General features: G+C 44.5%; 1 protein-coding gene across 2 annotated transcripts; it reads left to right on the top strand.

The window, feature by feature from the left end:
• The first annotated feature begins 866 nt into the window (after nt 1-866).
• Nucleotides 867-37,913, top strand: LOC138515502 (maestro heat-like repeat-containing protein family member 2A). Of its 2 annotated transcripts, XM_069630310.1 has the most exons (10): nt 867-959; nt 7,315-7,355; nt 7,474-7,615; nt 11,836-11,888; nt 14,611-14,718; nt 15,121-15,240; nt 16,517-16,615; nt 23,321-23,404; nt 25,709-25,775; nt 37,315-37,913. In XM_069630310.1, the coding sequence occupies exons 3-9, from the start codon at nt 7,513-7,515 to the stop codon at nt 25,772-25,774; spliced, it is 633 nt and encodes a 210-aa protein (XP_069486411.1). In that variant the 5' UTR covers nt 867-959; nt 7,315-7,355; nt 7,474-7,512; the 3' UTR covers nt 25,775; nt 37,315-37,913. The 2 variants fall into 2 exon arrangements, with proteins under 2 accessions (XP_069486411.1, XP_069486412.1); XM_069630311.1 differs by lacking the exon at nt 25,709-25,775 and having other exon boundaries at nt 37,315-37,481.
• Nucleotides 37,914-60,948: the final 23,035 nt, after the last annotated feature.

Genomic DNA, 60,948 nt, shown 5'->3' with positions numbered 1-60,948 from the left:
CGCGCAGTAACCCTGGATAATGATGCACCCTCCTTCTTGCAGGTGTTTTGGACATGGCTTCTGACCTGCATGCTTGAAAAGGCCTACACGTCATCAGTGCCCGCCATGTGCCAGATGCTGCTCTCGGTGGATAAAGAAGCCAACATCAACCTTAAGGAATGTGGTGAGTGGCCTGCCATCGATCCTGCCTTGTAGCTCCAGCAGTAGCGAACAAGTGTAGCCCTTCCCTTCCCTGCATATGCGTGTTCTTGCATAAACTAAAGATGCCAAATGCGTCCCCGATTACGCACGGCCTTGCTACATTAATTAAAGAAAGGGCACCTGATTTACCGGAAGTGCTCCACGAATAATGCCAGTAGTCCTTACCAAGTAAAATGCCACCAGTTACAAAAGGATAAAGCACATTTGGGCTGTAAAAGCGGTAGAATCACCCTAAATCACAGCCACTGCTGCAGCTACATGACTGCAATCCCTCCACATCAATGGCAGACAGAGTGATAATCTCAAGACTACTCCTATAATTAGGATGACCAGATAAAAAAAAAACGGGACAGGTCATAGAAATAGAAGTAGGACTAAAGTAAATACAAATAAACTTTAGTCCTACTTCTATGTCGCTGGTCTGTTGCGGGGAGGGGTGTGCTCACAGACACACTCCTCTCATTGGAGGAGAGCACCTGGGAAGGGAAGGGGCAGGAAATGGGGGCGTGAAAAGCATTTCACGGCCGCATTCGCGCAGGAACAGTTGCACCGGGACCCGAGTTTGGGATTTCGAAATCGGGTGCTGGCAAAAACCGGGACTGTAGTCACCCACCCTTGGAAACCCGGGACGGTGTTTATAAAATAAAAAAGCCCCCAGGACCCCTGGACGGAGGGTGATTTTCATGGACTACCCCTGGAAAACCGGGACGTCTGGTCACCCTACCTATAATGAGGCCTCTGATTGCATGCGGTCAGCGGTACGCACCCTTCCTTCCAGTGCCACGTTATGCGTTAGTGCCCTCATGATACTGCTGAAGTGTGTATTTCAGCTCTCCATGCTGTTTCTATCGTTGCTTGCATCTCTATGGGAGTCAGACTTCTTAGTGAACCCAATGCATTTGCATGTCCATCGTTCCACTCTTTGAGTAGCTCCTCTTGCTGTGACATTGCTCTTCCGTTGTGGCTGCATCTCGACTTTTTGCTTCTCTTTGTGGAGTTGCATGTGCTCTGCGCAGTTATTCCTGCACATGGTCACACTTTTTACCTTTGTTTGTAAGTTTGGTTCAATGTGGTGTCTGTGTCCTCACTATATGCAGTCCTTCTTTGCATGTTAATGCTCTCTGCTCACATACTTCTGTGTGTAGAGGGATTCCGTTTTTTTTTGGGGGGGGGGGAATTGAGAAACGTCCATGTATAAACATGCCAAGTGGTTTTTTTGTGTGAGTCTAAGCATCCTGAAGCTCAACGTGTTAGAAGTAAAATGTCCAGTGGGACATCAATTAATGTTTAAATGTTTTAAACGTATTATATATTTGGTTTAAATTGAGCCTTTAAACACATACAACACAATAAACAAGATACAAAATAAACTACATAACAAACGACATATCAAAAAAATAAAAATATATAATTTAAAAAATACCAAAGGAAGACATATCCATTTGCATTATTTAAATTTGGCAAGACAATTCCTCTACTATTTAAAATATTACACATTGTACATTTAGGCACTATGTCAATGTAAAAAAGAGAAAAAGGAACGAAAAAGACTTTTCAAAGCATAACTTTGACATTTTCGTAAAATTGAATTATAAAGTGTAGCTGGAACCACTTAAAAAAAACCAAATGCTTCTTATTTATAATCCATTGTTGTGTACACAGGAATATGACTCCAAATTAAGGCCTATAATAAAGCCTGATAATGCCAAGCCTTCATGTACATTTTGAATGTTCAAACAGCGTCTGCATAGATTTACATCCATAGATCCCAACCTGTAATTCAAAAATGGCTCCATGTCTTTGTTCCTATGTGAAGTTAGTACAGCACAGTCAAGTACCAGATGCTTTGCAGTTTCCAAACTAACATTGCAAAATCGACACATATTTTCAGCATCAGTGATTAGACTTCTCCTAAACAGAATTTCCTTACTAGGGAGCAAGTTCCAGTGTAGCCTGAGCAAAATACCCCTATGATGTCGATCTGGGAATTGGGAGAACAATGTAGATACATTTCCCCGACATTTATGCTCGAGAGATAGGTGGCTTATAGATGAGTAAGAATGGAATACATCAGTTGCTATGACCCAATCAAGATCAAACACAGCTCTTCTAACTTTCATCGGATCATTGATTAAAGTCTCCAAATCCAAACCTATTCTTAATAATATTGCTTTGCATCTTCTCCCAAACTGAGCAAGGTAATGAGGCTTAACCTGAAAACATTTTTTAGGATTAATAGTAGCACCAAGGGTCTCATACAAAGAACGTAGGGTCGGTGAAGCTAGTTTTGAGTAAAGCGTCAACATCCGCCACTCAACCCTGGCCGTTAGAGATATAATCCCAAGGTAAAACCAAATGGCTGCTAAGGGTATAGCATTAGGTATGCCCAAGATCTTTCTCCACATCTTACCCTCAATCCTATCCAGTATTGAGTCCTTGTAAAGTTCAAGGCCATACATTACTTTCAGGACAATTTTCCCTTCGTAAAACAAAAGGGCCGGTTTGAGGGAAATCTGCCAAATTTTCGATCAATCTTAACGATTTGGCACTGAAGCTGGGCTACCTTTTGCTGGAGAATTTCAGTTATGTTTCTCGTACCAGCATGGGCACCAAAGAGGAACACTAAGTATACCATACTGTGCCTATTTTTAATATTTACACCTTCAACAAGCCACAAGGTGTTACTACTTTTCAGCCTTTTCTTCGAGAATGCCAAGATCTCAGTCTTTTTAGGATTAATAACAAGCCCATTCTCCCTTGCATAACCAACAAACGACTTCAGCAGTCTCTGTAGGCTGACCCTTGCTTGATCAAGCTGGGCTCATCAGCCTGGTATTCCACATTGCCTTTTATGTATCCTTTGACATCCTAGCCATTTAACATTTGCCTTTGTGGCCATGCACTCTCATTCATTCAGAACTCTGATCTGATCTGTTTGTCCGGAGGACAGGCCTGTATCTGAGTACTTGTGAAAACAGGGTTCAGAGGCTGGTTATTTATTACTTGTCATGAATTAATCAACCCTCATCAAATGTGACGTTCCCTTTGTTTGACCAATTCTGAATATACTGGCTAGGGGGTAAAGCTCATGGGGTCATTCTATGGTCGGAAGTGTCCACCTGATAACAACAAAGAGGATTCAGAATAGATGGCTGAGATGAGTAGGTCACAAAAGGTACATATCATTATAGACATACAGTTCCTTGTGGGGGTTCAGTGATCGAATGTCCAAACATCACTAACTCCCTGTTAATCTCTTGTGACACACAGATGGACTGGAGAGAATGGAGGCCTCTTTGCACTCAGGTTCCATGTTGCAAAATAAATTGGGGCCTTTAAACACAATTTTCCATGCATCCCTTTTATACGTGGTGTGCTATGTTACATTTAAGTCACCTGGGTTTGGAGCATATTATATTTTGCAATTAACTATGCATTCTTATCATAACAGAAGGGAAAGGAAAGAATTCATCAAGAAATAAAACATATCTTCGGCTCGACATTCATTTGCTTATAAGAAAGGCAGGTTGCAGCTTAGGACCTGTGGGTTCGTTTTTAAACAGGGAGTGTGGCTTACTAAAAGTGATTAACTTCTATGTTGTGTTTACACGATATTGCGCATATATTTACATCTGAACTTATACAAAGAGAGGTAGCGTAATGCTGGTGTGTACAGTTTTACATCTGATTATGTGTTGGAATGTTACAGACAATTACTATGAACATTTCTGTATCACAGATTAACATGTATTATGCTTTTCTCATGGCGGGTTGACATAAGGACTTTAATTATACACGTGTATGCATTCATATTGTTCATTCCTGAACTCGTTACCGCACCATTAGGTTTATGCAATCCCGCATGAAAGGCACGTTGACTCTATTCATAATGAAGACACACGACTCAATGATGTTTTTCTTTAACTGTTGGTTCTGCTCCAGGGGGCATGGGGATGTTTTTATGGCCAGGGTCTGTAGGGTGTGGGGCAGGTTTATAGAGACAAATAGCTTCTGCTCTGGCCCCTGCTATGGGCTGCATCTGGGTTAGTTAAGTAGGACGGAAGGCAGAAGATACAGTGTGGATTTTGTTGCATTCTCGCAGCCAGCCTTCTCATGGGAACCGAGCAGTTGTGGAGACAGCGCAGGGGAGGGGGCGGGGGGAGGAACTTGCTTGCTGTGTGCGCCTAACGGGGAGAGCTGCAGATTCCAGTGAAAACTTCACAGCTGTGTTAGTATTGCAAAATGGAGTCAGGGATTTACAAAATGGAGTCTTATTCACTTCTTGCCTTACACTAAGGGGTGTTACAAGCGGGTCACAGTTCCTAGGGGTATTCCCACACGAGGGCTCCGGGGCCGGGGCCCTGAACCCAAAGCAACCGTGGCTGGGCCTACTCAGGAAGTGTAGGAATAGTGGGGGGGTTCAAAATGCCCCCTCCTTCCACTCACAACCGCAGAAGCCCCAAATGTATATCCCAGTTAGATACTTTTGACCATATGCAGTTCCTGTCCTACACAGTCAAATGCCACCGATAAATCGACTGAGGCCGCAAAAGTACAACCCTTAGACTTTAACCATGCAGTTTCTACATGTTACTACAAGGCCATTTATGTTGGTTTAGTGCCCCTTTCGAAAGGGACATCAATTAATGTGAACTGGACAATACAGGTGGGTTCTCGGGGCGCATAAAGCTAAAGGACTGATGTAAGAGACTTGAAAAGACACACCAGCTTCCTGCACCGTGGTACATTCTGTTTCTAGCCAAATAAACACATTGAAAGACTTCTACTTCCTAACTCCTAACTGTGGCCCTTTTAATCATTCATGTCTGCCCATAGTCCAAACCAGGGTTCTACTGCAGTGCCTGTTATGTGCTAGCTCTGAGCCACTGCCTTCTTTCTCCCTGCAAGGACACTTGTTCTTTGTGATGCCACAGCTCCCTGCATTTATTAGTACTTGTCACAATTGTGCAAGTATGAGTGCTAACCCTGGGAACCTTTGAAGGGAGCGAACTTGGGCAATCACTCATCGCTCAGTTATGGGTCTCAGGAACTGCAACCATCTTTCCAATACCAAGACAGCATTACGTTGGCTACATATAAGAAGTTGTGTATTATTTGTATGAGCCCCTCCTCACGTGGTCCACCATTTTATTTTTGACCCTTCCTCGCGATGGCCCTTTCTCTCCCTCCTCTGGCACCCACACTCCCCTAAGCACCCACGACATCCTGCACATACCCTGCCTCCACCCATTAGCCCCACCCACTTACCTGCTGGTGTAATGCTTCCTGCTCCAGCTCCCAATCCCTGTCTGTCCGCAGCCCGCCAGAGAAGTTGAAAAGGTATTTAATGTATTTTCTATTTACAATGGCATCGGCCATCTTGTTTTTTTAATGGGAGATCGAGCTTGTGCAATACGCACGAAGTCCATCTCCCGAAAATAAAAAATCAAGCTACTCGCACTCCTGAACTGAGCTCTGGGGTGTAAACAGCTACTATCCCAATGATGGGGGATGTGCAGGGCTGGTAAGAGTCCTAAGCCATCACTGAGGCCCTCATGTGCTGAGGGGCTGTTAACGGTGCTCCACGACCCCCCGTCTCTAAACACAGTCACCCCCGCAGCCAGAGGCATTGCTAGGGGGGTAAGGGGACTATAGCCGCTGGTCTTTTGGTCCTGGCCCCGGATAGAATCTCAGGAGCTACAACCAAAAGGCTAGCTAGCCCCCAGTTCCGACAGCTCTGACATCAGCGTAGCTCGGGTCTTTTCCAGACCTAGCAACACCCCTGCCAGCCAGTGCACACCCGCTCCTCCCCTGGACGCACTTAACTCTCGTCACTTCTTCCTTACTGACTTATGTATGCTTTTGCCAAGCTAGCTCTCATGGAACTGGGAAAGGGACTTATTCTGTTCACTATTTTCTGGAGTGCGCAAATTGCAGTTTTTTTTAATGGTAAATTGCAGCCAACTTGCAAGTCACACTAAGTCACACGTGTCCTCACAAAAAGGCCAGTAGCACCCCAGATGTTGCCTGGCCGTTTTCTGGGGCATAAATGGCCACTAAAGGACATCAGACCTTGCGGAGGCCCTTGCTCCATATAGCTTTCCAGGCTCAGGCTGACCATGGTGATTGGCCATGCTCGCCCCCGAACACAGCCACCAATGCTATATTTACAATCTTACAACTTAATAACAAACGTGAACATTATAAAAGGGGTCTGCAGTTTGGGAACGCCTGGTCCATCTTTAGACAAGCTACCCTGCAGAGTGATAGAAGAGCACATTTCAGTGCTGTCGGAAGATGTAGCCACCAGCACGAAGGCATCTTTTCAGAGGAGAACGTTTTCGACTTCATTAAAAACAGCTCAGGTCACTACTACTCCACTCTTAAGAAAAAAAGGTTTGTGCACATTTTGGAAGCACGCACCCTGCCTATTATGTTGGCTGAAAAATGAGGTCCTCATTCAAATCAGAGTTTTAACCCTGATTTGTAAATTCATCCATGGAATGGTGCCCAGTGCCTGGCCATGTGTGTAGAGCCTTATGCCCCAGCCTGAAGGCTTTGATCAAGTGGGAAAGACATATTGCAGGTGGCTACATTCATGAAAAAAGGCTTCTGAGGTAAAATGATTGGTACTTTGGGTTGCCGCCTTTGGAATGGTCTTCCAGTCTCGAATCCAAAACTGTTCTGCTGGCCAATTTTTAAGGTTCGGTTAAAAAAGCTCTTGTCTTTTTAATTTTCGAACAGTAGGATAGATGAAAAACTGTTGGCTACCTCCTGGGCCCAGGACTGTTTTTGTGTTTTAAATCCTGTTTTAAATGTTTTATGTGGTTGGTTTTTGTATTTGTGTAGCGCCTTGAAACTGGATTGTCCGGTAATAGGTCTGTGCTCAATAAATATTTTTCTCTTTATCTATCTTTCTTTTATGAAACACTTGAAATCGAATGTGTTTTCAGTCAAGTGGGCGGCAGGTGTTAACTCAGGAAATAAAAACAGCAATACGATGTCATTGCCTTCGGAAAGTCACTATAGAAGGTCAAACACCGAGCCCTTTATATGGCGGTCTGTTCGCCTGCTGAGAATATAACAGTGTTTCTTTTGTTTCTTTGCAAACAGCCAAGAACATCTCCAGGCAAAGCCTGCTCGTCAGATTACTGGTCAGTATGATGTGTTGATCGCCCTCCCTCGCCCACCTATGGAACTGCTTGTTTCCCAGTTTATACATGATTGATCGAAGGGACAGTCATTGTTTAATCCTCATTTGTGGTTTTCCAGGTTATTTCTTCTTTTCCTCGCTGGGAAGTGGCGGGGGGAATGTCGGTCTTGGCGCTGCTAGAGAGACTGATTCCAGTTATCTACCCCTCCATGGCAAGACTGTTCCAAACGAAGATACCCCCGCTGATAGACTATCTAAAAGGTGAGAGGCGTGGGGGACAGGCGGTCGTGGGGTGAGCTGTTAGTGACTCTACTTCCTGGGTAATTCAGGAACTGCAACAGGCTGAAAAAAGCTTCACACATGCAACTGCATCTTCTGCTAAAGGATTTACCGAGCATTTCAGATATTAGTAAGGATTGGCAAATCCAATATATGTGACGTTTGTTCAGACATGGGCTAGGCATTTGCCAAGCACAGCCACAATAGTATTACCTAGCCAAAAGATAGCAACAGCTGGAACATGGCGTGGTTGCCTGGGTATATGATACCAGTCTCTGACAAATGTCTATCTAATAGCTCTACTGAATCCAAAGCTGTTTACTTGGTCAATGTTTCAGTCTCTGCAGGCTGTTTCGGATTAACTCTGGCAGGCAGACGTTTGATGTTACTGCTTGACAGAGCTAGCTAAAGAGAATACCAGCAGGATGAGCTGTAGGTGGGGAGGGGCAGGTAGTGGGTGGGAATGGTCATAAGGATTAGCATGGCCATGAGCAGTCAATCGCTGGGTGAAAACAAACACCCTGAAGCTTTTTTTCCCTTCTCACATCCCATATACCACTGAGCTGTACATCCATGCACTAGTTAATAGCTCTACTGAATCCAACACTGTTAACTTGGTCAATGTTTCACACTCTGCAGGCTGTTTAGGATTAACTCTGGCAGGCAGAAGTTGGATGTTACTGCTTGATAGAGCTAGCTCAAAGAGAATACCAGCAGGGTGAGCTGTGGGTGCGGAGGGGCAGGTAGTGTGTGGGAATGGCCATAAGGATTAGCATGGCCATAAGCGGTCAATCGCTGGGTGAAAACAAACACCCTGAAGCTTTTTGTCCCTTCTCACATCACAGATCTCTCTCAGCTGTACATCCATGCACTAGTTGCAGCTTACCTAAAATTCAAAACCAAAAAGGGAGGACAATTGTAAATGGCTCGTAAAGTATGTATAGGTGGAGAGGGTGGGAGTTCAAAATGTTGTGGGATATGATGTCACCCTCCTGCATTAATCAGCAGCAGGAGGAGGAGGGGCAATTCAGTCAGAAATAGCTTAATAATACCCAGCAAACCCTAGACAAACTGGAGAGTCTCTGAGCCAAAACATCTTAAGCATAAGTATAGGAACAATGTAATACGGTGCAAAGATAGCTGATGCTGCATGAGACCATTACGGGAAGGGAAGGCAGCTATTTTGGGCCCGGTGCCTATGGTCACTGGAACCAATCGGGGAAATACAGCACAAACCATCCAAGTTACCAATTTGCAGTGACTAGGTCAGGAAGCCTTTTCCAGTCATGCTCATTTCCCGAGTTTATGGTCAGTTCAAAACTCTTTACAGGACAAGAGAGCATTGGAACTTGGCACAGTACATGTGATTATTTTGATTAAGCAATTGTGACAGTATAATAAGTCATTTGGGATAAGTCACATATGCCACAATGCCACCCTACTCATCACTGGAAGTTCACCTCCAGTTCTGAGCCACATGAAAAATAAATTGTGGGTCTGCAAATTAGCCGTGTCCCGGGCACAGATCCTCTGTCGACTACGGCAATTAAAACAAATCCTGATTGTGGGCCACATTACTTTAACAAGATGTCCTCAATGTGTACAAAACCCAACAGATCCTGGAATCCTGGCATGGGAGATCAAGTAGATTCCACCATTAAACAATACTAGTTCTTCTTGAAGTCATGGACTTGGGGGCGGTGGTGCTGTATGGGACCTTGTTACATGAATCCGCTTCCTGGGCATTGGCTCAAAGATATATTTCCTGGTGCCAGGCAGACTATGTGAAAACCTTTACCACATCCACAACTACCTTCTGCTACACCCTTAGCCAACAGGAAGTCCAAGTTAAAAATAAATCCATAGTACACAGGATTGATCAACTTTTTAAACAAGTTTGACAGTATCAATACCAAGAAACTATGGCTAATATTGCGTGTGTGTTGGCTACTAAATAGACCACTAATGTTCATCATTGTCCTTCATTCTGGATCCTGAGTCCGGGTCTGCACTGGAAAAGGAATGTAATACATGTGGGATAATAAATAGACCTCTAAAGCTGATCATTGCCCTTCATACTAGAACTTGGGTGTGGGTCTGCACTGCAAAGGAAAAAGGTCATGCATGTGGGTTGATTAATAGACCATTAAGCTTATCATTGCCCATTATACTGGAACTTGGGTGTTAGTCTACACTGGAGAGGAAGGCCATGCATGTGGGCTAATAAATGTACCACTAAAGCTTATCATTCCCATCATACTAGAACTTGGGTGTGGGTCTGCACTGGACAGGAATGTAATGCATGTGGGCTAATGAATAGACCACTAAAGCTTATCATTGCCCATCATACTGGAAATAGGGTGTTAGTCTGCACTGGACAGCAAGGCTATGCAAGTGGGCTAATGAATAGACCACTAAAGCTTATCATTGCCCATCATACTGGAACTTGGATGTGGGTCTGCAGTGGAGAGGAAGGCCATGCATGTGGGCTAGTGAATAGACCACTAAAGCTTATCATTGCCCATTATACTGGAACTTGGGTGTTAGTCTATACCGGAGAGGAAGGCCATGCATGTGGGATAATAAATAGACCACTAAAGCTTATCATTGCCCATCATACTGGAACTTGGGTGTTAGTCTATACTGGAGAGGAAGGCCATGCATGTGGGATAATAAATAGACCACTAAAGCTTATCATTGCCCATCATACTAGAACTTGGGTGTGGGTCTGCAGTTGAGAGGAAGGCTATTCAAGTGGGCTAATAAATAGACCACTAAAGCTTATCATTGCCCATCATACTAAAACTTGGGTGTGGGTCCGCAGTTGAGAGGAAGGCCATGCAAGTGGGCTAATAAATAGACCTCTAAAGCTGATCATTGCCCTTCATACTAGAACTTGGGTGTGGGTCTGCATTGCAAAGGAAAAAGTTCATGCATGTGGGGTGATTAATAGACCATTAAGCTTATAATTGCCCATTATACTGGAACTTGGGTGTGGGTCTGCAGTGAAGAGGAAGGCCATGCATGTGGGCTAATAAATAGACCACTAAAGCTTATCATTGCCCATTATCCTGGAACTTGGGTGTTAGTCTGCACTGGACAGGAATGTAATGCATGTGGGCTAATGAATAGACCACTAAAGCTTATCATTGCCCATCATACTGGAACTTGGGTGTGGGTCTGCAGTGGAGAGGAAGGCCATGCATGTGGGCTAGTGAATAGACCACTAAAGCTTATCATTGGCCATTATACTGGAACGTGGGTGTTAGTCTATACTGGAGAGGAAGGCCATGCATGTGGGATAATAAATAGACCACTAAAGCTTATCATTGCCCATTATACTGGAACTTAGGTGTGGGTCTGCAGTGGAGGGGAAGGCCATGCATGTGGGCTAGTGAATAGACCACTAAAGCTTATCATTGCCCATTATACTGGAACCTGGGTGTTAGTCTATACTGGAGAGGAAGGCCATGCATGTGGGATAATAAATAGACCACTAAAGCTTATCATTGCCCATCATACTAGAACGTGGGTGTGGGTCTGCAGTTGAGAGGAAGGCTATTCAAGTGGGCTAATAAATAGACCACTAAAGCTTATCATTGCCCATCATACTAAAACTTGGGTGTGGGTCTGCAGTTGAGAGGAAGGCCATGCAAATGGGCTAATAAATAGACCACTAAAGCTCATCATTGCCCTTCGTATCGGAACTTGGTTGTGGGTTGAAGCTGGACATGAAGTTGAATGTAACTCTTAAATGCATACCGCTAAGAGGCAAAACACAGCTTCCTTTTGGCACCCCTCCAATAAGATCTGCCTGTACTACGCAAAGAGAAGGATTTTGAAATAAACACAATGAAATTATATTTTCTTTTAATTACATTAGAGAAAAGCATGGTACACTGATGGTTGTAGGTTTGAACAGGCCCAATCCTTTACGTACTTAGGCCTAACACTGTCATCGTGCCATTTGAGGGTAACATCTTGCATATGATTAGCTGCAGAGATTAGTAATATGGAGCACGCTGTCCAGATTTAACTTGTGCATATCATCATAATAGATCAATTATTCTTGAGGTAAGTCCAGCATTAAGGTATTGTAAAGCTACTGCATGTTTCGTAGAGTTCAGGAGATTAGGGGGAATGTGGGGGATTCGGAGGGATTGAGTTGTCACTGTCATGTGCTTTCCTTTCTGTTCTTTCAGCTTCTTCTGAGAACACCTTCAACCTGGCTCTGTGGAAATGCAAGCTTGTTTCAGTAAGAGCTCGTATTAATCAATATGTGTGAATGAGTGAAAATAACGCCATCACTGTGCGCCTATTCTGTCCCTGGACTATCACACTTATCAGTGTGTTCCTTGGCTGTCTCTAGATCAGTGGTCTTCAAACCGGGCAGCCCAAAGGATGTCCAGGGGGGCCCCAGACTCTTTAAAAATGATTAAGATGAAGGTTTCTAATATAAAAAAAGGATTAAGGTAACTGTTTTTGATAGACAATATAAGCAGTGAAAATCTGCTATTTGAAAGAGCTAGGGCACCCCTGGACATCCTTTGGGCCACGTGCAATCGCTTAGCCCAGTAAAAATTTGTAATCGGGCAACTTTACACTGATGACACTGTCAGGCAGGGAAAGACACGCTCAAGCTTGGTGAACAGAACAAACTCCATACTAGACATAGAATCACTCTCGGAGAATTAAAGTTTCAAACGTCTAAAATAGGGAGATACGGTCACCGCGGAAGGCACTGGAAGGTAATCAGGAACAGGGGACTTCCTTAATTAGCATAAATACTCTCACATACCTTTATACTAACTCTCACCTCTGCAACAACAAACAATAGAATGAAGCTATACCCCTCGATTAATTTGGCCTAGCTGCACTCATACTTATACACCTCCATGAACACCTCAACAGTATTTAGAACGCAGCTATCCCCCACGAGAAATCGGCTTAGCTGCACACATAATCTCATACACAAGCTCCACCTCTGCCAGAATGCAGCTACCCCAAGTCAAATCGGCCTTGCTTCACACATTCTACTGATCTCACACAACCACTGCACCACGCCTAGGATTAGAATTCAGCTACACGCCACGTAAACTGCCCAGGCTGCAAACATACTGTGTGCACCCAAGCTCTAATTACTACCCTACTCCCTCCACTGACCGGGACTACGATCCTCAAGAGCATTCATCTCACAGCGCTTTGAGATGATACCAATGGTAAAAAAAAGGTGCTATAGAAATGTCCAATAATATAACCTAGGAGGGCCAACCCCTTGGTTGTGCGGTCCACAAACAATGTTTCAATATTTTTACTCACTGGGCGGGAGCTCGGTATAAAATATGTTAAATACCACTGCTCTAGATTGTGACAGTGTCAGTGTTCCCCTTTCTCATTATAAGTGGACCTAAAGTCTCCAGAAACGTGCTCTCGAGCTGACCCCCGAGGGGCTCCCTGAACTAACACACCTTTTAAAATAGATTTCACACCCTTTGACTCCTGGTCACCCATTTAATGAAATGGTCTCCACGTCTTTTAAAGAGTCCTTAGCCACTTGGGAGTCTGAGTAACGCCAGCCACTTCTTTGCCCCAGCCCTAAATGTTGTGTGCAACGCGTACGGCCCCACCCCTCAGTTTCTCATCGCACTTGATGCACTCACTGGAGTAGGTAATAGTAATTAAAAGAGGAATCCGAAAAGTACAATTCTGCTTAGATTGCAGTGGAATGAGTGGGTAGAGGTGAGAGCCAAAAAACAGGAACTATAGCCATCGAGACGAAAGAATATGAGAGTTGTGATAAGCACTTTAGTTGCCGCGATGGCAATAAATGGGCAGATTTTGTGGAGGGTAAAAAGTTGGAAGCAACATGAAACGGAATAGCAGTGGGCAGAAAAAAGGGAATGATTGACCGTGATACTAGGCTGCAGCACAAACAGGTCGAAAGAAGTGAAGAAAATAAGGGTATGTATGCAGAGGAAAAGGGAAGCTCGGCAACAGACTCTCACAGCGCTCATTGGGCCTCCTTCCAAGTTTGGTGGGGAATCGGCAGTAAATCCACAAATTACCACACAACTCGTTTACTGTCACTGCTACCCGGTCCTGTGGTGGCATTGCCACTGGATTACGAGTTGTGGTAGGGCGGTGTACATCCCCTTACCTCATAGGGCTCCATGGGGATTTTTGGGGGATTTTCATTGAGCGGTAATACCGCTGGGTAAATCCCCTGATTTTTGGCCTTCATGCTGGAGGAAAATCTCCCCCTTTAAGGTCAAACTCTGAATTCAACAGTGCAGTAAAGGCGGTGATAATTCTATTGGTGGTCGGTCAAAAAACCGAAAACAAAATATCGAATCACAAAAATCCCGAATCCAAAATCTCGAAAAAAAAAATCTCGAATTATTTATTTATTTATTTATATGTATTTGTGGGTTCAGGTAAGTATAAAAAAAGGGTAAAATAAAAAAAAAATAAAAAAGGGGGGTTGGGGGGGGAACCCCCCATTTCGAAATAAAAACGTATTAAAAAAAAAAATCGAGATTTTTGTTTTCGATATTTTGGATTCGAGATTTTTGTTTTCGATATTTTGTAATTCGGTTTTTTCACTATAAACCAATTCTATTACCACTCCAAAAAGTAGCAGTAACTTTTTATCGCACTGCTGAGCTCATAATGAGGCCCATTCATGACGGGCAGTGTTTGCGATGATACGTCGGTTACTTGCTTCTATTAATTGCACAGTGTTTAGAGGTAGTTGTGCTTGAATTGAGCACATATTCGTGAATTGTTGCGTATATTTCTGTTGTCTGATACCATAGGCTTCATACCTTTATTTCGTTCCTTTGCTTGTCTTCTCTTCTACTCCCACGACCACCTGTCAAGTCAAGGTCCCTCAGGGCAGATTCTGTCCGTGGTTACTGTAAATGGACCCATGGCCTTTTCTGGGCCGGAAGCTCACTCTCTTGCTCTCTTCCCCACAGTTCCTGGATGTGGTTCTGGAGGAAGCCCCATACTGGGAGTGGAACTCCGACCTGATGGAGGAACTGTCTGCACAGCTTCCCAGCTTCTTCCACCACGAGCATGAGGAGGTGAGTACTCTCTCGGAGCAGTGAGGTGGCACAACGCATGGAAGCGCTGATTTAACCCAAGGAGGTATCCAGAGGGCCCCGTGTGTAAGTATTCTACTCGACTTACTACCAGCGAGGCCTTCCGGGATGGAGATGGGTCTGACCGTTGTGGTGCGTTTGTGTGGTGGAATGGTAAAAGTGGTGCAGAATTATGCGTGGTTAAGAGCCCGCTATTTGTAGAAAGATGACAGCAGCATCTTCATCTGGGGCCGGGGGAAAGCAGGGCATGCACTGCCATTGGTTCCCCAGCAGGGAGGCGATAGATTCAGATTCCCCTTGGAGCGCGGTGGGAGTCATGAACCGCCAGAGCTAGGGAAATGTCGATTAATCATTCCTAATTTTGCTGTTCCCTCTCATTTCCAGGGTTTCATTTTCCGATGCCTTGGCAGGTGCATGGCCACCTGTGATGACACTGAGCTGGTCCTCGTCTACCTGCGCTGCATGTTTGGCTCCATCCGCTTCACCTTGACACCTGACCACGCAGTACGTATCATGTGCCTGCCATGATATACCCATCTGTTGACTCTAAGTGTGAAGACATTTCGTCCCATTCTGCAGGCGATGGAAGGGAGATTGCTGGGACGTCTTAGAAATCTTCTGAAAGTGCAGTTGCCTCAGTCTTTCTTGCATAGACCACTCAGATGTATGACTTCACTATAGGAGCCCAAGTGTGAAATAGGTATGAAGAGTGACCCTTGCCACCCTTCCCCAACTCATTCCTATGATTACTGCACCGGAAACATCAAATGCAAGACGGAAAACTCAACCTGTACCATCCACAGAGTAGACATTGCTTGATTGGGCATATTCTGAACTCCCCTCAGTGACAGCACGGGATCCCACCCTCAGACATAGCCTTTCTTTCCCGCAGGAATAGTTACCGTACTCTCCATACCTCCTTCTGGCCCATAAATGAGTCTAGAAATGTGGGCACACGCACCCTGGAAGGGCCTTCCAGGATTCCAAGAAGTTCCGGGGTTGGAAGCCTACGAGCAGTTTAGTGATTCCTTCCGGAAGGACCCTGGAATGGGCACCGACAATGCTCTTTCCTATTGGCTGTTAGATGAGAGGCTTTCTGGAGGGGGGAATGATATACTGAGAATGGGGAATAAGCCCCCTCGCATCTACGCAGGCGTCCCCTTCAGACTAAAGAGATGTTGGGACTAGTAATCACCGGGCCTGATGTCCACCTGTATCCACTGATGTGAAGAACCAGGTCTGAGACGGTAGGGGTGGAAAGCAAATAGTGACCGAGCGTCTAATGACTCAAGAGTTTCTATTGGATGGTATTATGAGAACACGTAAGACCATCCGGGCACAGGGATCCTTTAACCCTTTGATTTACAAAGAACTTAAAAATTGCATACCTTTACTCGTGATAAAGAAAACAACCCTTAAGAGGTTCAGTCTAGAGTAACCAGGGTAGGACTAGAACACAACAATGTCCGGGGGAGCAGTGGCCCATAATGTATTCACAACTTGCGGTGTTTCACTTTTCAAGGAAAACTGTTGGGGCAGACTTGTTGGGGAACATTTCTGGGAAAGGGTGCAGTGTGAAGCACATCTGGCCAGTAACTTTAGTAAACACTAGCAGCTGCTGAAAGCACCAAGTCATTAAAGTGGCCCACATTGGCCCTGGAAACTGTCCCACGCTGGCCTGCCTGGCCGGCCCCTATAACATTGCCCTTTGGGCCAGTGTACATATGTCCCAGTGCCCGAAAAAAGGACTTACGGGTGTCTCTCTCCTCTGTTTCCGCAGGATTTGGTCATCGGCTTCCAGAACTGCGCCAGGGTTCACAAGTGTGAATGCAGCCAGGTGCTCAAGGAGTTCCAGGGGGCCCTGGATGCAATTGAGAAGGTATGTAACACGCATCTCACCTTCATCTTTCACTGTGGATGGGGAACGAGGGAGACATTTGTGAGAGCTTCGCCTTTAAATTGATGGCCATTTTTGCAGTGCCAACATAAAAAAGACTGACTTCAGGGTACTAAGTATCGTGAGGGGAAGCTACTGGGCAGCACCGTGGGAAAGTACACAGGAAAGTGGATCATGGAAAAAAGGGTATGGAAATAGGACCATTTTGATCGCAGGCAGATCAGCGTCTTCCTTCCTTACAGTAATTATGACAAAAGATGGTGACAGCCGACATAGTTTTAGATTCAAAGATCAATCCATCATAGGGTTCCTGACTGGGAGAAGGTGTGTTTTCATTCCTCTACTTGGCCATGGAACTCCTCGATGACTAGAAATAGCCTTATAACTTACCGTAGTGGGCACACACTCCCATATATACAGGCATACATGCTGGGGTATTATGCTTCAATGGGTGTTCTGATTTGCAGCTGCTGCTAGTGAAGCTGATAGAAATCAGGACACGTGATGGTTTGTCACATGTCTAGTGAAAGTAGAATAGAGTGCAAATTAGCGCAAGCGTAAAAATAACTCTAAACAGTGTACCGTGAAGGAAGTGGTTAGGGGGCGCCAGAATATATTTTCAATTTCCGGGGCATGTAGTGAAATGAAATGTAATAGGAACGGTCATTGATTTGAATAATTTATATGATGAAAATGTAATGAGTTGGAATTTCTGTCCAATGATCTTGAATAAAATTTCATAGATCCACAATTGTATTGGCCCAATTTATATATTACATTATCACGCCGACCAAAATGGAACAAGGTCTATCAGTGATTTTGGCAATCCTATCCAAAGGGAACAACTGTATGTCGAGATTCCTGAGACCCCTTCTATACACAACCTTAACCCACCATGCTCTTTCCCTGGCAATTTTCAGAGGGTGTGTGTTAGGCATCCATCGAGCACTTGAGTCGTCTGGTAAACGTAGCACTGCTCCATGTGCATAGATGGAAAACAGGAAGTAGACATTGATGTTTGTACAGCGAACCAATTTCTCCTCTCGCACAACGCACCGTTGCAATTTAGCAGAAGGCAAGAGCACGCTCCACACTCCCTGCACTGACATATAACACAAACACTATTGCACATCACCTCTGCCATATAAATGAAGCTACTTTTAACGAGAACAATTCAAACTGTAGCTTCCAACATAAGTCTTGATCTCCTTATACTCAACCCTCCCTCCGCCTTTAGTTCATGGTATACCTATGCTGTGCCCACACACTCTAAATTCGGACGTGGGTGACTGACACGGTCTTGGCCACCCTCACGTAACTTTAATGGCTGAAATGCACAGATGGATGATAGCACCTCGCAATTCTCCAAATGTTTTGACTCCGGTCCTTCCGAGGGCGTTTAACCAACAGCGCGTTGGGGCCATAATTATGGTGAAATGCGCTATACAAATGACAAAATGAATGAACACATGTTTCCAGTGCTCCAAACACCCTGTGACGAATTGACTTCTGATGAGTAGAGGCCGAAACGCCTACTCAACCCTCACACTTCTACATACCAAGAGCAATCCCCCAAGGCTAGTCCTGTCAGTGGAGGGGTGGCCCTTGTCTGGGAGGAATGCACATAATCCATCTACAGCTGAACTGTGAACACAGGGCTGACACATATGAACAGTGAATTTTGTGTGGCTGGGATAACTCTGGGAGCTGCTGGCCACCATAGCCTAACTCAGGTATGGCTTATATTTACAGTTGAATGTGCCACCAGCACATCTTCAGGGTCATGTATTTTTTGGAACAGGACTGCATATTTGAAATGCAGCCCCTGTGCTGCATAGACTCAGGTGTCACAGCAGCGGTCAAGAGGGCACCTGTGGCCTCTGAACCTGCTCTGCTCCACTGGTAGAGCAGGTGCTGCGAATCAGGATGCTGATGCATAAGGACACAGATTGACACTATGCTTATGGCATGGAGCTTATGCAAGGGGAATCTGACTGACACATTTTCCTTTCACAGATGGAATTACCTGCATCACTTTCTTATTTAATAAAAATCAAAAAGTCCAGGGCTTTCACACCCTTCCCAGATGGCAATTCATCACACACACAACTTCAGAGCATTCATATTAGAACAGTGTTGATCACATTGTGGGTGTACGACAGCCCAAGACCAATTATCGCATGCAGTGATTATTTTTACAGCATGCATTCATTTTAGGGTTACCACCTGACTATGTGTTGACCAATGCAGTGGTAAATCTATATCAAGCATGCAGTATTTTGGTAATACTGCATGTCATGTTTGTGGCAGGGTTCCAGACAGCATTGCCATCCGTCGATGGGAGTGCATTATGGGAAAGCAGGGGTGTTCGATGAATGATAATGCACAAAGTGAACAAGAGCGTGTGATCCCCTCTACTGAGAACGCATGTTTCAAATGACCTGTTCTATCGAATCTCTTCCACTCAGGGGGGTTTAAACCCCCATTTTAGCTCACTGCGCCCTTCACAGAGGAAAAATACTCATTTGCATGTCAGTCTGGTCTGCAATGCTAGGCAATTCTCCTCTGAAAAAGACCTTTGTATAAATTAATGCACAGAGTGTTTAGAAGTGGCAGATCTGTGCATCACCCTAAAAGGGGAAGAGAATGTGGGTACCTGAGATACCCAAGTTATTTCACCCGTTGGGGTCCCCTCGTAGATCTTTGCCCCTTTGGATGAAGGGAAGAGCTGCAAGGGGCAACATGTTTACATTTTGAGTGGAGATAAAAATTGACATCATTTGGAGCTTGAGTTCAATCATTTGGAATTTAGGCTGAAGTTGAACACGTTTTAGTTCCCACTCCAGTTTCTCCTGCTTGGCTTCTGGTTGTCTTGATTCCTTTCCATCTTTTTAGTGCCTAGGTGCCTTTTCAAGGCGATTGTCTGCACTTTACCGATTACCATTTGTGTTGTTTCCAGAATACTGCATGAGTTAAATAACTCATGGTCCCATAATTAAGCGGATGAGAAAAACAGAAGGTATTTGAAATACCACCTGCTTTTATCCTTACTGCCTAATGTATATCGCGGTCCTTCGAGGCAGCCTCAGAAAGGTTTCACGGCCAGAGCAAAGCAAAGCAAATAAATGTCAATGTTCTCTTGAAGCAATGGCTGTAAAGCTGTCCTTGGTGTGAATTGTTTGCTATGCCGTTACTTCACAATAGTACATTTCTGTTCAAAACGCAAGCAAAGAAATCGGCACAGGCACAAATGCAAGAGACACTGGGGCTCATTATAACCTTGCCAGTCCGTTAATAAAGTGCCGGCATTAACATATAACAGCACTTTACTGGACTGACAGAGGACAAGTATGCCAGTGAGGGTAAGCAGACTTACCTCCAGCCAAAAATACCAGCAAATCCCCCTATGGACTCCATGGAATGGGGATTTACCACACGTTCTGCCACTGGTAGTTACGTTTGCCAGTATCCTAGTAAATTGTCCGCCAGGATTCCGGCAAACTTATGAGGCCCACTGCACGTTTTCCGACTAATTAGCCTTCAGGAACGCCAGTGCCTTTCCGAGAATTTCTTCTTGAAATTTCTCCAAAAAGGAGAAAGGAGAACTTAGGAGCACGCGCACCGCACGAAACAGAAACACAGATCTTAATTCCAACTGGCACGACCGCGCCACCTGTGGGCCTTTTGTCTCCAAACCTCACTTTCTACCAGGTTGTGGCTGAGTACCTTCGATATTGCACCAACCGTATTGCAGCCGTATTGAAAACTTTCCACGCGAAGTCAGAGCGGCCATGGCTCATGAGGCACTCTTAGCCCCGCCACACACCTGTGCTTTGTTTCCTAGTGAGGACACTGTCAGTGTTATTTTGTAAATGCGGTCATTAAGTCAAGTTTCCCTCCTAGTGCAAACACGTGCCCTTTCTTTGCATTGTGCTGGCGGCAAAATATCGACAGTTTCCACGTTGTGTAAACTCTGCCTGGAGAAACCGGTTTTACACATTTATTGAGCCAGTCACAAGGAGGTGGGCCCCCAAAGCAATGAGGAACCCTTTGCCCCATGTCCCTTTTATAAGCGCCTCTCTGGCCGTGCTCCCCTACGTGATGTGACTCGTAGGCCCTCCCCATGGGCAGAGGCCACCTAGTCATCCCCAGGGGTGGACTGGCCCATAGGGAACTCTGGAGATTTCCCGTTGGGCCTCTGCACCCTGGGCCTCTTTAGTGTGATATTTCCAAATTTTCTCATAGGAAAAGCATTGGGCTTGCTGAAAATTTGTCAAATTGGGCCACTTTGAACCTTATTTCCAGGGCCTCTTTTGGTCCCCAGTAATTAATTCCAGGGCCTCTTTTAGTTCCCAGTCCACCCCTGGTCATCCCCCTCCCATAGGTAGCCCGGGGCTGGGTGGGCGTCCCACTAAGGGCGGCGCCTGCCAATTGCCGTCCTGACGGCACGTTCGCCTAGCAGTTCACCACCTCCTGCTGGCAATAGAAGAATACTGCGTAACCAAACATTGACTTTTTAATACATTCAGAAGGGAGCCTGTGTTAGATAGTCTCAATGCAAGTCAAGCAGACACAGAAGAGGATTGGAACCTAAAGGACTTGCCCTCTAAGACGAAGAGGGCTGGCTTTAGACCCGGGCCACCTTGCGATTTAGCAGAGCAACAAAGAATTTGCCCCTGCTCCACTCCCGCCCAAAGGGACCTCGTGGGGGTGCTGGTGGAGGGGTGCCAAATTTTGTTGACTCGTCCTGGCTGCTGCCAAACCTAAGGCCTGCCATGAATACAAGCATTGGCATAGCCAATGAGATTTGGCTGTAATCAGGCGCGTAACGCCATTGAGCTGGCCAGGCTTCAGCCCCCCACGCCTCTGAAGTTTGAGCTGAGGGGTGGGCTTTTTGTTACTCAAAAAGGGGAGAGAGCCTTTCCTAAAACCGGCGGCTTTAAAGTGTTACTGTGTTCGCGCAGAAGTGTTTATTTGCACACACGCAGCAAAACTTTACAGTTGCTAGTTTCGGGAAAGGCTTCATCACTGCACTGCCACATCAGTCCCCTCCCCACGGATGCAAGCGAACATATAACAACGTTATGTGTTCTTTCACGTCCGAGGGGAAGGGGCTGTGCACTTGCTTTTTGTTAGGCAGAGAGGCGAGGGAAGCCTTTTCTGAAACTAGTATTGTGAAAGGGTGTTGCATGTTAGCTCATTATGTATGTATGCATGTGTGCAAGGCGTGTGTATGTATGAATGAGTGTGTGTGAATGAGTGTATGATGTATGGGTGCTGGGTGTGCATGTAAATGAGCGAGTGTATGGTCAATGGTGTGTGTGTGTGTGTGTGTGTGTGTGTGTGTGTGTGCGCGCGCGCTTATGTCTAATGCTGGACTGAGGAGCTTATTCTGTCTGGTAGAGGGTGGAAGGTGGGGGGACTGGTTGGTATGAGAGGGATGGGCGGAGAAAGTGCGATATGATATATGTGCTCCCTGCCAGACAACCTTTGGGGTAAAACAGAGAGGGCGTAGCCTCTACGTTTTCCCCACCCCGTTTCTGAAGTGGCTCCACCCATAACTAGTTAGACCCCTCCCGGAAATGTAGGTTTCGTTGCACTCCTGGCTGTAATATTTAAAGTGCAGCATCAGATGCTCAATAAGGCCCTTCTATGGCTCTTATTGTCACCGTATTTCACGGTATATACTGGCATGTCCCTGTGAGGCCACCATATGGTATGGACCACCTCAAACACCACAATAATGCCTTCAGAATTATTTCATACATGTAGTAAGTGATGGTATGTGGGGTGTCACCTTGCGGCTTCTGCCTTCACATTCCACGTTCGCTCTCTACTGCATGCAACAGTAACGGCCCCATGATCATGGTATAGTCACCATATGTAATATATAGCAACATACTGTCAACATATGCCAGGCACAGCCTGCAATGCACATTCCGCCTCTAGCCCTGCTCATACTATTGGCGCCTCTGGATGTCTGTAAGGGGGCAATCATGAGCCAAACTCTAAACAGCGAGGGCCTCGATGTAGTGTCTAAGGAAGGCATTCAGAGGGAGGAAGAGAAGTAGGAAAAGGGAGACACACGACCAGGGCGCAGCAGGTGATCAATCAGCTCAGACCAACTCACAGCGCTGCATCCTCTCTTCTTCCTGCTGCTACAACCGGTTGCATGTCTTTATATCGAATCCTTTATATTGAAATACCCATATATCGAATCTTTTATCTTGACAACTTTTATAGTGAATGCATTTGGGGGCGGGTGTCCCCTCAAAACCACGTTAACCACCCCTAAAAACCCATCCCAACCGTTTCCCCCCAAACAAATTAACCCTTTAACCCACCCTAAATACATTCAATATAAAGGTTTTCAAGATAAAAGTTTCGATATATGTGTATTTCAATATAAAGGATTCGACATAAACACTGTATAACACTACAACCTCAGTCCAGCCCACACAGGTAGAGTGCTTTTAAAAAGCGTTGCATGCAAGCCACCCTTAGACGTCTCTGCCTGAATAAGAGCGGGCAGCAATACTGTGTCACTGTAACAGAGAAAGTTATTTTCAGTGTGTGGCGATGCTCGGGGTGGGCAACCAAGCGGGGTTCTCTTGGCATCATGGTAGTCTGCACATGTCTGTGCCACTGTAACTAATGCTGTCCTTTTTTTACTGTTTTTCCCGCCAGGAATCAGACAATTTCCTTGATGAAATAACACCCCCTGAACACAGGGCTATGTTCGACATTCCAAATTTTGTTGCAGAGAGACGTGTAAGTTTGCTTCACTTCTCCCTTTTGACTCCTATCACATCCAGGGATGTAATGCCAAGTGTCCTTTTCTCTGAAAAAAACACTAGATTGTTAGCTTAAAAAAGTGTAATGTGTTACTAGGTGAAAAGCGGTTATAGTTTTGTGTTATGTTGATCAGATTTTTGTAGCGCCCTGACGCCCCCAGAAGGTGATTCCTGGCACTGTTGATCACATCCAACACCGCCCAACAGGTTTCAGGAGGAATTTGCACAGGGTTCACTACTTGAAAAGAAAGGTTTTCAAAGCACTTCTGAATTTGCAGTGGTGCATAAATTAATCCTAGTCATGGCATGATATTCAAGAGTGTAACTTGGTATATCTGCCCATCGCAAGCCAGCTGCTACCATCATATGCACACACTCAGATGCCTAGGTACATTTGCCCCATACCCATGCTTAGCTGCCTAGGGCCTAAGCACAGTAACGCCTCATATGCCGAGGTACCGGCATCATATACCAAGGGCTGCTGCATAATGTATGCCCAGTCATTCTATGCCTAGTACTGTCAGATGTGCCCAGCTACAGCTATCATATGCTCAGGACAACACTCGCATGCCTGGCCTCATGTGTCCTATATGGCAGCATTTGCCCAGGTGCTGCTAGATATCCCTAATGCAGCTGCATATACACAGGTATCACAGGCGCCCAGTGCTGTTCAGCCTCATGTGCCCAGGAACTGCCGTTGTATGCCGAGTGCATCTTCCTATAGCCAATCAGGATATGCCCCATAGAGTGATCATTTATTTATTTGTTTTATTTATTTATTTATTTGAATTTATAAAGCGCACAACAGCCCTCGGGCATCGCAGCGCTGTTACAGAAGGCTTACTTAGTTGCATAAGTGCTTGCAAAGACATACAGTTCGCCTAGCCCCAAGTTGCAGGGTGGCAGCAGCATACAAATGCATAAAGTCAAAATAGGTGGCACAAACATGTTGCCCAACCCCATGTTGCAGGGCAGCAGCAGCATACAAATGCATAAAGTCAACATAGGTGGCACAAACATGTTGCCCAACCCCATGTTGCAGGGCGGCAGCAGCATTCAAATGCATAAAGTCAATATAACTGGCACAAACATGTTGCCGACCCCATGTTGCAGGGTGGCAGCAGCATACAAATGCATAGAGACAGTTTCATCGGGCGTGGCTTTGAGGAGCGGGAAAGGAAGGGGAGAGAACAGCGGGGAGGGGTGTGGGGGGCTCGCATATCACACAGGCGTCCATATCACACGCAGCACACAGGCAACCATGAGGGGCGCACGCAGCACTCAGGCGACCATAGGCTCACATATGATCATCTTAGCCGTAGGCCCATCCTCTTGCATCCAGTACAGTCTTGTTTGTCGAGTTCTGTGACAGCCTTTTGTGCCCGCTGAAACCTTATGTACCAGGTGCATTGCATGTGCCCAGTTCAGATCCTATGTCTCTAGTGTCACAGCCACCTCTTACCTTTTTGGCTCTTTGCTCCTTGCAAAGACCTACAGCAATGGCAGTAGGGGCTGTTGCGTGTGGTGGGAGCTGGCAGTGCCGACCAAGTGTGCGCGAATATTGGTCATCACTCAAGAATCATGCCCACTCGCCCTAGTGCTGTCCCCACAATCTTCAGCCCAGTGGTTGCAACAATAGCACCAGAAGTCACATAAGGGGGTGCCATGAGATAGAACCTGCAAGCCTGTGTAACCCCTAAACAACGCTCCTGAATCCCTTATGTGGACAGTGAGTGGGTGCATGGCACGGAAACTGTTCCTTGAAGCATTCTTTATAGAAGTGTGCAGATGACAAGCTATATTGTCTTGTGGGTTGTTTCATGATTGTGTTTTTATGTGTTGCTCAACTTTGTTTTGTAAGGGCCTTGAACACACACTGACCGCATCATCCTTTCAGACAGATCCCACACATTTCTCACACTTGCAGAATCAAGGAACTGAGAGAACAAATCTCCTCCTGCAGAGAAGAGGGCTTGACTCAAACTTACTTTCCTTCACTCATAGAAGGGACTGACTTGACCCCAGTCCTGGGGATGCTGCCCTGCGCATGCACAACCATGGAAGTAAGGGTCCCCGACCAATCACCTTCCACACCCGAAGCAAGGTTTATCCTGCCTGCCCTCACCTCCAAAATAAAGGGTCAAGTGGCATTGACTCTTAATTGTGAGGTGATCATCCGCCTAATTCTTCTCCTCCTCAGATCACAAGAACAAGAAGCCCACCCGAGTCAGATGATGCTGTCTAAAGAGTCTGTTCCATTTCCTTTCTATCTTCTCACCAGCTCGAGGATATGCTCCGAACGATGAGATCGACTCTGAAGCTCTGCACCTTCATTCTTTCCAAGTAGGGTGAGCTCCGTCTTAGACTCTTTATCTCTTACTGTCTGAGTGAGCTCAAGAAGTGAGTGGCCGGGTCGCTACATAAGGAAACCCCACACACCGTACTGCCTATAAGGTTCCTGCTTGGTCTTCATGGCATTACCCTCAAATGGGAAAAACACCCAATGGGTTGGTGTTCAAGAATATCTGGAAAGCTGTACAGGGATACAGAACAGAGAGAAACAGACTGGGCAAAACATTTCTCAAAGGTGATCCAGAGCTTTCTCTGGACCACCTATGAGTAATCATCAACAAAGAAGCCCTACCACCATTTGGAACATTTGCCGAGGGTTAGAAGGTCAGACAGAACTGAAATGGAATTGCCCGCCCATCGCAACTGATCATAAATACAGCGACTGAATGCTACCATTGAACACACTGGTAGCAGCATTTCCACTTTAACTACCTTTACAGAGGGATAAAGGGCAGGCAATTAGATGGTGTGGACTGGGGGATAAGGGGGTGCATTGTGACTAACCGCCTCTAAAACAAAATTAAAAAAGCAGGAATGCAGAGAGTGGCCTTTTCACTGGGAGCATTCAGCTGCCGGCAATATAACCTAGAGCCATCTACCAATTCTCCAAGTAATATTATTTTATTTAGTGCAGGTTTTTGTGGAGTGTGTCCGGACGAAGGATGTTTGTGAATATGTGGAGATGCCGGAGAACTCCAAAAAGGCAACAGCAAGGCCGTGGTGGTGGCAGTGGAGGGAATGATTCCACTAGAGGTGCACAGGTGTGTCTTGATATGGGCAAAATCTTCCTCGGGGCCAGCCCTTTGAGAGCAAAAATACCCAATTCAGCCCAAAATACAGGTTCTATTGTGCTGAGCAGTGATCTCATGCTAGTGACAAATGACACCCTCAAAGTTTTAGCATATTTATTCTAAGCAGTGAATTTCATATACATTTGGGATTCAAGTTAGAGAATATTACAAAGCATAAAACAAAGAGCAATGCAAAATATAGTGAAACATGGAACTTAGATAAACATAGAGAAACATAGAGAAATATAGAGAAACATAGAGAAATATAGAGAAACATAGAGAAACACAGTCTTACGTCCCTTTAATCAGCACTGGGAGACCTGGCTTTTCATAAGCTAGCTGTAAAACAAGCCCCGCTCATAGAAAAACAATGCTGGAGGACACCGTGAGAGCCAATTCCGGGCACCTGTTTCTGCACGAATCAAGTCCACAGGACGATCTCCCCACGAGTCATGTGTGCATGGATATTTTATAATCTCTTGCTGTCAGTCACCATGACGCACAGTTCCAGAACTTTCCCTGTGCAACTGGCTCATGGAAAAAACCCAACTCTCTCTGAGAGGCACCCTGCTCGCTCCTACCCCTCCCTGGTTCCCATCTGCGCTGGCTGAGGAATGTCTTATCAGTACCTTCCCAGAGAAAAGGAAGATTAGCTTGGAGCCAGGGCTACCGTTAGTGAGGCTGAATATTCTAAGGGAAGCAGGGATGTATTAACCCCATCTGCAAGCTCTAAAAGGCATGCACTCATAGCTTAGTGCTTATAGCGCTTAAGACTGGCTATCTAAGCGCTATATAGGTGCCATGATGTTCCAAACACTCCAAAAATACCTATTAACTACATAGCTAGGGTCCCTCTCCCTGCCTGTCTATCAACAATGCATAATGTGACCTATTTCATACTAGGCCTGCATATCCCTTGTAGCTCACTACTGCATAATGGAAGTGCTACAACAGACTACTGTCAGCATTTTTAGCACATACTTTGAATACACTATTGGCTTTCAGCGGCTAATGCTGTCATCTAAAGCCCTGATTGGCAAGGTTGCAATTTCGTGTATCACTACATTCCACCCCTATTCAACGTGTGTGCGACAAAATGCTGACTAATACCTATCAATATAGTATTTAGTGCAGTGATAAAGACCTTGGGGCTTTGCAAGAGGTTTAAGCAAACTATCTTCTAGCGGTTAGTTAGCGTGGCATGCAAGGTAAAACACTACCTAAACAAAAATGTACACAAAGTGAACAGTGACATATACCCTTGCCAAAACCTGGCCTACACAAAGTGAACATGGACATTTACTCTAGCCAAAACCTGGCCTACACAAAAATACCTACACCAAGTGTATAACTGATTGTCAGTTAAAAAGCAGCATGCAGTTAAAATGTCAAGGCAATCCAGTGTAGTCTAATCTACAATGCACTATTGCATTTATGTATGGTTACCAATCCTAAAACCTGGCAGCCTTTCACTCTAAGGGCTTACCCTCCCCCTGATCCCAGGGCATTCAAGCGTGACTATGGGCTGTGTGACTAGACACTTCCCCCATGTATGTGGAACCCAACCAGAAACCATCTAATTTCGTGAACAAGGTGAACCCATGGGCACCAGGTTGTCTAAATAAAAACAATTCTACTAATTTACATCAAAGCATGGCATGTGTTATTCATGCAATCAAAAAACAAGCAATTCAATCCATATGTATGCTGGTAACTGTAGCTCTGCGTGCCAGTGTGTGGAGGATGGTTGCCCCCACCCAGTAAAAAGCCAACACCTGCTGATTTAACAATGTTTGCCATACAATGCATCGTGTGTATTTAGCAGTCTTGTTGACCTGCCCTATGGCAGACAAAAATGTCTTCATACCTAAAATTCTGCCATCTTCAGTGGTTGTCAATACTTGTAGCAGTGTTGGGTGTATCAATGGGCCCCACCAGGCCAGAAGTTCTATAGCAGAGCTGGCATCAGAACCCATAGTGGCTAGCTTATTGTGCACAGTTTCTATGTCACAAGCATATAAAGCTCCTGCAATTAATGAATCTAGCTCCCTAGCTACGCGCACTCTAGTGATGGGCCATAGAAATGGACTCCATTTGTAGCAGCTTGGTAGTACTAAGGAAACATTGCCTCATGGTAAATCTATGTCTAAGTGTATCACTGTAATAATGAAGGTGTGCATTACCAGCCTACAATTTACATGTTGTCTTACTACTGGAAAATCTAACAGGTTCACAGTGTCTACCTTCTGTGACTTGGAGAATACCCTTCTTCAAGTGGGATATCTACCATATACAATAATAACTTTAGCCACAAACACCATACTACTATCCGGCAGTGGCTGTTTCATCACATTAAACAAATTCATTTAGTCAAGTTATAGTCCATAAAATCTTGGCGAGAACACTCGCTGCAGTTCTTGGTCAGAAAAACATCACATTAGACAAATTAAACAAATGGTATCCATTCAGTGACAAAAGATGCCTGACAATGTGCCAGGCCAGCACGCTAGCAATTCCATGTGGATACTCATTTGTAGCGCTTTTCCAAAGAATTATTCCAAATGTCTACAATCAAAAGGTGACTCTTTGCATTAGTGTGCTGGAGACAGCTGTCCCCACAAAAACATGAAACTGGTTGGTTTAACAAAAACCGTGTCACACTCTGTGTCATAAAATCAAACATCAAGTCAGTCATGGTTTCATTTACCTGCCTTAAGCTGGCTGTAAATGTATCCAGTGTTTCAAAGATTACCATTTCAAATTAGAGCTCACACACTTGGCAGCATTACTTCAATTAAGAATCTTAACCTACGCACAGGTGACTTTGATGTGCGCACTCATCTTATCTCAAAATAAATTACGCTCCTGCTTGCATAATTCTGCTGCCCCAACAATTCATAAATCATTCTCCTGCCTACGTGTAACGTAGAAGTTTTTTTTTTCAAAGCAAAAAGCAAAACATCTCTGGTTAAAGCAATTCAGTTGGAAGAGTAAAACCATTTCGTTTTTTCAGATTCATCTCAACAGTGCATTTAAAAACCATTTTTCAATGTGTTAGCATTCAATTGCTGTGTCACACAGCTGTATGTGGTGCCTGATGTTACAGTCCACAACTCATTGTCCATAGTCCTTTAAACAAGAAAGGGCAAAACATGTCAATTAAGTTATTTCCAGCAACTGAGTCATTTGAATGTGTAGCATCAAATACTTGATAATTAGCCAAGTCTGCATCGTGCCAGTTCAGCAAGAGTTATTACTCTGTTGGACACTTCTCACAGGTTGCAGCATTGAGTGCGGTGCAGGGCACGTTAAAGTTGAAATAGCATGTCGCAGTGGCTCGCTTTCTCTGAGAATGCGTCTGACCCTTCTTTGATCAGTGTCACCCACAAACTGCATATTAACTTTCTGATATTGTGAAATGCCTGGTCTTGCTTTGCCTAGGCAAAATACAAACAGAAATGTTAGGATTTCATCAAAACTTCAATATCAGCGTTATCCACCCCTTCCCATAATACCACCCCCATCTTCAAAAAGTCTCATCAGGTAACTACACACTTTGTCATTGCTACTGCAATTATTTATCACCCTTCTGCATGTTTCTGGGGGCTTATTTACACTCAACCATACGGGGTGTAACTGCCTAATCACAAACTCATTTGTGCAATGCAATCATAGCTGGTCAATGGTACCTCAGACTGATCTGTGCTTTTACAAAGCCATATAGTAAGTACCCAGGTCGCACAATGCTTTTCTTTTTCACCAAAGCGATTACAAATGCCAGGCGCCAACTTGCTTCCAGTGTCTCATGATCTTGATTTAGTTTGCCCTGCTGGCATCACTCCATTTTTCAAAGGTAAAGTCTTTCAGTCCAATACCGCTTACAGTTGCACAAGCAGCTGTTTATTTTTCTTTCCTTACAGGCAGTGTCTTTTCAAGCCTCTGGTTTTTTCACTTGTCATTTTTTCAAAGGGCGTTTGCTGTTTCCTGAACCACCCCTTTGAGTGCGATAGTCTAAGTCAGTTTCTTTTGTTGCTTCAACAAATCATTCATTCTTGCACTAAGCCGTGTGGCTTCTGGATCATGGCTAATGTGCAGTGTTCATGTTGTACTTCAAAGCCCCGCTCTGCATGTTGTCTTTTGCAAAACGGCTAAGCACTTTTGTCAGTTTTGCTTCCATCTGGAATGCCATAATGTCTTTGTCAGTTACTCCATCCCTGGCAATGTAGCTTGCAGTTTGCCAGATGTGTATTTTCTCTTCTCAAAGCGCCTAGAGGTTTCTTCTCCAGTGCACAGCGCTTTACTTCAGTTCACATCACATGGAGCACTGGAATGCAGCTTGCACAGCAATAGCGTTTCACTTCACATCACATCACATCACATTGGAATGCGGTTTGCACAGTAATGTCTGTTGGAATGGGCAGCTGTCTTTTCTTGGCCCATTCACAGATGCATAGGTAAATGTTCAGATGTGATGTGCCCGTCTGCCATCCTGCATGAAGCCTTTGCTCCCTACCACAGTTTACTGGGCAAATTCTTTATTTCTGAACAGCTCTGTCTTTGCTCCCCCTTCCTCAGGAATGCAGGCATTGTTTATCTTTCGTGTGCACCTGGGAGCGCCATGAGCACGCAGCATGCTTATCTCTTTTTGCTCTATAACTCTTATACTGTGGCGGCTTCAATGGGAAGCACTCGTTTCAGACAATTCATCCAGATTAACTCTTTCTTGTACTGTTTCTGCTTTTGTTTGCCTTCCTTTCGCACACCTCGCCCAAGACAGCTTCAAGGCACAAGCTCTGCACACACAGCAAGACTCTTGTTTTCAAAAGCGGCACTTTTCTTGTCATCAGATTCTACTCCATGTAATTTTGTAGTTTTGGCTTCACGAGCTGAATCCAAAATAATGTGCGATCTTTCAAGAGAACTCACAACCCACTAAATCTTTGTGCTATCTTATCACACACAGATGTCAATTCTGTTGTACCATTGCCAAACTATAACCACTCATTTCAGTGCATTTAAAAAATAAAAATGCCATATTTATTTTAGTGCAGCTCCCTGCACGTTTTTTTTTTCTGCAAGAACAACCCACACTCTATTGCTTGTGGGCTGTTTAATGTGTCAACAACATTTTTTTTTTTCATCATGTATCACAGTCAACAGGTCACTATTTCCAAATCATACATCACTTATAAGGCAACAGCACAAATCCATGGCATAGCATGGGATCAAAAATACTCCAGGGGCAATTTAGAAAAAATATAAATTGTTTTTTCCCCCAAACCATTGCAAACTGATTCTGCAAATTCAAATCAATACACAAAATCGAAAATCCAAATAACATTCACTCACTTTCCTTTTAAGTGAGTCTCTCACCCATTAAAAGCATGGCACAGCCTAAAATGCAATATAGTCATTTTAGTGTGTTTCCTTTAAACAGAATTTGCCACCATTAGCACATGGAATTTTACAGTTGCCAAAAGAAAAAAACAAACAACCCTTTAGGCTCTCAGCACAGATGTTACTCATTCTCCTAAGCATGGCTCATTCCCCTTCCTCATTATTCAGGAATGCCAACATTCAAAAGCATACATCAAAAAAGCGAACCTTCGCCTCCGAACATTACAGCCCCCACTCGCTAGCACACTGGGGCTGAGTCAATGGTTAAATCACTATTCATAATTTGCATGTCAAATCCCTGCAATTATTTTTTTCCTGCCCTCATGACAGAATAGAGATGAGAACTCCGTCTCACTATGCATTCCAAATTACAACTTTAAACTGGGGAAACCGCATGATAAAATTCTTTTCTAATTGAGCATACATCTTTCTTAACCATTCATCGGAGTGCTTTAAACAAAGCCATTTCCCGCTCGTTTATCGCCTTGTACTCCCTGGCACCAATCCCATGCAATAAGTCAGTCACGACTGATTTACTGAAGGGAGTCTTAACCACACAAGCTATCGGCCACGGCAAGCCGACACAACATTGCTGCCTTTTGAAGTCTCAGAGCTGCAGTGAGACCATCAAGGAAATGCGACAGCCTGCTCCCCACTCTACACTGTGTTCTCTCACACATTTTGTCATGTCATAGCATGGCACTGCTCTTCACAAATCCCACAAAGCTGCCACCAAATGTCTTGATATGGGCAAAATCTTCCTCGGGGCCAGCCCTTTGAGAGCAAAAATACCCAATTCAGCCCAAAATACAGGTTCTATTGTGCTGAGCAGTGATCTCATGCTAGTGACAAATGACACCCTCAAAGTTTTAGCATATTTATTCTAAGCAGTGAATTTCATATACATTTGGGATTCAAGTTAGAGAATATTACAAAGCATAAAACAAAGAGCAATGCAAAATATAGTGAAACATGGAACTTAGATAAACATAGAGAAACATAGAGAAATATAGAGAAACATAGAGAAATATAGAGAAACATAGAGAAACACAGTCTTACGTCCCTTTAATCAGCACTGGGAGACCTGGCTTTTCATAAGCTAGCTGTAAAACAAGCCCCGCTCATAGAAAAACAATGCTGGAGGACACCGTGAGAGCCAATTCCGGGCACCTGTTTCTGCACGAATCAAGTCCACAGGACGATCTCCCCACGAGTCATGTGTGCATGGATATTTTATAATCTCTTGCTGTCAGTCACCATGACGCACAGTTCCAGAACTTTCCCTGTGCAACTGGCTCATGGAAAAAACCCAACTCTCTCTGAGAGGCACCCTGCTCGCTCCTACCCCTCCCTGGTTCCCATCTGCGCTGGCTGAGGAATGTCTTATCAGTACCTTCCCAGAGAAAAGGAAGATTAGCTTGGAGCCAGGGCTACCGTTAGTGAGGCTGAATATTCTAAGGGAAGCAGGGATGTATTAACCCCATCTGCAAGCTCTAAAAGGCATGCACTCATAGCTTAGTGTTTATAGCGCTTAAGACTGGCTATCTAAGCGCTATATAGGTGCCATGATGTTCCAAACACTCCAAAAATACCTATTAACTACATAGCTAGGGTCCCTCTCCCTGCCTGTCTATCAACAATGCATAATGTGACCTATTTCATACTAGGCCTGCATATCCCTTGTAGCTCACTACTGCATAATGGAAGTGCTACAACAGACTACTGTCAGCATTTTTAGCACATACTTTGAATACACTATTGGCTTTCAGCGGCTAATGCTGTCATCTAAAGCCCTGATTGGCAAGGTTGCAATTTCGTGTATCACTACAAGGTGGTGGAGGGAGGACCCTGAGATTTTAGGGCCATACCCACACATTTCAGCTTCACCTGCAGATGTCCAGCAAGTTTTCAGAACTGGACCTAAGATGGCTGAATGGCTAGTAGGGAGTAAATAATTCGGTGGAGAGTTCAGCACATGGCCCTAGAAGGCAGAGCCTTGAAGTAGATCCGCTGTTTTAAGGGCAGTCGGTGCAGGGTCTTCATGTCTGGGGAGATGTGGTAAAGTAGTTTGTCAGGTCAGTTTGTACATGAATAGTCTGAATTTTAGAGTGTCTTTATCCAACGCGTTTTGCATGCTACACCGTATCTTTATGTACATTTATTTGTTTTTTTTTATTGGATACAAATATGGGACACTTTAAAGCGAGATAAAGGTGCAACCGCATGTGTGGCTGCTTTATCAGGGTGTTTGTGTATGCCCTCAGAATTGTACAAGATGCTCCTAGGCCCACATAAGAGATGTGACCCTGCTCTGTTGCTTCAGTGGTCCATTTATTATTATTTATTTATTATTATTTATGATGCTCTGAAAGTGCTCTTGCTGAACACTAGGCAAGGTCATCGAAGCATGAATCGATTAAACAAATAACTTTGAAACATAGGATTGACACTGCAAACATTCAACATGGAGCTTTCAGATTGAAACATGGTTTTACCCCTTGAGGCAATAACATAACTTTGCGCTCAATTCAGTCTGTTATGGCACTCATTTCTGGTGTCCAAAATTAAAAGAAGACTGGTTCTGCCACTGGGTAGGACCAGTTGTGTCCCTTAGTTGTGCATGTAGAGGAGGACCAGTTATAGGCAGGCTTTTCCAGGACCAGCAGAATGCTGCTTTGCCCTCCATTGTGCTCTATGTCACTCCTCATTACCTTATATCTCACCGTAACTCTAATAGGAGTTACAGAGCATGTTAATAAGCCCTCTGTATTTATTAACATACGTTGCCTTAATCACTGGTTCTCTTTCTATCTATAAATGGTGGGGTGATGGGAGTTGGCCGAGTTGTGTGGCTACTGCTTTCTCAAGGATCTTACCTAGGAAAGGAAGATGGGTGATGGGGCGGTAGATGCTGAGGTCGCCATGCCTCATGATTTATCTGGTCTTGAGGGTCGAGGAGATGCCCTGAGTTAGGTAGTTGTTGATGATTGTCTGGTGAGGGAGGAGTGCTTCAGTCAGAAGTGTCTTGAGAATGGAAGCAGGGAGGATGTTGTCCACATACGATGTGGCCTTGAGGGATGCTAGAATGGCAGTGAAGTCTTCCATAGTGAGTGCCTTGAAAGTTGTCCAGCTAGTTGCGGTTTTGCGAGATGGGATGGTGTAGTGTGCTGTCAGTTGTAGCCTTGCTGTGTATGTGTTGGCAGATCATGCTGAACTTGTTGATGAAGAAAGTGTTCATGGCATTGGATTTCTCCATAGATTGCAGTACGGAGGGGTTGGGCAGTGGGTTGATGCAGTGCCGACTCGATTTGAAGAGGGCTCTACTTTCATTGTTGGCCTTGGCTATGGTATTTTGCTAGTAATTGGCCTTGGCAGTGGTGCTCAGTCCTCTGTGTGCAGCACAGAGTTCCTCAAGCAGGGCAAGGTCAGATGCACTGCAGGATTTTCGACCAAGTCTTCTCTTGTTTTATGATGGTTAATTTGTTGAAGTTGAATTCTTGAGTGCATCAAGGTGTGGAAGGTTTATGTTTGAGGGTGCATTGTTTCACTGGGACATGGCGGTTGATGTTGGTTGTGAGGGTGGTGTTCAGTTCTTGTAGGAGGTAGTCGCATTCCTGGTTCCTCAGAAGAAAATCGAGCCCATGTGAAGTGGAGTTTGGCGAGGAGTTCCATTAGAGCCACCAATGGGAAGTTTCTGAATGCTCTGAAGGCTTGTTTTCAGGGTTTCTGGTGGCTTTGCTTGACTTGTGTGGTGTTACTAAAGTCGAAGGGAATTGCCAGAGGGTCTGAACAGTTGAACAGGATTGGAGAGCTGTGATGGAGGGTAGGCGGAATGGTGATGAGGAGGTCGAGGATATTACCTTTCCTGTGAGTTGAGTCTTTCTTGTGCTGCATGAGGTTCAGAGTATTGAGTAGGCAGAGAAGATCTTCTTTCATTGACTTGGTTTCTGGGTTCCTGGGATGTTTAAGGTACCGAGGAAGATGTTGTTGGCATGTGTGAGCGACATAGTGGTGACTAAGTTGGTGAAGTCATTGATGACTGTTGGGCTTGGGTGGTCTGTAGATGAGGTGAAAAGTCATATTGTCTGTTGGGTAGAGCGGGAAGTGGCAGGAAAGTTTTTTCAAAGAGTCAATGGTGATGTCATCCAGTTGGGTGCATGGCCAGGATGTCTTGTGAAAAATTGTCTTGTTATATAATTCTGTAGTCGTTGGGGATGTAGGCATCTAGCATGTGGGTGGAGGTGGATGTCATCCAGGCCTCGGTAATGAAGATGGCATCCAAGTCATGTGTGGTGATGAGGTTGCTGGTGTCTGCCACATGGTTGGTTGCTGAGGCATTGACAAACATCCGTTTTTCTTGTTGTGGATGATGGTGTGCTGAATGGGGTCTATGGTGACGCCAGTGAGATTGCTCACATGTAAATGCGAACATTGGTGGTTACTCGCATACAATTTAGATTGCTAACAACATGCCACCTGTCTATATTTTATTTACTTTTTATTCATTGTTATTATAAAGCGTGAATTAGGCACCAAAGTGCATTACTTAAGCAATAAGCCCCAAGCCGCGGGAGGATTACCGAGTCAGTTAATACCACTTCACGGAGGGGTTATTGCTATTAGTACCCCGGCCCACAAGACCGGGGTACTAATAGCATTCCTTTTCTGTTCGAACAGAAAAAAAAAGAAAAAAAAATGGCTGCAGGGGAACGGAAAATTGAGTCAGTTTTCCCGATCCATGGCAGCCATCGGGAGCGGACGTGCTGGGGACAGAAGTGTTCCCAGCACATTTGCCCTCGAAAAAAGAACAAAAAGAAAGTAAGTGGGGTTGGGAGGGCAGGGAGTGGATTGTTTGGGGGGTCGGGGGGGGGTGTCAAAAACACTTACCTGAATCCCCGGCGGGGGAGGGTGGCAGTATCCAGCCCTGCAATGGCTCGGAGTAGGGATTACCCTGTTCCGAACCTCCTCATTGGCTGAGGGGCTGCCACACCACCCACCCCCACTGGGGATGTGAAGGAAGCTAAAGCTTCGAGGCATTCTGCGTCGGGTATGGCCCCGGAGGAGCCAATCAAATTGTATGTAACAATCTGATTGTCTCTCGCTGGGTAGCAGTTAACAATAAGAGCACATACCATATTTGCCTGTGACTTGTGAAGTTTGTAATGATTTATTTTGATGTTCCTTGTTTTTTCGCTGATCTAAATCGTTTGAGGCACGCCTTGAAAAGTGGACATTTTCTGATTTGGCATTTCACGTTTTAATTGGCTGACAGTGCATTGTAAGGGCTGGCTATCTGGAGAGGGCTCCCGGCTATTGGTTTTTTAACATATGGTTTGACTTTTTACAGCTTGGCCTCCACCGCTGAAAGGGAAGCGCGAGGTGGAGTTTATTTGGGAATCTTACACACAAGCCTCCAAAGCCGACAGTGCCACCAGCTTTGGTGATTGACCAACATTCATGATGCAGGAAGAACATGAACTGAGCTGGTGGGGGTGGGCATTTGCCAGGACTGGATAGAAGAGAACAATTCACCAGGGCCATGCAGATCCCTGAGACAATGCATGTGGTCAATAAGCCGCCGCACAGTGCTCCGCAGTGAGCCATGGCTTATGGTACTGTTTAGGCATGGTATTAATGCTGTCAGTTTTGTATCCACTGAGAGGAGAACCAGGGACCACTCCTGGTCCTGCCACACCATGCCAACTTTCAGCCCACTCATCGGGTGCGGACTCAAGGCATGGGCAAACAGAGGCCTTCACAAAATATCTGAAACACGCTCACCACGTTTTCCATCGTGTGTCCGATATTCGGATCCTTCTCCCGTACTGATTCAAAATCCCTTGCCCCTTTCAGAAAGGTAGCCAGCATTGTATATTTTATATTCTCATTCAATTCACTGTGTATAGTTCTTATTAAATATTCTTCAATAAACACTGTTTGACAACATTTCAATTTTATGCACTGTCTAATTTTTCTATTACATCATTTAAATATAATTTTCACGCACTCTTGAGCTTTGTGCTGTCTTTGTTGATTGTTGTGCAATGTTTCACAACCCATGGTTAACCCTTGCAAGGGACGCTTCACTGCTTCCCAGTGCCATGATGCTGTGAGTACGTGATGTTTGTCACCGAATATCTCCTCCAAATGTACATTTAAAAATACCTACATGTACATGTAAAGCTTTTCAAAGGTGCCAATCATGTTTTTCCTTTTTAATGATTCTTTTATAGTAATGAACCCAACGAGACATGGGCCCGAACCCCACTTGAGACCAGAAATTGCCACCTCAAGTGTGTCCATTCATCCCATTTAGCTCAGTATAGCATGTTCTTAGAGGGTTGCACATACAGCAAAGCCCCACTCCCCATCAAGTCTCCTTCTCCTCACTTCTGCTCTTAAATCTGCAAAATCATAGCACAGCACTGGTCGTGCAGCATCTCTCCGCCCACAGCCTCAGAAACCTGTCATGGCCTTTCAGGCTATGCTCCGCCCACCTCCAGATAATCCTGCTCTCTCAGCTAAAGACTTTGCCAATGACTTCTCTTCCAAAACCACAAAGATATCTGCCACCTGACTAACCCTCCTACGTCTACCACCTTCATCCCACTTCCTCTCATCGCCCCCCACCATCTCCTCACTGTCCCCGTTCTCCCCCTCCTCCTTCACTGAACCCTTACCCATCCTCCACTCAGCTCATTATTCCTGCGCCCCTGTAGACTCCTTTGCATCGCACTATGGCAGAGCGCCCACCACGAGGCAGTCTTTCTGCATCTTGCAGAAGCTGACTGGCGCCAGAGCCCCCTCACGTATCTAAAGCATTCACTAGCCAGACCCAATGAACGGAGGAACCAAAATTAGAGTTGTATCCTGCCCAGCAGGCCGAGCTGCAAGGCTATGTAGCGCTCTATGGCACTGTTGGCTCGACAGAGGATTCTCAATATACCCCGCAACATTTTTGGTGAGCATAGCGCGCTTAGCAGTGGAGCAAGTACACTGTCTGCAAATGACAATTTTTCTCTTTCAAGATGTCAAATAATAATACAGCAGTTTTACCAGAATTGTAAGTTATGCCCACCATTCAAGCTTCTATTTTAGATATTAAGATATTGACCAGCATTAGTGACTGGGTCACTCTTTTGGGGATACCACACCCCCCTGTGATCCACACAACTTGATACAGGCACTGCCCTCAGCATGGGCGCATCTAATCCCCAGTACCCCCACTCCTACAGAGGCACATGCTTGCGGTAACAGCCCACTGACGCAGTGATAATGTCTTATAAATGTTCCAATCTCGTATAACACATGACAGGGTATAAAACACTGTTTCATGGCATGGTTCCCAGAAGATGCTAGGCACCTATGCCCAGTGTGAAAGAGATGGTCCGTCTTCTGTGGCGACTGACAGAAAACGAAGTAGTAAACAAGGGGGTTAAACAGAAACGTCACGTCATGACTTTAGTCTGTTCTTCAAAAAGGAAAACAGAGAAATACTGAAAAGGAAAGGCTGCTGTGTGGCTTGTTAGATCCTGTGATGACGTAGTAAATATTAATTTAGCATGCCCATAATTATGGTGCTCAATAGAAGTGCAAACAATGGCATGCAGAGTTCACTTTCTGAGGAGATATAATTTTAGCACAATCAGTACTCACCTCAACCTTTTACCACACAAACCAACATGACGGAAGAATGGTGCTCTCAGCCCAGATATGTATCAAAAGGCCTGCGGCAGCTAAATCTCGTTTAAGGTGCGGCGCGCGCTCCTCTCCGTCAAAACAATGACTCATTCGTCCCTCACCTTTCTTTGCATTCTTCCTCTTACAGACGAGAGCATTTAGAGACCAATACACGGAACAGCCTCCTCTTCTATTGTGCCTTGTGTGTTTTTAGTCTTTCGGTTGAAGTACGTGTTTGTGTAAAAAGGTTGCCTCTTTAGAATAGCCCCACAATGCATCACTTAACATATTAATTGTTGTTTTTCTTTTCACTGCTTTTGTTCATGAAAAAACGCGCAGATTGCGACAGGAGGAACAGAAAATTGTGTTTCAAATGTGAGAAGTCCTAAAGGGCATATACTGTGATGACTGCGCCCCTTGCACTGTAGGAGACGCCCTTTGTGGCTTTATCGGGGCTCAGACTGTATCGCCACAGTCCACCCTGAGCTATATTCAGGCATGTTTCTGACTTTAATTTCCTTTTGGCAAGTATTGGAAATTCCCTATTGGATTGCACAAACTACATGCCCCATGATGCACCTTGTGATGCTTTGGAAACCCTAGATAATTCCTTCTACAAACTCAAGAACTTTAATCCCTAGACGTCTGGTGGGCCTGCTTTGCTTTCAACTTCAAAGTTCTGTGAGAGAGCTGGAAGATTAGGCATCCGTAGAAAATCTCGAAAATAAAAAAACGAACTGAAGAAAATGCGGAATTTGGCCCAGTAAAAAAAAAAAAAAAAATGTTGAATAAGTGGAGCCGGGTTTGCGGGGCTGTCCCCCGCTCCCCTTGATCGACATTAAGGGGAGGGGCTGTCCCCCGCTCCCCTTGATCGACATTAAGGGGATTCGGGGGTTGGGTTGGGAATATAGAATGATTTTTTTTTTTTTAAACGGATCCTGCGGAAGTTCCGCCCCTCAATGGGGACTCAGGGAGGCAGAACTTGCGTCGCAGGGAAAGAGCCGTGGAGAGGAACAGCCAGTGGTCCAAGTGGGTGGGAGCAGTGCTCCTCTACTTAATTAACTTTTACGGTTCCCATACTTTTATCTTAAAAATAAACGGTTCCAGAATGGTTTCATTTTAAAATAAAAGTGTCGGAAGAAGTTGAAACTTGCACTTTCAGTGCACTGCATTGAACGTTCCCTTAAACAGCAGGTGCATTTGTTTGGGGGTGTATATTGTGTGTGGGAGGGAGAGTGGCGATGAGGTTGGTGGGGGCGTAGGCAGGCCAGTAGGGAACATAGTTCCACTACTTCTTTTTGAACGCTTTGACCACTGGGAACAGCTGGTGAGCGCCCCTCAAGAGGTACGTTTTAAGGGTAGGGGGGTGGAGGGATAGCGGGCAGGGATGATGTACGTGATTACTCCGTGGCAGGCATTTCGAATTTATGATTTTCAGTTTCAAAATTTTCATCAACAATCCCGTCCATCCAGAAGATCACTCTGCAGCAGGCTGCAGGTGCTCTTTCTTTTTGCATTAAGCGTGCTTCCAGACCTTTTGCTTTGAAACCTGAATTCCTGCTGCCCACTGTTGATGCTGTCTGCTGCTGCCTGAACATGCTCCTGTTCTTATGCCCTTGTTGCCTGCCTGAAGCCCTTTGCTCTCTGCCCTGTAGTCCGCTCGCTTTCTGCCTGTAGTCTCCGATATTCCAGTCCTTAATTTCCGTGATTCTAGTGTGCAGCTTCATTGCCTAGTTTCCCTAAATGTGTAGTCTGTGGTTTCGGTCTGTAGTTTCCTTGAGTCTAGTGCACAGTTTTATTACCTAGCTGATGGGTTAGTGGAGTTCATTGCCAATCTCTGCATGACAAGTAAGCTGGGACTTTACAGCATCAACGGCCCACGTTGTTAGTCCTGCCTGGATTGCAATGAACCCTGACATTGAGCCTACCTTGAGTGAGTTAGGGGAAACGTGAGGAGAAATGAGAGAGGAGTTAAAACCTCATAGATGACCCACTTCCTTCAGCCTCCCAGCAAGTGTTGAGTGGGTTAAATTGGAGACATGAATTGGAAAACAGAAACATAATGACCGTCCCCAAGGACAACATGGAAAATGGGCTCAGAGATGCAAGTGCTAGACTACGTCTTTGCCTCAGATCTACTATTCTCTGAACTATCTAGTTTGGTAGTATGGGAAACTGATCGAAGTGATCATAACATCATAGTAATAATGGTGGAGAAATGGCCATCTAAGAGGTTCATGCGACAAAATGACGACCTCGAAATTGAACCGGGAAGAAATCGCATGAGGGTGAAAACCCTATCATATTCTGCACCTCGAAAGCCAGGCGCCAATCACATCTTATCACAGACGACAGAACCATTCAAAGCCTATGATGAAGTGCACCTAACATCTAACAAAGTTGGATTCTCTGCACGTCAAAAATATGACACAGAGGTGGCAAAGAGGAAAAAAGCCCTGAACAAGGAACTAAACGCAAACTTGACCAAAGGCAAACAGTGGAAGCCACGAAAATCTCTAGAGGGCTTAAACAAGCCGTTAAGAACTGGCTCAAGTGCCGCAAACATCAAATGCTTCAACAGGACGCGGAAAAAATGTTATGCCTCATATCCTCAAAAAATACAGCAGAGATCTTGAGAGCTATGAATCATCTATCTGACCCCCAAGATGCTTTAGTGGTAAACCCAATATCAGCAGAAAATTGGAAGGCTCACTTCGAGAAGGTCTTTGCAGGTCCGAAAAATCAACAGGTCCAAGATGACCCGCGTTCAGTGGGCCCATGGTTATTCTCTATGAATGAGAGTGAGATTCACGACCAGATACTCAGGACTAGTAACTCAAGAGCGGCAGGCCCTGATGGGATGACGAACCTACGACTCAAAAAAGATGCAGATAAATGGGCTGATAAATTGTGGCAGTGGTTTGAACTAATTAAACAAGAAAAAACAATACCATTTTGTGGACCTGTTCAACCATCGGCCCAATCTACAAAAAGGGCGATAAGGCGAATCCAGGAAATTAAAGGGCCATCGCCCTTTTAGACGTCATTGGCAAAATCTTTGGGCCACTGCTACCCAAGGCCCTTACTAACTGGGCGACCTCTACGTCCCATCATGACCCCTGGCAAGCAGGATTTATTAGGGGCATAGGTACCTCGCTGAATTTATTTATCTGAAATATTTTCAAGTCAAAGGCCAAGGCATACAATTTACACAAACTATACCTGGCGTCAATCGATCAGGCACAGGACTTTGACACCATATACCGTCAACATCTGTGGGCCAAATTGGAAGCCTGGGGGTGTCCAGCGGACATTGGAGAAGCCTTGAAATTACTACACAGTCAAACAAACCTCCCTACGTGTGAGATTGGATCGCAAGGGGCTCGTGAGCGATTCAAGTTTAACCTTTAATGGTTTGAAGCAGGGATGCCCGCTGGCACCCGCCATTTTCAATCTTTTCATTTCAGACATAGAGTCGGTGCTTGAGCTAACCAGATGTCTTCCACCTACTCTGGTGTGGGTTCCAATTGGATGATTGCTTTATGCTGACGATTGAATTCGGCTAGACCACGCGCAGGTGGGTCTCCAAAGACAGCTTGATGCTTTGGGGAAGTAAGTGGAGACGAACGTGCTAAAAATAAATGTCACAAAATCAAGGATTTAAATTTTTGGCCGAAAGAAGATGAAGAAAAAATGAGTTGCAAAAGCATGGTAGATCAAAGGGGAAAAGATAATGGAAGCTGAGTTTAAATGACACCGCTGCCGATACCCAAAGGTAATTAACCCTTCGGAGTAAAACTGCAGAGTAAAACTAACAATTTAGCCGCCCAAGCTTGTATCATCCAGAAGCTCTATTGCAAATGTTCCTTCTCTCTGGTAATTGCGTGCCAATTGAGGTTGTTAGGGTAGAGTTGGGGTTGATCTCACTCTGCTCTATTACGGTCTGGAAAACCCTTTCCTTTTACATGAAATGCTGCATGGTTGGGAGGCAAGGAGGATTTGCGGCCATTGGCTCAGCAATGTCAAAGCCCGCCGAGGTCCTCTTGAATACCTGGAGCTCACTCTGCAAAGACATCTTGTTTGACCTGGGTGAATCAGATGAGTCACTATGGACAAATCCGGCCCGAGTTAAGAGGAGGTTGTATGGCACAGATTGGATTCATGCGTTGGAAAATAGAGCTAACACAAAGCTCTATGGGAATAACTTTTAGGACAGCAGAGCAAGGGGTTCATTGCCACCTTACATAGCCAAATTTCCCTGTAGGTATAAGCGTGCTAACTTATTGCAGGTGAGGTTACATTTGTATCCTACTAAGGAGGTGACGGAGGTCCGCAAGTCAGCGGACTCGCGTAACTACCAATGCAGGCTATGTGATTGTAACAGAGAAACATTAATTCACCTCGCCTTGCATTGCCCGGGAGAGAAAGGCTTTCAGTCTAAATGGTTGGGGAAACATTTCAGGGAATTTTCAACTCTATCTCCTGATGATTGGTGGGGGAGGTTGATGTGGAGTTCTCAAATCTCTCTGACTTTGGCTATGTTGGACTTTTTGAAAGAAGTTTCTGAACTGATGGCAGACAAATAAAAGTTTTAACTATGACTTAGGCCTGGCCAAAGGAATAGGAAAAGAACTGATGCTACAAAGTTTTCCTTTTTCCTCTCTTTTGACTGCAAGACAGTGCATCTGGCACTGGTTGTTTTTAGTGTATTTTTAGTATCTAAACCCTTGCTCTGGATGTGTTTCGGATTTGAATTGGTGAATTTCTGTAAAGGGAAAGGGAAAAGTGTTGTATACTCTGTAAAGGGTTTTGTTTTTTGCTTTCTGTTTCAATTACTGGTTTTGCTACTTGTTTTATATTTCTATTCTAAAGCTGTAAGGTTTATTTTTGAAACCAAAAGCTGAATAAAAAAAAGTAGTTAAAAGCCTGTCGTAGAGATGCCTTGATTCTTAATAAATACTAAGTTGGAAGAAATGAGTCTGCGGGTAGCAGAATCACAGAACCAGAATGGACCGTCGACCTCTGGAGTTAATGTAGAGAGGGGGCCTCCTGAGTTATGCCCAGAGTCAGTGGATGAGCTGACTAGGAAGGAAGGAGCTGAGGGAAGAGTAGCTAGCCAGTTCCATGGTTATGGTCCTCCACATTTAGCAATGCTGTTGGCTCCAGCGCAGTGTTTTGGGGGTGCAGCGTAAATTTAAACCTTTCTGGATGCAGTGTGCGTTACATTTCTTGTGTAGAACAGAAGCGTTTCCATCAGAGTCTTCCAAGGTGGCCTTCATTTGATCTTATCTGTCAGGAGACACAACTGTGTCATCTGTTCCTTTGGTGGCTAGAGGAGGTCCTGAGCTGCAGATTTTTTTTTTTTCTAGACTGAGTTGGGTAAGATGTTTGATCAGCAAATGTTGACACAAAGCGGTTATGGCGAGTTGCTAGAATTAAAACAAGGAAGTACGGAATTGGTCACATACATTACTCAGTTTAAAGCTCTTGTTTTGGAGAGTGGTTGGCCAGAGGAAAAGAGTGCCTCTCTTTTTTATAGGGATTTAAGGGAGTAGCTCAAGGACGCATTAGCAGTGATTAGTGATTACTGACAGACCTACTGTATGTGAGGAACTCATTACCGTGGTAAGGCAGATTGATATTAGATTGCGTGAAAGGAGGCTTCGAGATCATAGGAGGAGTTTACCCAAAGGTAGAACTTGGGTAAGGGGTGAAAGGTTCAAATCCGAGCCAGGGGAGTAAATCATTAGGACAGCCGAAAGAGTGAGCCATTTGAGGGTGTCTTTAACTAAGGAAGAGAAAGAGAAAAGAAGGAAGGAAAATTGGTGTCTATATTGTGGAGACAGCAAACACTATACAGGAAGATGCCCTTGTACACCTGGAAGATTTCCAACCTTCTCGATTAGAGGTCAGCAGGTGGCAAACACTTTGCAGTCATGGGTCAACATATAACCTTGAATGTATCCTTATTTTGGAGGGCAAGTTGAGATGTGGTGGCCCCTGTGTGTTAGATTCTGGAGGATCATGGTTAGGAAATTGGATTTAACCTTAGGTGTTCCGACAGTGACAAAGGAAATGCCAGAACAGGTTAGGGCAGTGGATGGATCTCCATTGTCATCAGGTCCAGTTACTCATGAAACTAAGATTTTGGGGTTGGAAATCAAAGGTAAACACTGGGAGGAGATAGTGTTTGAATTAATCGATGCCGGTCAACTACAGTTGATTATGGAAATGCCATGGTTGACCTTACATAATCCTCATATAGATAAGGGACAGAGGAATGTAGAATTGAATTCAGAGTTATGTCACACAGGATGTCTTCTGGGAAAAGAAATTAGATCACGCATGTGAAGGAGAAGTTGAGGTGGGAATTTCTTTAATGGAAGGTGTTATGGAGAGACATTCTATAGGAGCAGTGATGGGGGTTTTACCAGACAGTTATCAAGATTTCAAGGAGGTGTTCAATGAACAGGAGGCCAATGAATTACCTCCACGCCGCCCATGTGATTGTAAAATCGAACTAGAGGCTGCGGCTCCAATTCCATGTAGTAGGATATATGCGCTGACGGAGAAAGAAAATCAGCATCTCAAAGAATACTTGGACGGAAATCTGGACAATCACCAGCTGCATCACCTTTGTTTTTTGTCCCCAAGAAGGATAGAACGTTGCGCACCTTGATTGACTATCAAGCACTAAATAAAATAACAATAAAGAATCGCTAGCCCGTGGCATTAATATCTGTAATGTTGGATCAGATTCAGGGTGCAAATATTTTGACTAAGTTGGATCTCAGAGATGCCTACCACCTCGTGATGATACATGAAGGGGACTAGTGGAAAACGGCGTTTAGAACCAAATTTGCCCTTTACAAATGCTAAGTCGTGCCGTTTGGTGCCTGTAATGCACAAACAGCATTTCTGTTTTTTACTGATGAGGTGTTTCAAGAGTTTTTGAACATTTTTGTGGTAATATATATCAACGATATCCGGATTTTTTCCAAGGATAAAGTTCAACATGAAGAGCTTGTTCGGAAAGTGTTAGGAAGCTGAACGAGCATCGGCTGTTTGCTAAACTCGAAAAAAGTCAGTTTAACACAACTCCAGTGGAGTTCCTTGGATTTGTAATTTTGCCAGAAGGTCTTGAGATGGATACCACTAAGATGCAAGCCGTAAAGGCTTGGCCTACCCCCACGTGCATTAAGGATGTTCAACATTTTTCAGGATTTGCAAATTGTTATGATCGCTTCACACAAGGTTTTTGTCAAGTTGCGACTCCTAGTACCAAATTACTGAAGAATGGGGCGATATTTTGTTGGTCTTCTGAAGCAGAAGAGGCTTTTCGGTTTCTGAAGGATAAATTAACTTCCCAAAGTAGACTAGCTTTTTTTCTTTGATGCAGATGCCTCCGATTTGGCAATGGGAGCGGTATTGTCACAACAACACGCTTCCACTGGTCAACTGCATCTCATGCCTTTGTTTTTCAAAGAAATTCACCATAGCAGAAAGAAACTATGCCATTTCAGCCTGTGAGTTAATTGTGATCAAAACATGGGAGCAAGACACAAAGTAACTGTGTTGACCGATCACAGAAATGTATTTTGCACTCAGCAAAAATATTGACTCCAAGACAACTGCAGCAGTCCTTGTTTTTTGCGGTGTATGACTTTGTAATTACATTTAAGCCAGGGCATCTGAATGGTAACGCAGATGCATTGTCAAGATACCTACCCGTGAGTGAGAAGCCAGGTCCTGTTGCTGTGGTTCCTGTTCTGGAGGACAGAAATTTCATTGTGGGAGATGTAGAGAAAAATGTGGAGAAGATCATCAATTTTCATGATGAAATTCATCAACAGATGAGTCCAGAACAGATGCATGAGTGGGTTAGAAAGGATCCCAATATGGAGATCAAAGAGGGCACCTACCATAGGTCAAAGGAAGGAGGCGTTAGGACAATGTCACAATTCACCTTTTGCTGGGCACCCAGAGTACAGGAAGACGTTGGAGCTTTTACAATGGCAGTTTTGGTGTGAAAGTATGAGAACAGATACTCTACATTTTGTCAAGACATGCGAAACCTGCGCATGTGTTAAATCAGAGGACAAAAATCCAGCAGGAACTCTGGAGCCTTTACCAATTACACCATGACCTAGGCATAGAGTATCTATGGATTTTATCATGCATCTTCCCCGGGATGAAGGGTGCACTAATATACTGTTGAATGTGAATGTTTTAACTTAAGCTAGCATTTCATTCCTACCAAGGGTTTGGCAACAGCGGATTACTACTCGGGTGAGCTCTAACAGGTGAACTCAATTTGTCTCTACATTCTAGCAAAAATGTTGTAAGGTTTTGGAAATAGATGTTAGTCTGACTACAAGTTATCATCCAGAAGCTAATGGGAAAACAGAAAGAATAAACTAAGAATTCGTAAAATACTTAAGACATTAATTGAAATCGGGGAAGAGTTGGGTGGATCTGGTGTGGTTACCCAAAATCTGTTACAACAATTCTTTGAAGGATTCCATGTCTATGTTCCCTTTCTTTATTAATCAGGGGTTTCATACTCAGTTTTTATGGGAATTTGTGTTAGAAGAAGTTCAGATGCCGATGGGGCGGACAGGATTAAGATCATGGGGAGAATTTTCACAAGGCGGTAAGTGCTCTACAACAAAGTAAGGCAGCTTTCAAGAAGTATTCTGATTTATGTTGCTGACCAGCGCCAAAATATGCAGAAAGAGATTCGGTTTGGCAGTCAACAAAGAATATTCCCCTAACAAGTAGTAGAACATTTAGTCCATGATTTATTGGCCCTTTTGAAATTGAAAATGTTATCCCTACTGTGACAGTTAAATTAAAGTTACCTCCTAGATTAAAAATTCATCTGACCTTCCATGTTGATCTCTCAGGAAACTAGGCTTCAGGGAATTCCAGGTCCGATTGGTATTGAGCCGTCTGGGAACGAATACGAAGTACAAACTATTTGGGATTCCAGGTTTTTCCAAAGGAGGTTACAGTATTTGGTAGATTGGAAAGTATATGGACCTGAGGAAAGGTCTTGCGAATCGTCAGAAATGAATACGAAGTACACACTATTTTGGATTCCAGGTTTTTCCAAGGAAGATAACAGTATTTTGTAGATTGGAAGGATATGGACCTGAGGAAAGGTCTTGGGAATCGTCAGAAGATGTTCATGCCCCTCGGCAGGTTGCTCAATTCCATTGGGCAAATCCTAGAAAACCAGACCCTGGGACAGGGTTGTAGAGGGGGGGTATTGGCAAGTCGGGTCTGAGAGGTAGAAGAACGGTTCACAGGGTAGGTAGTCTTGCGGTACTAGGGAAGGCCCAATGGTGTGTGTAGAGTGAAGTTGGATTATGTATGGTGTGGACAATCCTGCAGATCCTCGCCCAAAACCCTGCCTAGACTCTAGAGTCTCCTCTCAAGTGGCCAGTAGAGGGCAGATGCTTTCCGATCCCTTTCCTAGAGGTGGTGTACTGCGGGAGGATCACCTGGGGGGAAACAAGGCCCAGGACAGTGTGGAGGTTTTGCAGGATGAAACATGGTATTGTTCCTCGGATACTCTTAAAGCCATTCTGAGAGAGATTATAGCATGTTGTCATTCTGATGAATTTCATTTTATGGTTAAAAACAAAATCAATAAAACCTAGGATTAAAACATCCCCAGAACAATTCTTTGTCATCCCTAAATGTCCTCCTCACTATCCAAGGTATGCCAAAAAGAATGACGGAAACATAACCTTTTCTGTACCATCTGTCTCTAAAAGGGTTAAACCCTACAATTCCCCTCTTAATAACTTCAGGGGAAGTAAAAACACTGTTAGAAATAATAAGGAAGAAGAAAAACCTAATTTCCTTAAAAAGGGCTACATGTCCCAGAATCCCTCAGGGACTGTGACAAAGAAGAGGGCTGAAGACGCATGAAGAGCTAAAGGACAGGCAGGCACAGAGACGTTTTAATGGGACGGCAAAAGGGGCACTTGCCCAGGGCCCCCAACTTGGAGTGGGTCCCACAAGGCTGCCTGATTTAAAGAAGTACAATTCCTTTGTTCACCAGAACTAAAAAGCACACATCATGATATGTTATGGTATGGTGCTGAGGCTCTAAACCTGTTGCCTGTTTGTTTTGGCAAGAACATTCTGCCTCGAACAATTCATCATGTATTGCTTCACTGGGGTATATATCGTTTATGTGTTCCTTGCGGCACAACTCCTGTAGCATTCTTTGCTTCCAGCAGGAATTATGTTGACCATGTGCAATAGCCAAATTTGAAATGCATACTAGTAAATTGAGTGCCACAATGGTTCAGAAGTTAGCTCAGTGTGTTAAGCACTCATCGCAGTGATATGTGTTCCTATGCAAGATTATAATAGCACATTCCTGTAAGGCTGGCTGAGCCTTTCCTATGTCTGAAGTTTATAAACCTGCCTGCATATGTACTTAGTCTTGCAGCACAACAGGTGCTATTATCAGCAATATACCTTCACCAGATAGGGGTTGCTATAAAAACGAACATGAAATCCTTATGGTGAAGGTCTAGAAATTGTTTTGTTCAGATGGGGTGTTGTAAAACCTAGGCAATCACCTACAACGATGAGCATAAACTGTTAGTCCAAGAGATGAATAAGTATCAGAATTTGGAACCAAAGTATTCATGCTTGTATCCTGGCTTTGCCAGCAGACAATACAGTGATCCTGATCAATCCTCTTATATCTCGTACATTATTGTACTGTCATCTGTGAAGTTTGCCTCATCGCATGCTTCTTTCTTCTTATGTAGGCCATTTGAGTGGAAGTGGTGGTAGACAGAAGGGAGCAGACCAGATGGTAATGGACTCGGGCAAGCATATTTTGAAGTCTGCTCGTTTGACACAAAAAAACTATGTTTTTTCTGCACTTTTATAAATGACAATTTGACAAGCCAGTGTTTTGGAAGTATGTAAAGCTTTAAAATACAAAAGACCAACCCAGATTAACTCTGTTAAATCGCACTGATTGGTATGCTGGTACTTAAATACATCTCTTGATGAAATTGTCATGTTTGGTAATGTGATTGGTGTACTTTCCAAGTCAGTTTTATAACAGGAGATTATTTTAGTTCATGGTAAGAAATGCTAATCAAGTGTTCAAATGCAGAAATGTCAGAGTTGGCACGAATCCCAGATTCACCCCTTAACCAGTTTGTGTAATGCTGGGCATCTAATTTAATTGTGTATGGCCTAGCCTCTCGAAATTGCCAGTCCGTAAACCTTTCAAAATTATCAGCCCTTCAGAGAGATTTCCTTCTCGGGGTATGATCTTCAAAACAGCCTCACTCATGGTTTCACTGGCTATAGTGTTGCTTCCAATATAACAGTGAGCATTAATATATTGCACACCACAAGCACTTTATTATTTTGATCTCTAATGGCAACACTATTTGAAAACCATGTCCCACTTACAATCTCATCTGTCTGCATACAGACACCTTCCTGGTAGCGTCTAATCTGCATCCACTATCCATGCTATGGTATGTGTAGCTTTCCCCTTCCTACCAATTGGTCTTCTCTATCCATGCTGGAGCACGTTTGCATTCTGTGAGGCAGCAAATGTGAGTTCTCTGTCTATTCTGGGTTACATGTACCTCTTACATACAGTCCTGCATTAATACTACAGGTTGCATACCTTCCTGGATTCTATTGATAAAAAGTCTCCTGTATCTATGCTAGAACAGAAGTAACCTCTTCGTAGACTGATAATGTTGGCCTTCAAATTGTACTTGTTTATCAGTCTGATTAGAGCAAAAATGAAGAGTGTAAGGGGACTTAAAGGGAGTAATCATCCTTATTTTTAATGCTGTGAGGCAGCATATCAACCTATGGGTGGTGATTGCGGCAGGGGGGGTGGGGCAGATATTCTTGATCACTTAATACCTCTGCTTTGGAGGAGGGGGGCCCCAAAGATGTCCGTGCTAGGGCCACAAAAGTGCTTAAGATGGCCCTGGTTATGGGAACAAAACAGAATCTTGGGTATCTGTATGGGATGACCACATGTTAGTCCGGGGCTAAGGCAGTGCTGCAGTTTTAATTCTACTGGACCTGTCAGGGGCCTTTGACTTGTTACCATAATGTGCACAAAGACCACTTTAAACTGAGCATCAAAGATCTGGCCCTAAACTGGATTCTTTTCTTTCCAAAAAACCAAGCATGTGCTTCAGTAAGTGTTTGTTAGGAGTTCCCCAAGAGTCTTTCCTGTCAACCCTACTTTTGACTCTATCTCCTAGTGTTTTTAAGATCATTATGTCTCCCCTATCATAAAAAGCTGATGATACCCAGTTAATTCTAAAAATCGAAAACAATTCATCACTCGTATTTACCATTACTGAATTCATTCAAAAAATAATAATTGCATTGCGTATAACCACCTCTTGCCAAACCCTGAAAAACACTGATGCTACCGTCTGGTAAGCAAGCCCTTATTTCTCATCTCTTACTAGGCTCCAATAACACCACACTCACCCTGAACACTTCAACCGGAGTAAAAGATGCCAGTATAACCATGGAATCTGATCTTTCTATAGGTCACCCGCTCACCTTGGTCACAGGCTTTCAGACACCTGAAACCCCTTCGAGGAATAATTAATTTCCCTGCAGTTGCGCAGAAATAAATGGCAATCATTGCTATTGTCCTATCAAGGCTGGACTATGCCAACTGTCTATACCCCGGCGTTCCGGCTTACCTAACGGCAGCCCTCCATGGAGGGCAAAATGCCATTGTCTACACCATTTTTCCAATTGGTTTCTGGGAACCCATATCTCCAGCTCACTACACTGCCTGCCAGTGGTCAGGAAAATTTTCTTCACATCCTATGTGTCATCTTTAACAGCAGGTTAAATCCAAGGTAAATCTCTCTGGTGCCGTTGGTCTTGGTGTTGATAATGGCCATCTTCAGGACAGAGACAATTGTGTTGTTTTCAGTAGTAGATACCTTTCCCATTCATAAAGCATCTAAAATGGAATATATAGAAAAAAATATATGTTTCACTAGGAACATTTTGTTCACACATATGACCTGAGTGTTTCTCCATTTCTTTGGGTCGTATATGGTAACTTAAATCAGCAATTTCATCAGGCTCCTAAAGAGATGCCGTATATTTGATTTCGTTTCGTGCACTGTATCTGTGAAAATCCATACAGTCATCAGTAAGGCGCCTCTATTGGCTCTGCATTATTTAAACAATTTGATGTTTATTAGTTGGTAACAATAACTAGTTAAAAGTACCTTTCGTGCTTAGACTTGGCGAACTGGTGAAATATACAGGCTCCACTCAGCTTGGTTCGCAGTGATGCTGTATTCAAACTACGGGCAATTTCTTTTGTAGAATGGCTGTGAAAAATGACAAAGTACATCAGGGCTTGTTGCAATGTGTTCATATCTGCAGTAATACATACTGTTTTTTCCCGTTACCTATCTGGATGGAATCTGACATCCTGATAGGCCTGGTGGATTCTCACCAGCTAGATTGTAAGTGATTAGCACAGTTTGTTTTTATAGATTTAGGTGTCTTTTGTTTTTATACATTTGTGATTTGATAAATAAATCGGAAAATAAAAAGTAAAGATCTGTGTTAATTAGATGTTATTAATTAGGTGTGGTATATGTAATCTTAAAATTATATAAGATTACCTTGGATTTAACCTGGTGCGACTTAGGGTCTTTAGGTAGGGGAAGGCGACCTACCACCCCCTGCTTCTCACGTATCAGTCTCCCACTGATAGTGCCGCCCCCCCCGATAACAAAAAACTGGGAGTACCCAATTTTGCAATATTATCTTTAACAGCAGCCATAAAAGATTCAGACACCTTCCCTTAACCTCCGATCACTGACCAGCCTATAGTTGTATTTCCCACATATCCCGAAAAGGAATTAGGTGGATAACAGGACTGAGTTCCAGAGAATGGATGCGTGACAAGAGAAGGATTGTTTGCAGGTCCTCTCTTAGCGGATATGCTGTGATTAGAAGCAGTTTTTTTATTTGCTGTGTTAGGCGCGTGTGCCACCGGATCAGTGGAGGTTGGCCACCACATACACTGGCGTGCCACTCCTGACGGCTTTGTAGATGATAGATGCAGTCTTTAACATTATCCTTTCCTGAAGAGGTTTGACAATGTAGTTTGCATAGGATGGGGGTTATTTGATCAAATTTCCACACACCTGTAATAAGACGTGCTGCAGCATGGTGGACTGCTTTTAGGGGAGCCAGGCAGGCAGTTGGGAGCTTTGTAGCAGGGCATTTCCTCCATCAATGTGCAAGACCACAAGAGCGTACACTATGGTCTGAAACACCTGTGGTGGAATGAAGAGTTTGATTTTCGAAAGTTTTAGGTTTGGAGCCTGACTGTGTTCAGCTTTCTTTGCTATGTGCTTCTGGAAGGACAGGTTGCTGTCAATGGTGAGCCTACGAATTTTGCTGAATCCGATGGTTGCAGATCCAATCCTTCTAGGTGCATATGATTGAGCCAGTGTTGTGCAAGTTGTTGTTAAGCAAGGAGACCGATGAGGACAAAGTCATTTTGGATGGGTTACATTTGAGGAAGTCATCGGCATCCAGGACTGAATGTTAGCCAGGTAATCGCAGAGACAACTGATGTCCTGTGGGCTTTGTACTCTCATGTACAACTGAGTATTGTCTGTGTATTGGTGGATGGCTATATTGGCATCTTTGAGGAGTGTGCCCAGGGGCTGCTGGTAGAAGTTAAAAAGGAATGGTGAGAGGGTGGAGGCTTGGGGGACTCCACATAAGACTAGCAGTCGGTTAGAATACAAAGTGTTCTTCCGGATGGACTTGTGTTTGCCAGAGAAGTAGGAGGTAAACCAAGTCAGGACAGTGTCAGAGAATCCCGCCCTATCAGCAAGGAGGGAGAGGAGGAAGCCTCTATACATAATTAGGAGGGAGGGCATCATCCACCACCTGGATGGTGTCTGTCTAGATGCATGAACTAAATTATATTAATAGATCTACTGCTGCTGTTACCTCTCCACCCTATTGCAAGTTTGAATATGATGTGCGGGAGGGGAATGTATCAGCAATTGGCTGGGGGGGGGTTTCCTCTGCATTACTTTCAGTTAATGCAGTAATCATCCCTGGCAGAATTAAAGCCCCCAAATGGAATCCTGTGAGACTTCCCAGTGGGGAGTAACACCGCTGTTCCTCCATTTGCAATTTGCTAGATTTACTGCCAAAACAAGCGTGGTAACGGTTTTCGAGTTTGGCAGTATTTCTTCTGGATGCATGGTAAATTTACAAATAATCCAATTTGCTAAGCCTGGTCTAGTTGGATGGCAGGTTAGAATTGTGCTACCCTAAGGGTGTAACCTCTGGGAGCATGTGGCTATGCTGAGGGTGGTTAGGGGAGACTAGAGGCCTGCTATCCATGAAAGGCCATTCATAGCATTGGCTCCAGCGTGTGCAACAGCATGCGCTACGTCTGAATAATCCTCCGCCTCGGGCCACAAATCGCAAAGGTTGCTCTAGGAAGCGGCATCCACGGCACAGACAGGAACTGCGCAATTTGAACTGTTTCAAGCTCTCACACTAGGAACGGTGAAATGAGTGATATATCCATACTTGCAAAATGAAAATAAGTGAAAATAAAAGTGGTCCAGGTGGAACAAATAAAAGTGGATCTATGACCTTTTGGAAATAGAGAGTGTTGTTGCATGCAGAATGTTGGTAAGGTATTTATTCGGAAGGCAGACCCAGCATTAAAAAGGCACTCTAGTGAGCACTGTTTGCATCAGTGTTGGACGTCCATCATAGATAGGTACGTCATGGTAATGCACTTTTCCCTAAAGTGCTAGCTCCGCGAGCCCCTGTTCCGTTTACATAGTGGCACCAGGTGGACACAGGGGAACAGAAAGGAGGGAAAGTGAGTTCTGCATTTGTATTTATTTGGGTAATTTAGAGGTGCACAATATAAGGACCGCTGGCCGGAAGTGGCCATTCAGGAGACTGGATGTGTCGTCCACAAACAAATCTGGGTTTACAGGATGACATTTCCGATATAGAGAGTAGTGTGAAATCTCTCATGTCTACAGCATCCCATTGTCATAATGGTAAGGAGCTGATGTACCCACCAAGGCTTCGACGCTCGGAGGCTAGGACTGGTGACTTTATTTCCATGACCAGTGTTTTAAAATATATGAGAGTGGGGTAGGTGCCGGGGGCGGGGGATCAACATGATATTTCCTGATGCAAGACGGGATTTAAGAAAAACTGTAAAAATGTGCACTAGGCACACACACACACTTCATGCAAGCAAAATAAATATATATGTAATTCACTTTTGATATGTTTGATTCTTGATGTTTCAGGAAAGCAAACTTGATTGATATAAAATGCAAGTATAAGCTATATATGACGTATGTCAGCCCACGGTATATAACTAATCCAGCCTGTAAACACCCTTGTACAGTGTATTTTGAGATTCACAGAGCTGTGAGGGAAACAGCACTGCCAGGAGTACCACAATGCCCTGGGTGTGAGTTTATTGCAATCTCAGGTATACGGTTGAATATCTCGATGGCTGGCATGGCAAGTCCTCAGATCGCTTTTGAAATAAAGGCTGGAAGATCAGTGTAAATAAAAGACATGATTTTCTTGAATAACCGTCTCACCAGTTCACGTTGAAACAAGCTGATGTCACACCCTTCTGTGTGCAAACTATGAACGGGTTTATCTTTCAGTAAAAATTCAACACGACACTCTCTTTGTTTATTCAAATTTGCAAAAAGATCGTCAGATTAACACCCAGACTTCCAAAGCCCGGTTGGTGGTGACTCAGGTGTTTGGCTGACTATTAGTTGGGCTTTTAAGGTCAGCCTGACTGATTGGGTCCTGGAAATGGAGGAAGGGTTGCACAATCCAGCCTTGACCTTGAGGGTGCTTTGCCCAACTACTTCTGACGTAAACAAATTAGGACAACACGAACGGATATTGTGCAATCGTCACACGTTGTGAGACTTGTCTTTAGTTACTGGCAGGACTGACACTTGGTGTAATACTGAGAGCACAAAAGAGCGACGGGTGGAACGTGCGAGCCAATGGGAACTCCACTGGGTAGAGCCCCACTCCATGACTTTTTGCTTCCCGTATCATTGCAACAGAGGACCTGCCGTAAAATTCCCGTACGTCTTCGCCTCACTGCCAGAGGATCTGACACAACTACTACGTCACGTCCTTTCTGCATGGCACGCAAGAAACCACCGGCGTGTTTGGGCCTTACCAGGCTTCATCAGAGAGTTGTATCTTAAGCCCAACGCGACAGCAGTCTAGACTCGCGTCTGGCTTACACGTGGAGTTTAGTGAGACTCCCCAATAGAGTGAAAAGGCGATATAAGGAAATACTTCCACCAAGTCTGCTGAAAGAGCACTGTCCTAGGAAACATGTCAAGGCAGTGAGGTAAATAGCCTAGGCACAAATAAACACACGCATTGCCAAAGCCAACAGGTTTGGCTTTTGTGTAGGCATGGAATAGGCATTTGCCAGGTACTGCCATAATGGTACTATTTGGGCATATGATAGCAGTGTCTGGCAAATGCCTATTTAATACCTATACACAAGCCAACACTGTTGGATTTGCCAGTGCTTGTTTTTAACAGTACTTCAGTGCAAGGAACCAATGTGAGGATATATATACTTCTTATAAATCAAGCGGCTGAAGGAATACTTGGTCAAGGCATTTTTATTACAGCAGTAGCGCATTTACAGCTGCAATTAAGTCATTAACTCTCAGAAGACTGCTTGGAAATTACAGTAGCAGTCCCTATACAGCACAACATCTGATGTTACTCCTTGATAGAGCTAGCTCAAAGAGATTCTTGGAGGGTTTGTAGTGGGTGGGAAAGGACAGGTAGAGAGTGGGAATGGCGATATAGATTAACAGTCTCATGGCAGTCAATGGGTCAGTAAATACCCAAACAACACCACAAGCTGTGTCTCCCTCCTTAAATCACATCTCCTACCTATCTGTAATCCAATGCAATAGTTTTGGTTTATGGGTGGTGCTTAAGTGCCACCTAGTGGCCGAAACAAACAAGATAAGTGGCATTAGTACCTGGGAGATGTGGCTCCTGCAATAAGGTCAGAAATCCGGTCTTTAACTGCCAGTATTGCTCCAGAGTGTCCTGGGATTGAATCCCAGCCACGTCACTGTTTGTGGTGATGGATTATTTTTTATTACTTGAAAAGAAAAGACGCAGGGGGATGGTGTACACCCTCTGAAAAAAGTGGGAGGACGGCGTCCACCCATGTGGTACTTTGACTTTCGCCCTGCCCCAAATGTACTTTGTATTACCGGTCCCGCTGCTTGCTTTCACTGGGCCGCTGTCATTCTCTCCTCTTCTGGCTATTCTGTAGCACTAGCATGATGAAGAGACCTTGACACAAACCCTCTGCAGCAGCGCATACCGACCATTTGCAGATATGGAGAGGCTGTTAAAGCTCCCACATTGCTTGGGCCTTAACTTGGTCTCTGGGCCATTAACAGCCAACAAGGCTACAGGGCAATATGATCCATGTTGTGGAGGATCGACTTCTTTTATAAAGACCTCCGTCTTGAGCCTGATTCTAAGTTCCGGAAACTCCTCAAGACCTTCCTCTTCTCCTCTTCCTTCTCTCTCCCTCTAAACTGTTAACTTAGTTCTCTGCTTTTTCCCACTCTCTCCCACCAGTCCTTTCTCGCACTTTCCTCAGGGCCCTACACCCCACCCACACTCACTGCACTTGAAAACTAACCCTAGAGAGTGGCTCTCTCTGCACTTACCCAAGTCTCCACTGACCGGGTGCACTTGGACCTTTGACCATCTGTGCACTTACACGATCCGTACGCACAGTGCCTGTAGATCGTCTGTCTGTTCTCCATTGTCTCACCCCTCAATTGCACTGTGTAAAACTGCAGGATCGCCATCAGGCCTATTTGCTGATCTCAAACTGTAAATGTATTTTAGGCACTTACTCTGAGCAACTGTTGTTTTTTCCCCCTTGTTTCTCACCCTCTTTGAGCGCTTTGAAACACTTGCCTGTATATAGGCGCTTTATAAATAAACAATACCATACCATACCCTACCTGCGAATATGTTGAAAGAAGTCAAACCAACTTCAGGATTGTTGAAGGAAAGTATTGCATTCAGTTGGGTTTAGTTGGGTAACTTGTAGCAAGCACATTTTAAATTCTATTTTGTGCTCGAAAATTCCCCATATCGTGTTTGTCCCATAAAAAAGTCAACAGCCACTTGACTTCTCAATACCAAAAATTCCATACCACCAAAACAGATAAGACTGGAGATACATCAGTAACTTAGACCAGTTCTATAGTAAGTCGTGAGTACTTGATGTTGGGTTATTAAATTTAAAGTGAAAACAACATTCTAAAATTCAAAACATTTTTTGAAAATGAATTTTTTGTGCAGGAAAAAAGTGTAGGCGACGGGTTTACCCCAGTTGTACAGCACTGCCATATTACGACCTACGAGGCAAGTTTGAGATCCCTCCTGCACTTACCAGGAGGGATCTCCTCCAGAAAAAAATCAATGATTTATCATGGGCGGATTTACCACCCACGGTCAGCACTCCAAACCCCAATTTAGTCCTATGGGACTCCAAAAAGGAGACTGACCCAGGCACCCTAAAACTCAGAATCTGACAAATTTACCACCAAACGAGTTGCAGAAATGGTAAGCAAGAGCAGCAGTATTTCTTCTGCACTCGCCAGCATACTCCTAATGATGACGGATGGATACTAATTGACCTTTTCACAATTAATCACAACCCCCCCCCACTCAATCCAAAAAACCCTGCAACTCCCTACCCAATCCCATTATATTATTTATTACCCCAAACCCACCCCACACATATATATAAAAAGTAAAATAAAGGTAAAGGTCAATTGTGCAGAAGGTCAATTAGGACCACTATTATTAGGTCAAATAGGACAAAAGGTTAATTGTAAAAGGTCAATTTGGGTAATACCATGATGACCAGTGTATTTTCTGAACATAACAAACACTACAGTTAAATGCTTTAAAGCCTGTATTTTCAACATTTATTTTACTGACAATGTGAGAGCCGTGTTATTTATAAGTACATGTTTAAGAATTATTTATACAGTTTGCTGTTGCTCTTGAAGTACATTACCAGTAATATGCATACTTAAAAATGAATTACGTTTTTCTACATACTTTTTTTACTAGATAAGGGCCTTCTTGTGGAGTTTTTATCAAAAACCATTTTGGATGCAATCTGTAGTGTTTTACTATAGTTTTATTGACCCGCAGCGAGGGCCAAAACAGGCATTATGGGCCTCTGCAATTACATTGGGCCTCATTACGGGTTTGGAGGTAGCCATGCCGTTCTTACCGGCATGGCTACCCCCAAACCGGGTCCCAAAAATAGGGAATTACCGGGCCATGGCCACTTTTGCGGGCCCGGTAATTCCCATTCATGGGACCCGGACCCGGTACATCCCCATTCCCATTTGAGCCCGCATAGGGTGCAATGGGACTAGCATCATGGTCTGCTAGCGGGTCCCGCTCTGCACGTCTGGTCTGGCCAGGCGTACAGTGCGGGACCCGCTGCAGGACTCATAATGTGGCGGCCCGGAATGAACGGTGCCGGTCACTTACCAGCACCGTTCATTCAGTAGCCGCCTGGGTCATAATGATGCCCATTGTCTTCAATGGAACTGCCAACATTCCAATGTTCTCAATATGGAGTTAAGCCTCAGTTCCAATGGCTGGAACAGGGGTTAACGACCCGGCAGCCCAAGTTATCGGGCCAAGGCAAGCCAGGGCAGATAACGAGGGCTATGGGCCATTAACCCCCATTCCAGCCCTTGCAACAGGGACTTAAGGCTATTAGCACCCCGGGTTGTCAAAGCTGTAACCCGGGGTGCTAAGGATTTTCCTTCATTCAATGAGATGCTGCGTGCATACCGTTGAATGAAGGAACATCCTTTACAAAGATGGGCGCCATGGAAAAGGGAAGGCAGGACTCCATATGGAGCCCCTCTTACCTCCCCATGGCGTCCAGAGGGAGCCGGGAAGAAGGAGCGGCTGCAGCGGCGAATGCCACCGCTGCCAAAATAAGGTGAGTGGGAAGGGTTTAAAAAAAAGAATGAGGGTTGAGAGTGAGGGGAAGGTGGCGGTTCAAGCCTGCATTGCTAGCCACCTGATTGGCTGGCTTCCCCCACCCGGGTGCTAATAGGCAATAATGGAATTGATGATGAGCTGTATCATTGGTTAAGTG

Source organism: Ambystoma mexicanum, chromosome 6q (assembly GCF_040938575.1).
Source record: "Ambystoma mexicanum isolate Mex_15411 chromosome 6q, UKY_AmexF1_1, whole genome shotgun sequence".
NCBI classification, from domain to species: Eukaryota; Metazoa; Chordata; class Amphibia; order Caudata; family Ambystomatidae; genus Ambystoma; species Ambystoma mexicanum.
This window is presented reverse-complemented; position numbering and strand designations above follow the sequence as displayed.

Bases quoted from the DNA above. Each gene is read 5' to 3' on its own strand.
- LOC138515502 (XM_069630310.1), top strand. From the start codon at position 7,513: ATGTCGGTCTTGGCGCTGCTAGAGAGACTGATTCCAGTTATCTACCCC. The intron at 7,616-11,835 runs GTGAGAGGCGTG...CTGTTCTTTCAG, and splicing joins GCTGATAGACTATCTAAAAG to CTTCTTCTGAGAACACCTTC. The intron at 23,405-25,708 runs GTAAGTTTGCTT...TCTTCTCACCAG, and splicing joins ATTTTGTTGCAGAGAGACGT to CTCGAGGATATGCTCCGAAC.